Genomic DNA, 72,089 nt, shown 5'->3' with positions numbered 1-72,089 from the left:
CCCCACCCACCCCTGCTACTATTTAAAATAACACCTATGAGAGGTTTTGCCAGCTCTTTCAGTTGTGATCTCCAAAGGAAATAGGGAAGTTTAATAGGAAATGTGGGATGCCAATATTCAGATAAGTTCCAACCTCAAGAGAGAGAAATAGGGAAAAAGATTTCCAGCAATTTTTAACAATATGCCTGTCATTATCAGCAGGCTTAATTCTGTCATTTGGCTATCACAATTAGGAGGCAAGCAAACTCTTTAAGAGGGAACAAAATGTTTAGAACACAGAGACTAGTGTTAAAAGGCACTTGGTTATTTGGTTTCCAGCATAAGTTTTCCTGATTGGAACATGACGGACATCTGATACAAAAATACAGCTAGTTCATCTGAGCACATATTTATCATCTCTCTTCTTGTGCCCAGACTTTATGAGGAAGAGTCAAGTTTTCTTTCTCATTGTATGAAAAGATGCAACAGAGATAGAGTGAAAAATGAGACTGTTAAGGGTGTGAGGAGGCACTTACTGCCCTTTTTCTGATAAATAGCAAGAAGGCAGTCACAGGATGGAACTGCTTCTGGCATTCAGTCAAAGCCACAAACACTGAAGTAATGGGGACCCATGCATAGGCTTTACAAAAATCAGAGAGCTGGGACGCCTGGGTGGCTCAGTTGGTTAAGCAGCTGCCTTCGGCTCAGGTCATGATCCCAGCGTCCTGGGATCAAGTCCCACATTGGGCTCCTTGCTCTGCAAGGAGCCTGCTTCTCCTTCTGCCTCTGCCTGCCATTCTGTCTGCCTGTGCTCGCTCTCTCCCCCTCTCTCTCTCTGATAAATAAATAAAATCTTGAAGAAAAAAAAATCAGAGAGCTTCTTCGAGAAGAGAATAGAAATTAGATTAAGCTAATGTTGCTTAACACATGAAATTTGTTATTAGTGATTTACAGAGCCCAGAAGATACTCCGCTCTACAAGACATTCCAAACTTGGACCCAGCAAATGTTACAAAGAGCAGAGAAAAGTCAGAGGAGAGCAGAAGAAAGAATTCTCCAACCTCATATCTGATACAATTATAGGTTGCACATGGGAGGAGGAATTATGGAATCTGTATGTAAATGACAGGGTTTAGCAGGGACCTGATAGTAGCTCTAAAATTGACTTTAAAAAGGTTTTTGTTTTTTTTTTTTAAAAAAGATTTCATTTATCTATTTGACAGACAGAGATCACAAGTAGGCAGAGAGGCAGTCAGAGAGACAGGAGGAAGCAGGCTCCCCGCTGAGCAGAAAGCCCGATTCGGGGCTCAATCCCAAGACCCTGAGATCATGACCCGAGCCGAAGGCAAAGGCTTAACCCTCTGAGCCACCCAGGCACCCCTTGACTTTAAAATTTTATAAAAGTAGTGCATATAGAAAAATAAATAACTACTGATGAAATTTTTTTTTTTTAAAGATTTTATTTATTTATTTGTCAGAGAGAGAGGGAGAGAGAGCGAGTACAGGCAGACAGAATGGCAGGCAAAGGCAGAGGGAGAAGCAGGCTCCTGCCGAGCAAGGAGCCCGATGCAGGACTTGATCCCAGGACGCTGGGATCATGACCTGAGCCGAAGGCAGCTGCTTAACCAACTGAGCCACCCAGGCGTCCCTGAAATTTTTAAATTAAAATATCACTTTTATTTTTAAAACCCAGAGCTAACATTATAGCTGGCATATAATAATCACTTAATAAATATCAGGCATTTAAAGGTATATATATATATATATATATATATATATATATAACACATATACATATATATAAGTACATATATAATCATATATGTATCTTTGAATACATATCTACTTATTGATCTACACTTTTTTTAAAAAAATATTTTATTTATTTATTCGACAGAGAGATCACAAGTAGGCAGAGAGGCAGGCAGAGAGAGAGGAAGAGAAGCAGGCCCCCTGCTGAGCAGAGAGCCCGATGCGGGGCTTGATCCCAAGACCCTGGGATCATGACCTGAGCTGAAGGCAGAGGCTTTAACCCACTGAGCCACCCAGGCGCCCCTGATCTACACTTTTAAAAACCTACATTTGTTATTAAACAATATGTTGGGACTATATTTATATGCCAATAAATAACTTTTGTTGTTTTATTTTATCTGTTTTACCACTAATATTTGTATGCTTTATAATATAGCAAGATATAATGTTGATTATCTTGACTGTGTCTGGAAATCAACAGACCTTAATGTACAAATGCAATAAAATCCCCTCCAGTCAGGGAAGAGAATATAAAAACAACAGAGCTTCAAAGGGAAGAGGTACAGCAGAGATCAAATGTGCACACATTTAAATGAATATATGCAAAGATATGAACTAAAGAAATGACCCAGAGAAGAGATATGAGCCTCTCCCTTCCTTGCAACATGACTCTTCCTTCTCCTTTCCCTCTGTCCCTTTCTGTCTCCCCAGATGCGTTCTTGCTGGCTAGGTCACTCCAGGATTTCCTAATTATAATGAGGAAGCACAGCTGATCACTCCAGTGAGTTCAGATTGAAATCTTATCACCTTTTGACCTTTAGCTCCACCCTCTGTTACTAGTCTGAAAGTTGGCACCCCTGACTGTAAGTGGAAGATAAAAGAAGGCAAAGAACCAAAGCAACATATGCCAGCGGCTGTTAGTTCTGCAAAGCCACACCTTGTTTTTCTCTTCCTGTTTAATGTGAGAAGCAGAGCCTGGGGCCATTATATTTTAGGGTGGGAACAGAACTGCTGTGCACAAGCAGTTATTTACCTACTCAATCAAGGCAATTATATTGCATTGAGAAAATAAAGGGCATCTTTGGGAATTTATTTATTCTGCTACCACCAAATCAATAATTCTGCCCACATCTTTCCCCATCTTCTTTCCTCGTGGTCCTGCTCTTACCAAAAGCTAGTCGCACCCATTCTGCCTTGGGACCCATTGCTTCTGCTTTTTAGACACTGACCCTTGTCCTTCTCTTATCTTTTCTCCAGCGTCATCCACAACTTCCCTCCATGTGCGAACATATTCTAGTAGTTATCAGATTGAAAAGCGAGCACAACTACAACAGACGCAAAATCCTAGGTTCGAGCCCTTCCCTACCTCCAGGTACTACTCCCCCATGTTTTTATGTTCCCTTTTAAGTAAATCTCAAAAAAGTTTTGTTCATGGGTTGTCTACACTTGCTGAACTTCATTTCATCATTCATCACACCCTGATCTGGCCTCTCTCTCTCCACCAGCCACTAAAATAGCTTTGGTCAAAGTTACCAAGGACTTTTATGTTGACAAGACAATGGGCAGGCTGTGTCTTATTCTTGTCAGCCTCTCTGCATCATTCCCCATGGGGAACGATTCTATCCTTAATCCCTGATTTCAGTGACACCTTGCTCACCCGGGTTTTCTTCTGCCATTCTCGTAGAGGCTGCTTTCAGGCAATCAGTCTTGAGAAATGGAATGCAGAAAAGGCCTACAGAGACCACCTGACTGACAGGCCCAGCAGGTGACTCGCTTCAAAATATCCATAGGCCCTCACTAACCAATGTGCTACTTATAACTAGGCACAGTCACCAAAAAAGGTAAGATGCTACATGTAGCCATACCGCCTCCTCTTCTCCCTTTAAAAACAGCCCCCACCCACTGCCTCCTTGCAGACAGTGTCTTCTCTCCTGTCTTGCCCACTCCTCCCTTGTGGTGTATTCAATAAATTTCTATCTCCTTTGCTCTGCCTCAGAATTTTTTCATCTCCCTCACCATTGACTTCCATCCCATTGTCACCCCACATTTGGGGGGCCCCCAGCCAATTGGACACACCCCATTTAGACACCACAATTCTGGCTTCTCTTTTATCCTCTCTTTACCAGTCCTCCCTCTCTGGCTTCTAATAGATTTAGGACTAGGTCCTGGGTTCTATTCTCTTTACTTTCTGCATTTTATCCCCAGTGATCCCATCCATGCCCATGGCCAACTTTGTCATCTATATACTGATCACTCCTACTGGAGATTATGGTCTAACACCCAGCTGTTCCCTCTGGGACTAAGGCACTCATTCATCCAGTTGCACTGTTGTCTGTTGGCAGCTCACAGTCGATTCCCTCATTGAGTATTGTCCTCTGGTCAAGATTCGACCCTTTCCCCAAGAACTGTGTTCATTTAATGCTAGTTGAAGCAAGGGTACAAAGGCCTCTGTTCAGGACAACTCTGAAGGGCCATGCCAGTTCCAGAGTTCCCTATAAAACTGGAGGAAGACTCTGTTAGCAACTGTATCACAGTTCAAATTCTCCCTCTGCCTACTCATGCTTCCCCTTCTTCCTTCCTCACACATATTGTTTTCAAGAGCACTCCTATGGTAGACAATGTGATACACCACCCAAATGTCCCTTCAGGAATGGAAGACTAATTATGTTGGGTCCCCAATGTCGGGTCCCCCAGTAATGGTCCGTGATTAAAGGAGTGAGACTGATACAAAGCGAAGGTCAAGCAAAGCTTTTTTTCGTGCCAAGCATCGAGAATCAAACTGACTGGTGGGGAGCCATGCCTCTTACAGAGAGTGGGACCCCTCCCTGCCTCACAGACTAACTTTTATAGAGCAAAGACCATGTGGTTGGGCCTGGCCACACACAGGTGGCAAATGAGATTGTAACACACAGAGAAAGCTGCACAGTCATGCTAGGTCACACATAAGTGACCAATTGAATTACAATTTACCCTATAGTAGACATTTGAACTAGCTTATCACCTTGGTGAGAATTGACGCCCAAAAGGCGGGGCCCACACTACTCTGTAGCTAGGGAGACAGTATGTGGGCTCTACTGATTGGATGTCTCCACCTGACCCGACTCATCCCTGCATTCAGGCTGTTATCTCTACAGACCTGACCCACCCTTGTATTTGGGCTTTGTTACCTGGGCTGTTTTCCTGAATTTGCTTTTAAATAAGTTCGGGGGTGGGGGGGTGGGGGGGTGGGGGGGGTGGGAGCAGGGTCAATTTAAGTTTTACTGCATAAACAACAAAATGGTTGTTCAACCGAGGTAGGGCCGCTCTGGCTAAATAGGCCCTTACAATTATGGCTGTTGGGAATGCAGCATATATTTTTAAACATATATGTAAACACAATTGTTTATGTATATAACAGCATTTATGTATATATAACACATACACATATATATCACAGACATAGACACACACACACATGCATAAACATACAGATAGATGCAGAAAAAGACCTTAAAATCCATAATTAAATTTCAGTCATCCATGAATAAGGTACAATAATACAAAAGTCACTAGTTGTAATATATGTTGAATCCAAATTGTGTTTTGGTAGATGGAATAACTTAAGTTTGCCTGCTTTGATGGTTACAGAATTTTACTAACATTTGTGGAGAAAACACAACTTTTTATTCATCTACTTTTAAATATTCTCCACCTTTTTTTTCCCTTTGTTAAGAATTACTTCCTTGAAGTTTCAATTTCCTTTTCTTCCTTCCCCCTCCCTCCCTTTTTCTTTCTTCCTATCTATCTATCTTTCTTTCTTTTTTCTTTCTTTCTTTCTTTCTTTCTTTCTTTCTTTCTTTCTTTCTTTCTTTCTTTCTTTCCTTCTTTCTTTGTCAAAGAGAGAGCCTAGATAAGGGTTCTGGGAGATTGAAAAAAAAGAGTTCTGGGAGATGATCAGGTAGAACATTTACATCTCAAAAGCAAAGGGACAGAATATAAGTTTTTCTAAGAAGGACTTCTGTTCCTGAAGGCCAGGCTTTTTATAGTACTTTACAAGTCTTTTAAGATGAATAAGGAGGTTTGGGGATTAATAAAAAGGTAGGTAGACTTTAAATAGTTTCTGGAGCCACATTTCTGGTTTTACAGACTGTAAAATAAAGAAAGTTGCTTTTAATTTGTCAAAGAATTGGGTTGTGCCCAAATGACATCAAGGGACTGATCTGCCATCCAATCATCCCATCACATTTTTGTCAATTTGCTTTTTCTATCAGAAGATTTCCAACTAAGATGGAAATCAAAAGATTTCTATGTTCTGGATTTAGAACTTGGCTTTGGAATATTTTAGTAAATCCTTCCACAAAGGAAGTGTTCCCTGGGTCCCATCCATAGGGTCAGAGTGGGGTTTGAAGTGAAGAGTGTAAGCCTAAGTAAGCTTAGGACCTAAGTACCAGGACTTGGTGAGGATTTTTATTAATTTTCATTTTAGCTTCCCTTGGCTATTTAGCAGGAGACCCCTCAGAATTCCATCAGCCCTGGGAGGGGCCCATACGGGGGTCTCCTTCAAGGGTAGCTATGGAGGTGCCTCTAAGTAACTTGGTAAGCTTTTGTTAATGGCCATGTAGTCTCTTCAGAGTGGAAAGACAATTCAGACAGAGGGTTGCTAGAAATGAGTGCCTGAACAAAGAAAAATAGAAGGAGTAGGAGTTGTATCCATCCTACCGTCTTCTGTTTCAGGGACCGTTTATGTCTTTAATTTTTTCATTAGCTTTTTGTAATGACTTTTTCAATGGAGATGCTCGGAGTCTTGAAGCCTTTTGGAAACTTCTGTATCCCATCCCATTCTGCTTGATTTGGGAGCCCTTGCTTTAAAGTGTACTGCTTAAATGAATAATCTTATCTAACTGAAATGTTCTCCATAATGACCATTGTCATTCCAGGCTGTAATTTCCCTGAGGGCTGGCAGTGGTTTGGTAGGATCCTTAAAAAGCCAGGATTGGAGTTTGACCCACATTTCTGTGCACACATATCTACCTGCAAATGGGGGTGTGTGACCACATTTCTTTCATCCATTTACTGGGGCCCCTAACCTGACAATAAGCCAAGTTTTTAGTACACAAATTTAATAAGATTTTGCCACTTTTGTAGATATTTATAGCTTCCAGGATCATAGTTCTTAGACATAAAATAAGCAGGTGTGATGGAAAGTAGCATGCTCAACTCTTTGGAATTTAAGGATCCGATTTTTTTTAGCTAAGCCTTTGGGTCTTCTGGAGCCAAGCTAATTCCCAAGAGGGATGTGCCACTGGGCTGGGGATTGTGCGGTGTTTTACACTGTACCTCACTGCATGGAAATTTCTTGAAGTTGTTGGGTGACCTAGTGTCAATCTAACCTATTCTGTGACCAACTTATCCTAACACAGGAGTCTTAGAGTTGGGTGGTGAGTGCTCTAATAGCCTCTAAGTGTTTGATCTGTGCCCACCAATTTGTGGCTTTTGGCTTCCAAGATTCCCTTTAACAATAGCCTTTACCGAGCTTGTGCACCTGAATGTTTATAGCAGCAATGTCTATTATAGCCAAACTATGGAAAGAACCTAGATGTCTATCAACAGACGAAGGGATAAAGAAGATGTGGTATATATATATACAATGGAATACTATGCAGCCACCAAAAGAAATGAAATCTTGCCATTTGCAATGACATGGATGGAATTAGAGGGTATTATGCTGAGTGAAATAAGTCAATCAGAGAAAGACAATTATCATATGATCTCCCTGATATAAGGAATTTGAGAGGCAGAGTGGAGAGTTTGGGGGGTAGGGAAGGAAAAAAATGAAACAAGATGGGATCAGGAGGGAGACAAACCATAAGAGACTCTTAATCTCACAAAACAAACTAAGGGTTGCCGGGGGTAGGGAGGTAGGGAGAGGGTGGTTGGGTTATGAACATTGGGGAGGGTATGTGCTATGATGAGTGGTGTGACGTGTGTAAGACTGATGATTCACAGACCTGTACCCCTGGAGCAAATAATACATTATATGTTAATTTTAAAAAAATAGCCTTTACTTATACAAAACAAGAGAGATAAACACGTTCCCATTAACATCTCAGCAGTAACCACAGATATTACTGCAGACTGACTAGTAGAAAGCCTTGTGTGTATCACCAGCAATTTCCAACACTGAACCAGGGACTGGGGAAAGGACTGAACCAGCAGGTTCTAACAAATGGGGATTCCAAACAAATGCAGAACTAGAGACTGAATCATGTGAAGGGTCTCAAGTTCCAGGTGGAACTCTTTGCTAGTTCAAGCTCACCTGCTAAGCCCTGGACTGGAAAGCCAATTAAATCAGCAGTGTGATGCTGGAGAGTGGAACTGCAAACCCAGAGGAACTAACCTATGGCCCTCAGAAACAGTGAGAAAGACAGAGAACTCAAAGGGTCCATGGGTACAATGTCTGTGTTTCCTGTCTCCAAAGCTGTTGAAAGTCTCTTTTGGATCCCACTGCTGCCATCATATCTGTTAAAAAATAAAAGTTAACCTATTTAATTTTATCTATTTGTTTTTCTTTTCAAAATTTCATTTAAATCCTAGTTAGTTAATGTATATAGTGCAATATTGGTTTCAGTTATCACTTATATACAACACCCAGTGCTCATCATAACAAGTACTCTCCTGGCCCATTCAGCTCATCCCATACCCATCAATTCCCAGTTTTTTCTCTATCTTTAAGAGTCTCTTATGGTTTGTTTCCCTCTCCCTCCCATATGTTCATCTGTTCTGTTTCTTAAGTGCCACATATGAGTGAAATCATATGGTATTTGTCTTTCTCTGACCTATTTCACTTAGCATAATACACTCTAGCTCCATCTATGTTGTTGCGAATGGCAAGATTTCATTCTTTTTGATGACTGAGTAACATTGGACAAGGAGGTCATTAACAAAGAATGGACTGTTTGTGGCAAGGTCATCTTCCTTTAGGAGAAGGTAGAGATCTATCAGGCAGATTACCTCAGTACTGACCAGGAAATTCCAGATTAGCTGTTCTAAGATTCTACTACTGGGAGATGTTGAAAGTGTCATTAAGTTCAGTGTTAAGTCTTGATTTGGTGACCTGGGCTTAGCCCAAGTGACTCCATTGAGGCCTGTTGTCCCTTTTTTAACTCTAGCAAGCAGCAAGTCAGGGATTTGAAGCCAGGCATGCTATTTCTGGAATCTATGCTTCTAAGTATTAACTATTACTTCATGCTCCCATTCTCTCTTTTCTTAAAATTTTTATTTTAATTCCAGTTAGATAACATACATTTTATATCAGTTTGAGGTGTACAACATAGTAATCCAACACTTCCATATATTAATTACCCTGTGCTCATCATGACAAGTGCACTCCTTAATCCCCATCACCTTTTTAGCCCATACCCACCACCCCACCCCTCTGGTAACCATCAATTTGTCCTCTATAATTAAGAGTCTGTTTCTTGTTTTGTTTCTCTCTCTCTTATTTTTTCCCTTTGTGTGTTTTTTGTTGTTGTTGTTGTTGTTTTTAAGATTTTATTTATTTATTTGACAGACAGAGATCACAAGTAGGCAGAGAGGCAGGCAGAGAGAGAGAGAGGGAAGCAGGCTCCCTGCTGAGCAGAGAGCCCGATGCAGGACTCGATCCCAGGACCCTGAGATCATGACCTGAGCCGAAGGCAGCGGCTTAACCCACTGAGCCACCCAGGCACCCCGTGTTTTTTGTTGTTGTTGTTTGTTTCTTAATTTCCACATATGAATGAAATCATATGGTATTCGTCTTTCTCTGATTTGTTTCACTTAGCATAATACTCTAGCTCCATCCATGGTGTTGTGAATGGCGAGATTTCATTCCTTTTTTATGGCTGAATAATATCCCATTATATATATCACACATTCTTTATCCATTCATTAATCAATGGAATCTTGGGTTGCTTCCATGTCTTGGCTATGGTAAGTAATGCTGCTATAAACATAAGGGTGTACATATCTCTTTGAGTTAATGTTCTTGTATTTTGGGGGGTGAGTATTCAGCAGTGCAATTGCAAAAACAAAACAAAACCAAGACTCTGCCACCCAGGTGCCCTCAGGGACATTTTTATTCTTGGCCTCTATTGTACCTCTGCACTTATCACAGTATTTGGTTAACAGTGAACACTCAGTAGTATTTGTTGAATACATAAAAAAGTGAATGAAAGGCAATACTGAAAGGTGAGCAAGAGCTTGGTTCTGGAATCAGATGGACCAGGATTTGACTTAATCTTCTGATCCTGGGAGATTTATAAAACCTCTTGAAATATGTTCTGTCTCTGTAAAAGGGAGCTAATAATAGTATCTACCTCATAACTATGTTGTGAGGTTTAAATGAGATAACCTATCTTCTGGACACACTGTAAACCTGCAATGCATTCCAGCTGTTATTATCATCACTGTTGTCCCTGTTCTGAGCTGCATCACAGGTCACTGTCCAGCCTGTGGGTTGACAGCCCTTGGATGAGATCCTATTCCTATCCTAACTGGCTGAGGTTGGCAGTTAGGGCCGGGGCAAGACATTCTTGCTGAGCCTGTGGGTGGAGCAGGTACTTGACTGTCATGCCCATGACGGTGCTCAAAGCCAGAAAGAAGCACTTCCCATAGGGCGTCTTTCCCCTTCTTTGTTGCCTTTCTCAACCTCTCTCCCTTCCTGTTGTTTGTATTGCTCTTAACCCAGGCTGAATTAAGCCAGTCCTCTTCTTAGCTCCCTTTCTGCCACTGGAAAGCATCTTTGGGAGTATAAGGGATTCTCTTCTCTCTGTTAACAGGGTATACTTAGCAGAGACAGGTATTTGATGTTACAGTAAGATAGGTTAACCAGGCTTCTGAGGAAACACACAGTGGCTTGATATAGCCCAGAACTGATAACCTCTGTTTTCTCTTCTTCCTGGGTCACAGGAAACGCTGACAACTCCACCCTTCCCAGTGGTTACTGGCAGAAAACACTAATGTGGATTAATTTATAGGTATATACAGAAGACAGATGGAAAAGAAAATGCAAACAGGGAAGGTGGAAAAGCATTGGGCATTGGAAAATGGGAAAGGGAGGGTAGGAAGCTTGACTGCCTTATGTTTATTCAAGGAGAGAAGATAGAAGCTATTGCTTTTCTAGGGATCAGTCAGCGAAGACTTCCTGGAAAAGTACCGAATTATCCAGGTTCATGTCTGCCAACTCCTAAAGACTTCCTGCCTGCAGCCCTTCTGAACTAATTTGTAGTTATCTGGGCATTTTGTCTTGACTGTGTGATACTGTCCTCTCTTCCAGGAATGGTTAAGGCCTCAAGAATTCCTGCCCCTCGTAACTGTTCCACTGTTGATTTCAGTACTGTGCCTGAGATATTATAGGTATCTCATAAATGCTTGGTGAATGAATAAGGGATATTCAGAAGGTTTTTAGTGCATATAAAGATTGTAAAGTGGTGAAAAAAGTAAACGCTGGGCGCATACAAGGGAGGTCCTATAATGTGACTGAGTCTTGGGAATTACTTATCCCAAAAGGTGATATACATGAATGAAAGAAATAGGTGAAAAAAAAAAAAAAGGCTGGATATAGTCCTGGAGGACAGTAGTTATCCTAGGTGACAGAGGGGAGCCTGAACTGGCAGAGACTTGAATGGGTGGTGACTTGGGCTCCACCCAAGAGTCTGGCAGTGGGTAAGTTCCTCCGGCTGCCACTGGGCCCTGTCTCAACTAGCTGTGCCCCAGTAGAGAGGGTCAGTGACAGCTCTGAGGATGGGACACCTTGTTCTAACTGGTCCCCCTGGAGGAACTAAGTTTTTGTGATTTGCACAAAGTCCCACACTAGTGTTGGTCCTAGAGGGGCCATATTTTGATACCTTTTTGTTGATGCCATGGAAACCGTTGCCCTCTTCTCCCTAATTGTCACCACTAGAAACAGTATGCAACCACAGACTCTCCTAGGGTAACAATGCTTATCTCCCTCTCTCTCTCTCTCTTGTTTTTTGCTACTGAGGGACAGAGAGCTACTTGATGTATGAAGGGAAAAGGAAAGATTTTTCCATGTTGAGTTAGGTAGCTACCCTCCATAAATCCCCTCACTCTCTCTCATCCTTCCTTGATGATTAAATGTTAAAAGTGTCACCTGAAGAAGCTCTTGGGCCTCTCTTTAAAAGGAGCACAGATTGTCATCTTTTCCAAGATGGTTTCGGTGAGGCTAGGCTTGACTTTAGAGATACACTTCATGTCTCTTACAAGCCTCTGTTATTATCTGATTCTAGGATTTAAAATTTACATGTACTGAATATTCATATATGCAATCGGCTCTGATTATTCTGGGGCAGAGTGTGTATATTGATTGGGTTAGTGGCCCATTCACAATCACTTTTGATTTCAAGCTCTTATTAAGATAATCACAGACTCTGCTTAATTAATTCCTTTGTTGAAATTATTACTATCGGTTTTTATTCCTACATGGGAGTTAATGCAAAGATGTTTTTCTCATGCAAATTAGTGCTTCCGCCCTACCTTTTCTTCTGATTGCCATTTCTGGAAGAAAGATGGCAAATAAGACCTGTATGCATTAGTCTACAGGGGATGCTGTTTATGAGAGGTACATGATGCAATGGAAAGCAGACAGAATGGACATCATTCATTTAACAAATATTTTTTAAATGCAGCTACTACAGTACTGGGCTCTATGCACTGGGTTCAAATCCCAGCTCTGTCACTTACTAGCTCAGGGACCCAGGGCGATTAACTATCTCAGTTCACCCAGGGCTGTTTTGGTGTTAGCATGCAAAGTCCTGCAGGCCTGGAAGCCTCTTCCTCCTGGGCTTGGAAGTCACTTGCCCTATCTGTAAAATAGGGGAACTGATTCTTTTTTTTTGTCTTGAGTTGGCGTGTGGGTCAAATGAGATAAGGTGAAACAGCTTTGTTAAGTCGTAAATTGCCATAGAAATGTAAAGTACTGTCCCCCCCAACCCCCACCTCATGTATGTGTAGTGAGGGCTAGGTTCTGGAGCTGGATTTTTATACTCCAGGCAAGGCAGTTAACATGGGATGGGGGAATGCCCAACACATCAGCTACTGGGATAGTTTTCATCTGACTGCCAAGTTTGGTGCCCAAGGGCAGTGGAAGTATTGTATCGGAGTCCTGCAGGCAAATGGTAAAGGGGTCCAAGGGAAGAGGCAGTGGGCTTCTGTGTGTTCTCAAGCACATGGCAATAGCCATGGCGGAGTCTGGGAATCTCTGTGGGAGGGGACTGATAGGAGCAGCCCAGATGGTCTAGTAGAGGGGCTTGAGCACTGGGTAGGTATCTTCAACATGAACAGGGTTGAAATAGTACTAAAATAGGCACCAAGACAGAACCCTGTTATGAGACAGGACTGGAGGTTGGATATGGACCCTTAGGATGACTCAAAAGCTGGGCTATAGAATATGGGACTGGAGCTAGAGGTAGGAAGAAAAGTCTGAGGAAGGAATGGCAGTAGAATAGAAGATTTTACAACTCTGCTGGGACAGATCTCTGCGTTTTACTATCTTTTTACAGAGTTTGCTCTTCTGGAGAGGCTAATACCTATATACTCTCAACTTTGTCTTTATTCACACTACTCTCCCTCTCTCTCTCTCTCTCTTTTTTTTTGTAAACATTTCTGCTTTACTTTTATGATCCTCAATGCATATTCACAAGTGCATATTATGTGCCAATGATGGATGATAGTCAGAAGAAAGGCAGGCAGGGACAAGGGGTTCCCGTTCTAAGAGGAAAACGACCCTTCAAAGGAAAAAGACCCCATCCTGTTATTCCGGGCTTTACTCAGTGCTCCAGCTTTAAGTCTTCCTACTGGGAGGCTTGTAACTTGTATGTGCCAGAAAGAAAGGAAATGGCCTTGGCATTGTAACGCAGACCCAGAGGCCAGCTCAACAGCCAGTGGGATATTTAACCAAAGAGCTGGATCTGGTGGCCTGCAGCTGGCTTCGCCATAGGGTAACAGCAGCCACAGCTCCCTAAATCCCTGAGGCTATGAAACACCACCCTGGAAGGAGCCCTGCCACCCTTTCCCATGGGGACAACTACCTGATAGGTAGATGAGCGCGTGGGCAACAACCTAATTGAGCGACAGGCACCTGGAGGCTTAATCCGATTAAAATAGCCCACCAACATTCTCATAAAATCCCCTAGACTTAGAAGCGAAGGCAATCCCTCGCATCCATCCTCTCCCTCTTTGGGAGCTTTGGGCTCTCGCTCAGTATCACTCAATAAACCTTGCTTTGCTGCCTACCACTCATCATCTGGTCTACCTCTTCATTCTTCCAGGTGGTGTGACCAAAAACTGCAGGTGTTAAGGAAAAAGAAATCCTGCCAACACCAGATCTCTGGGATGTTTACAAATCCCTGGCACATGCTCTATCATGGAAACATCTCTTGTGAGGCAGGTAGGAATTCCTCTATTCTACAGACAGGGAAAGAGGCTCAGAGAGGTGAGCTAACTAACATAATGTTACATAGTATGTCATGGAGTTGGGATTTGAACTCGGTTCTGCTTTACTCAAAAGCCCTCAGTCCTTCTATCCTAGTATCCAGCTTCTCGATTGGAGCCCTCAGAGATTGAGTTCATGTATCACTCTTTCAGTGTCTCATCCCTTCCGCACCTTGAGTTACTAGTTTTTCTTGTAAGTGTATATTGTCTTTCACCCTTTCCTAGTGCATCATGACTGAACTTTTTCACTTTGATCCAAACTGTCACTAGGTCAGAACGTACTTTGGGTCAGCACCACTCATGGTGTTGGTCTGCGAACTGTTTGTTTCAGCTCCACAAAGATAAGGCACTCAGGTCAGAATGGAAAATGTCAAACAACTACCTCACTAAACACACTTCTAGTTCAATGGACACTTCCCCCCCCCCCGCTACAATAAGGCTTTCTTGATGAAGGAAGCACAGCATGGCCTTGGGTTTACTTTCTGGCACACAGTCCTTATCTCATAGTGAATCACCAAAAATAGTCAGAAGACTGACATTGGTCCAGACAGTGGCCCTGGTTCAAGTACAACACCCTGAGGAACGTTACCTAAGCTACCATCACATCTCCTTCCTTGCTGTCGTCAACTTCGGATTATTGCAATAGCTTCTCTGACTGATCTCCCTGCTGCTAGCTGTTCCCTGCCATGCATTCTCCACTCCTGCAGAGAAATCTTTCCAATACATAAATTTGTATGTGGTACTTCCTTCCTTAAAACCTTCAAAGGCTCCCACTGTCTCTCTCTTTTTTTTTTTTTTTTGAGATTTTAATTATTTACTTGACACACAGAGAGAGATCACAAGTAGGCAAAGAGCCAGGCAGAGAGGAGGGGGGGAAGCAGGATCCCAGCTGAGCAGAGAGCCCGATGCAGGGCTCGATCCCAGGACCCTGAGATCATGACCTGAGCTGAAGGCAGAGGCTTAACCCTCTGAGCCACCCAGGTGCCTCTCCCACTGTCTCTTGATCAAGTCCAAACTCCATATGGGGCCTGGGACTCTGTGATCTGGCGTCATGTACCCACCCCAGCTCTTTCTTGCTCCTTAGGTCCCAGTTTACTGAATTATATGGAGTTCTCCAAACAGGGCCATGTGCTCACTTCACAATTTTGTAGGGCAGCCTCTGATGTCCTCCTTTCTCCTTGTGAGCCTGTTGTGCGTGCAAACATTCTCTCTTTCTGTCTAGTCAGAAGCCACATTAGCTACAAGGGACATCATAGGGGATACGGAATATAGGTGAGATTGGAAAGACTTTGTTTTAATTTTAGGATTTGACTAGGGGGAGAGGAAGGAGAGATACAGGCAAAGCTAGATGGGGAGTATGTAGGATGATTTAGGGGGAGATTCTAGAAGGCTGCTGCTGCACGTGAAGTGATAATTACCTGGCAGTGGGGCGACAAAGATAAGGAAATGCCAGGGAGATAGCGTTTCCCACAAAACTGTATAGGTGCTCAAAGGGGATAAGTCACAGGTAGAGAGATTAATTTTTGCAAAGAGGGAATACAATACAGTAAACAGAGACTATTCCTACAGAGAGACTCCCTTGGTATGTTCCGGAAGTGGCCAGTTTGAAAAAAAAAAAAAAAGACTTTTCTCAGGCTGTCAAAGTACTCGTAATTCTGAATAGCTTCAAAGCATGATTTTTAAGCAAGGAATGGCTACTGTTATCCTGGTGAGCTTGGCAAGCTGGTGGAGGCAGCAGTTCTCTATATCCATTCCTCCTCCCACACTCTCAGAGTGTGTGGAGGCTGTGGAGGGCGAGGATGTCAGAGGCTGAAAAAATAACAGCCCTAGCAGCCCTGGGGGGGCATTCTCTGGTTCTCTTCCCTTATCCAAGGCAGGCAGGGCAGACCAGGGTCGCAGCTTCTGCTGGCCTCTGTTAGCCTCCGATAAGCAAAACCTTCAGTGGGAAGAGTTCTTTCCCCCATTTTTCACTTTCACAGACAGAGTAACGTGTGTGCCCTTTTCCCACTTCTGGGAGGCTAAGATTTATTAAAATCGGCAAACTGCCTCCTTCAAGAAAACATCATATGAAAGGATTAGCTTCCTAGCAGGTGTTTCGTCTGATGCTGGTTCTCGAAAGCCATGAATAGGAATGTGTCCATTTTGCGTTCTCCAAAGGCTCTGTCAAGATTAACCCATTCATCGTCCTTGCTGGCGTGTGAGGGTGGTTATCCCTTTTTCTCAGCTGCGGGACTGAGACGGAGTGCAGCGGGGAAGGGCCTCGCCCAAGGCGATGCAGCTGGTGGATGGAGACCTCGGGCGCTGTGCTGGCAGGCTCGCGGCCAGCCTTCCTCTCCGAGGCAAGGAGATGCCTTGGGCCTCTGTCAAGGTCGCTGGCACGGCCCGAAGGGAGCCGCTAGAAGCCCCAAGCCCCAGGATGACAAAAAACCCAAAACACACTCATTGTGGCTGCCAATCAAGGCAGAGGCAGCTGGGCTGCAGTTCGCCTTCCAGGGTTCTGAGACCGCCATGAAAGGATGGTCACAGCCAGTGCCCGTGACCTTGTGTGAGGACGCGGAAGCGATTTGTGCGTGAGGCGTGTGCGCGGTGACGTAGCCGCTGTGTCGTAGCCGAGGTGACGTAGCCGCGGGGACGGCTGCGTCACGCTCTACGTTCGTTCTGGGCTTTCCAGTTCTGAAAGCACGCGCACAGGTAAAGTTGTTTCGTCACAATTGTCCTTTGGAGGAAGGAAGTAAATATTACGGGCTGAACTGTGTTCCCCACGCGATTTATATGTCGAAGCCCTAACGCCAGCACCTCGGAACGCGCCCGTAATCGGAGACAGAAGCTTTTTCAGGAGGTGATTAAGTGAAAACAAGACACTCAGGGAGGGTCATAATCCGATCTGACTAGTGTTCTTCCAAGAAGAGGAACCTTGGACACAGAAAGAGACCACGGGGGGATGCACACAGAGGGAAGGACGCAGGGAGAAGGCGGCCATCTGCAAGCCAAAGAGAGAGGCCTGGGAAACAGCCAAACGTGCTGACTCCTTGGTCTTAGACTTCCAGCCTCCAGAACTGTGAGGAACTCACTTTCTGTTGGGTAAGTCTTCCAGTCTGTGGTATTTTGTTGCAGCACCTCGCAGTCGAATACAGTAGACTATTTTGGAATATCCTTAAAAAAAGTTATTTATTTGTCAGAGAGAGAAAGAGAGGGCACAGGCAGGGGGAGGAGCCTGCAGGAGGAGAAGGAGACTCCCCACTGAGCAGGGAGCCCTATGCAGGACTCGATCCCAGGACTCTGGGACCATGACCGGATTAGAAGCCAGACCCTCAAGGGACTGAGCCACCCAGGCATCCCTATTTTGGAATATCCTTAAACATTTTAGAAGTACTCATTCCCAACCAGAAAATGGCCATATTAATCATAGAGCTTTCACGTTGTCTCAAAATAACATTAGGAGTGGCTCACACTTACTGAATTTTGCGGTCTTACTTCATTTCATTCTCATCCTGCCCCCCCCCACCCCCCAGATAAATAAGTGGGGCACAGGGAGAAACAGTTTTTCCTTGTGGTAGAATTCCACTTAACATATGCAGAAAGAATGAGAGAAATAGAAGACTGCCATTGGGCAAACACTGTAGTAATAATTGTTGCAGATAAGAACCACTGATGGATGCTATAATTAGTGGGTGACAGTATGATGAGAAACAGGATATTCACATAGTCTCACAGTATCTCCCTACAACAAGTTTATTAATTACAAAAGGAAGAATAGTAAATTTAGAGTGGAAAAGCCCCCCGCACACCACCTAATCCAGGCTATCAAAGTTAACCTCATCAATAGACGTATTGATATCACATACCTTCAGATACGATTCATGGAGAGGGGCCCAATGCCATATCTGGAAAACTGGTGAAATTCAAGTAAGGTCTGTAGATTTAGTTAACAGTATTGCACCAATGTCAATTCTTGGTTTTGATCTTTGGACTATGTTTATGTAAGATATTAACCTCAGGAGAAGCTGGGTAAAGGATGTGTAGAAACTCCAAACAATTTTTGCAACTTTTTCATAATTCTAAAGTTATTTCAAACTAAAAATTCAAAAAAAAACCCCAAATCTTCTTAAGTAGGTGCTATTATTATCTTAATATTAGTAGGTGAAGTAACTTGCTCAGTCACTCCAGCTTGTTAGGGGTATCTGATTCCAGAGCTTATACTGAACCCCACAATATATCCTCTTAGCGTATTAAGGAGGCAATAGGTTTAATTTTTCTTATACTTATATAAAAAATATATATTTAAAAAGATATTCTGTACAATACTTTTTTCTAATCCATACTTGTTTGGGAAAAAAGAAGAAGGTGACCTTTAATCTGGGCCTTCAAGAATGAGAACAATTGAAAAAAAAGACATGCTGCGGAAAAGAACACTGCAGACAGAGAGATGACATAAGAAAAGAAGGATGTGAGGCAGCACAAAATAGTTGAGTAGACCAGTTAGATTGCAAATGTGGAATTAATTGTTTATTTAAGAAGGACATCTTAGCAGAGATCCCAAACTCACATGGCTTCAGGGGCCATCCAAAAATATGGGGGAGTTTTATATATCTTTAATAAGACATTAAAGGATGGTGGGAGATCTGGCAAAGTGGAGATAACCTGCTCCACCTAAACTCATTTTGGATGAAGACAAAACAACAAAACCAAACACTGACCAAGGCAAACACATGGCTGCTGACCAGGTTCTGCCTAAGGGCTGCTGGTTTGAGCCTGCTTTGTGACATCAGCTGAAGCATTCTTGGTTGTTACAAAAGAGGACACAGTTTATCAGGAGAGTGGAGAATTGTTTGGAATTTCTACTAGTAATTCTCTCTGGGTCTCAAGGCCGCATAGCCAGGTGGGTCAGCTGTGAGATATGAATGCAGTTTCACTTAGAGCGCTAGACCTACTGCTCTACGTTGTTAGGACACTACTGCCACCTAGTGGTCATTGGGGCTGTGCCAGCATCAACAAAAACAGTGAAGTTGCTTTCTATATATGGCGCTTTTATCTTCCAAATGTTTGTCTTGTGACTCATGTTACAAAATACCCAAATAAACGACATAATCCTTTATATTATGTGGTTGTTAATAACGTGAAGTCTCACAAATGGGGAGGATTATTGTCATATCACTACTGTGATAGTGAAGGTTTGGTATTTATTTGGTGTCTGGTCAATACATTTCCTCTGCCGCTGATGTGTGCGTGTATAATGGTATTTCTTTGGCATAGTTGCAGAGGCTCAGTGAGTATCTAAGACGCTACATAGAAGGGACTACATACCTGAGAAGGCATGGAAAAAAGAATCAGGAGAAAAAAGGAAAGGATCAGGAGATTTAGATTCCTTTGTTGTGTGACTTCGAGCCAGTTATTTGGCCTCTCCAAGCATCAGTTCTGGCTGCTAAGAAATGTAGGGTTGAAAAGTTCAGTAGGTCTCCAGCCAGATCCCATAGAGGCATCCTCTGAGGAACTTCATAGGATTAGAAATTCTAATAGGTCTTTGTCTGGGGAGGGATTTAGGCTAAGGGGGAGAGGTGGCAAAGTGAAGTGAAGTCCAGCCTGCTTCAAATAGAAGCGCTCTGCTACAAAAAATTAATTACTAAAAAATTTAATTTGAAATAGGTGATCCATGTCCATGTTTCAGAATTCAAAGGGTGCAAGACAGTATGTAGTGAAAAGTCTCTTTACTAACTTGTCTCCAAATCTCCACATAAAAGGAAACCATTGTCACCATTTCTGGTCTGTCGTTCTAAAGGTAGCCTCCTCCTTCCCCACCATTGCCCCATTGCCTTCCTTTTACTTTATTTTTTTTCTATTATTTTTTTCTGCCTTCCTTTTATTAACACAAATAACAACATACACACTGTCCCACAGTGCTTCTTTTAAAATCTATTTTATTTGTTGGAATTTAATTGAAATTTCACTGTACTGAGATTATTTATCTATAAAATATTTGACTAGCTTATCTATAAATCTTCCTTTCCACTAGGGCATTTCATGACTCTTAAACCTACATTTTGATTTCATAAAAAATGATTCATGGACTTGTGGCTCTGTGGAGACAAATGCCATTTGAACCTGCTCTCTGTGTCCGGCCTCTGAGAGATGGGAGGAAACAGACTTGAGGAGAACACCTTGGTCAGTGTTTTCAGCTGTATGCTATTTGGCTGCCATAAACGATCATGGTGATCCACAGTTAGCAAACGGTGGGGGAGCACAGCAAAGAAACTGCTCAGGTACTGGGCATATCAACAGTAAAAGGGATTTGAACATCTGGGAAGGATAGAATAAGAGTATGAGAATTGGTCAGGTTAGAAATCTTGCAAAAAAAAAAAAAAAAAAGGAAATTTTGCCAGGTGTTAAGTTAACTGGAGATGGACTCCTCATTCCATAGATCCCCTATAAGGTTTTTGTTTCCCCTTTAAACTGGATCAGATTTTCCTTAGACTGGTGGCTCTTAGTCCTAACTGCTATTAGAATCATCTGGAGTTTTCAGAAACTTCTAGGGTCGGAGCCCTACCTGCGAAGATTCTGATTTAATTTACCTGGGCATGGGGCCCAGGGCCTCGTGTTTTTTGGAAAGCTCCAGAGATGATTCTAGGTGACAGAGAGCAGTAGCTATCAGTGACCCGCCGGTGATGCAGTTCCTTCCTCCTCCAGCATTCTGGGCAAATGGCCAGATTCCTTCTTGAAGTCCTTTAAACCAGCCTTCCTATTTCTTCTTTTTATTGCATTGTCACTCAGTTGTTTCTCTTTTGACAGTTATCAGCCTCCTGAGCATACAAAACCCCTTCAGGTAGTTCAAGAAAGAATTGATCAAATCCTACCTTTTCCAGTTCCTCTTAGGTTCAGCTACTGAGAGCTTTACCTGAGTGCTCTGGCCCATCAAGTTCTAGATCAGTCGTTCTCAGACTAGAGCATCAGCACTAATGGGAATTCTTAGAAAATGAAATTCCTCAGATTATCCCACACTTACTGAATCAGAAACTCTGGGGGTGGGGCCAAGAAATCTGTGTTTTGACAAACCTTCCAGATCATTCTGGTATATCCCAAGTTTGAGAGCCACTCTTGAGGGGGGGGCACTTCTCACAGGAATAATTTTGGTAGCCTTAGGCCATGAGCTGGTGACATTCAGAATGAATTGTGCATCTAGGGGTGCTCTATCCTGAGCCCTCGGGGTACATCGTGGGTGCCCCTCGGCTGAGCCAGCTGCCATCTCCCTCCAGTACCCTCATCACTTGCATCTCATCTCAGTGCTAGAGAACAAACTCAACTTCCTGCTCTATTTCTCGGACTCGTGCCTCAGTACTTTACTACACTGGGCTCTTCCCAAACTCAGTCTGTGCACCTCCATTCTTGCCACCTCATCTACTGGGACTCCTGACTCCAGGAGAGACCTCTGTCATTACTCTGAGGAAGAAACAGATTTTTCTCAAGGGGGCGTCCTGGCAGAGTTTATCTTTATACTCCTTAACCTCATAAGACATACAGCCCAGCAGGACCGAATCTCCTCCTCAGTTGTGGGTCTGCGGATGACTCATTTCGTGCTCTGAAGCCTGATTTCTTACCTAATCACTGCTTATTTTTCCTCTACTGAGACATAGTCATATCAGATATGATTATCAAGTAAGGAGGACTGATTCGTGTTTCAACGGCCCTGGGGCTTGAGCGTTGCAGTGAGCGCAGTCCTTCAAAGAACTCATCTCAGGAAGGTACCCATTTATTCCAGCAAGCCTTTCATTGTTCCAGACATGACTGAACGTGCTCTTCTGGGTCTCCTGTAATCCCAAGTCTGACATTTACAGTCCTCCATCATCTGGTTTCATCTTCCACTGCCATCTCCCAAGTGCCCGTCGCTCTAACCGCAGAACTGTTTACTATTGCTTGAACTCACCCTGCACTTTCACATGGCTGTGACTCTTGTTATTCTTACTGAGTTTGGAATGTTTTTTTCATTCTTTCTTTGCTTATTGATTCTATTCATCCCCTAGCCACCAGCAAAAACACTCCTTTTCCTGTGAACCCTTTCCCTATCCCTCAAATCAAATTAATGGCTTGCTGTCTTCTTACACATCATGGTATTTCACTTTTTGTGGCTATTAAACATGTTCTCTTGAGGATGTACTGCCTTAAAATGTAAGCTTGCTGACGGTAGGGACTGTGGAAACAACCCCATGCCCCTATAGGAAGACATCAACAGCTCTCTGGAGGCTCCAGAAGGAATGGCATGAGGAAATCAATCTATTTACTTAAATAAAAATGGCATTGTCTCCAGTCTGATCACACACTTGAGTCACTAGAGCTCGAACTAAAGCACTTTAGCTATTTCACACCATCACCTACCTGAAAGGATAAAGATTCGACAAATCTTAGTAACAGTGGAAGATGTATGCCTGAGTGCTAGCAGCTGGTACCCAGTATATACCACAAACTGGAAGTCATAGTGAAAGTAGCTTTGAAACTATGGAAGGGGACAGCATTCCTGTTGTTTGTTAAAAGCTCTTCCTTTTTGCTAGAAGTATGCTCTCTGTGACATGAATGCTCTGGGTCTTTGTAAGGGTTTCGAGCTCTTCAGGTAGATGGAAGTGCTACAAAGTTGAGCACCATCTCAGAGAACAAGGATAGACAACCTCAAGTTTCTCTATGTTAGCGAGTCTCTGTGGCTTCACATTTTTTACCACCAAGAGGAGAAATTGGATTTGATGAGCCCAGTGACTGAAGTAGCTCCGGGAAATGCAATACGGTAGGAAATTTATGCTTCAGTTGGAATGAAGTACATACCCAATACCACACTTGGGATTCTTCATTGCCGTATTTGGTCCCTTCCTTTTTTGTGGGTCATCCTTCACTGAGGCTTTGTGAGTGCATTTTTATTCCCCTCTTTCTCTTCCCAGAATCTAAACTAGTCTTGAGTCATGCTTAATGTGCTCAGATTCCCAGCTATCTGCCACACCAGAGACTTGCTGCTCTGCCATGATGAAGAATCCCCCCTCTGAGTGTGCTATCCTACATCCTCATCCTCTAACTCTTCTCCTCAGCTTGTGACTCACTATTTCCGGACTTGGTGTCCTCCCCATCTTTCCCCTAGTGTGCACCAAAAACGAAATCCTCTGCCTTTATTGGAAAGTTTCAGTCTTCCTCCCCCTGTTCTAGGATTGATTCAAAATCTGCTTCTTCCAGGAACACTTCTCTGATAAATTCTAGCCCACTGGATCAATCTTTATTTTACATTGTCTGAGAATTTATGCATTCAATTTAGAAACTCTATTTTATCATTTCTCTTGTAATCATTCTGGAGCTGTTTTGTCTTACCAGATGTATTATATCAGGTAAAGAGATAAATTAGAGTCTGATTCTTTGTGTCCTAAAGAACTCTCCACCTCCACCCCACCTGCCAAACAAACCTCTGGGGTTTCAGGATCATTAAGAAGGAGGGACTCGAGGTTGACACTTTTTTTTTTAAAAGAGGTAACCCTACAAAGGGTGAGATTTCCAAAAATTTAGGAAGGATGGTTAGTGGTAGAAAACTCCAAGAGTGTCACAGAACTGTGCTACACTCTATCAGAGCACCCTGGGGATTAGTGGGACCACTGACGGGGGTAGTCAGGGTGGCCACACACTAAAAGTGGTGACCTTGGGGCCCATAGCAGAAGATTTCAGCCTGAGCTTGGTTCACAGGGAGTAGAGCAGATTTAATTTGATTTAGAGAGAGAAAAAAAATAAACAGCAATGTGACATTTCTTTCATCTGAGTACAGTGGAATAGTTTTTCAGGCATGCTGCATGTAAGGTCCTTGAGAATGAGAACCTTACCTTTTTGTTCTGCCCTGTATGATAGCGATCTGTCTATAAGCTGATGGACTAACTAGCTTGCACTTATTTATGGAACTAACACACCAGGATCTGTATATAAATTGCTATCAGCACAGACTGGTGATTAGAAGTTAGATAGTAGGAAAAAAAGAGAAGAGTTTACTTTGAAAAATCATATGTTTTTTTTTAACCCATTACACCCAACCCCAAACCACACGTGAATTTTCACAGTGCTTGATCTTTTCTAAATTAATAAGCTCAGCATACTGCTTCGGTTATCCTGTACATCAGGTGTTCATCAACATATACTGATTGAGCATCTACAAGTTTCAGAGACTGGTCTAGGTTTCCTTACAGAGCTTTCATCTTACCAGGGGGAAAGAAACCAAAAAGAAAAATAAACCCAAATCAAAAAAACCCGCCAACCCCCACCCCCAAAACATAAAAAGAAAATGTTATAGTATGTTACAAAATGTCACATGGGGAAAGTGTGGGGATTGGGAGTGCTGGGGGGATTTTAAGAAGGTGTGAGAAGATGACATCTGAGCACAATCCTGGAGTGGCTGAGGCAGTTAGCCCTCTGCATTTTAGGGGGAGGAGTGTTTCAGAATGAGGGACAAGTCAGTGTAAAGGCCGGAAATGAGGGCATGTTTGGCATGTTCCAGACATCAAAGAGGCCAGTGGGGCCGGCACAGGGTGAGAAGAGTGAGGGTGGTGAAGAGGAGTGGGGAGGCCACATCATGTCAATAGTGTGGGCTGTTGTAAAGACTTTGGTTTTCTCTAAGAGACCTGAGGACCTACTGAATTTTGAACAGAGGAGTGATTTGATCTGACCAATGTTTAAAAGGACCATTCTGGCTGCTGTGTTGAGACTAGACTGGTGGAGAGGTGTGTGCAGGCAGAAAGCAAGGGTGGAGGGATGGAGACCAGTTAGGAGCCTGCCGTAATAAATTCAGACTGGAGGTGATAACAGTTTGGACCATTGTGATAATGGTGCAAACTGTGAGAAGTTCTAAGTCTACAGATATTTTGAAAGTGAAGTCAATGGGGGGCACCTAAATGACTCAGTTGGTTAAGCATCGGCCTCCAGCTTGGGTCATGTGGAATGAAGCTCAGGTCTGCATTGGCTCCCTGCTCAGTGTGGAGTCTGCTCAGAGGGGAGTCTGCTTCTCCCTCTCCCTCACCCCCACTCACCTGGGCACATGTTTTCCCTCTTTCTCTCTCTGAAATAAATAAATAAAATCTTTTAAAAAACTAAAATAAATAAATAAATAAAAGTGGAGTTAGTGGAATTTCCAGTGAGATCAGATGTGGGGTATAAGAGAAAGAGAGTAATCGAAGATGAATCCAATTTCATGGGATGAGTAAACAGAAGGATGGAGTTGTGTTCTACTGAGATGAAGTCTGTGGGGAGAGCAGGTTTGGTGGGAGTGGGTAGGTAGTGGTAGTTTGGAATCTCAGGAGCTCAGATTTGGATATATGATATTTTCAATATTCTGCTAATTCTAGATAGTTCCATGAAACTTGTTTGCCAGCATTCATGTAAACTTCATAAAAATCCATGAAATTTCAAGTGCTTGCTACATTTTAATCCCTTTAGGCAGCCTCAGGAAGTTCCGCTGGCACATATTGCTACATGGACAGAAGGGAGGATGGATACCTGGGCCACTGGGATCCTGTGGATTAGCACTTATGAGATCCCAGGTATAAGAATCCTGTCTGTTGGGGGCAGTCTTCACTGGGCAGCTACTAACCCATTCATGTTTTCTCCCATGCAGAAATCTGATGCTAAAGAGAAGGGCAGGGGTAGGTAGGGGTCAGGGAACAAGAGAAATAGTGGAAAAGAAACAGAGGAGGACAGAGAAGCTTGTTCCTGCAAATGAGAGAGTCAACTAGAGGGAGAATCAGAGTTGCCTACTTCTGAGGGAGAGAGGACTGAGCAGGTCAGGAGGATTGCTTTTGAATTCCAAACCAGCAAGGAACTTTTTTTGATTTACTTTTGGTTTCCTCATGGGATTTTACTCTGCAGTGCTGAGATACTTTCTTGCCTTCCTTTGTATATTAACAATATTAAAATCATACGCTGCAAGGAAACTAAGATGTGGCTTATATGGGACAGGAAGAAGTGTCTAAATGATACAGTATGATGTTGTAACTTAATATATGTTGAGATGATCTGGGAAATGAAACAGATAGTAGAGCATGTTCAAGCTTTGCTTTCTCAAGAGAACAGGTCTGAATCACAAGTGTGAGGATTATAAAGAAATATACCTGATTGTTTTTTAGTACCTTTATCCCTAAATATTTATTTGATACCACATGTAAGGCACTGTGCTAGGTCTTGCGGAGAAGCCAGACAGGGCCTTATCACATGCATCTTGATGTGTCTTGATGTTTTCATGCCTTTAAATTAGATTCTTTTGTATCTTTTTCTCTTGGATTCCACCTCTGTCCCTCCATCCTTTTCCCCCCTCCCCGACCATTTTCCTCTCTTCTTCCCAGTTTTCTCAGCCAGATTAACTTTTTGTCCCCCTGCATTTGGTTACTTTCCTCACCTTCAGCTCCAGCTCTCTCTTACAGCTCTCAACTCTGAGTAGTCCTCTGTAGACTTTAAGTAGAAGTAGGTGCCCACATGATTCCTCAGAATGGACTCACCAGCAAACATCTGGAAAATGAACACAATGAACATACCTTTATCTTGCACTTCTTTGGAAGTGATGAACTTAGTCATGACAGAGATAAAGTAGGACACTTTGCAAAAGGCTAAATCTAGGTGATCATGGCTCTTAACTACTGAAAACCCTTCAGTGGCTCCACACCAGCCCATGTAGTGGCCTGTCATGTAAGAGGCAGTTGTAGGTACTTCTCCACAAAGGAACTGTGATGGTCTTAAGGGAAGAGACAAAGTCTTATTCATCTCTCCATTTGTATTCTCACTGTGTCTTGCATGCAATAGGCACATAGTAAGTGACCTTAGAGTCTAATTCGAACAGAGAGGGAGGAGTGGCTCATGTTAAGCATTACATGGCTTAACACTGTAGGTTCAGAAGTCGGTTGCAATCTTCGAGCAGTACCTTCCAAAAAAGAAAACCTCCTTTTATCTTATAAAGTTTTAGGCAGCTGATGATATTCACTGAGGAAACCATGATTAAGTCTCAGGAAGCAGAAAAGGAAGATAAGAAACAATTTAACATAATGAGTCCGGATGGGTGGGTCTGATGTTTAGGGCTTCTGATGTCAGACCAACCTGACTCATAAACTACTCTTCTGAGTAACATCCTTTTACTTCCCAATCTTTATACACTCAAAAATATTTTACCTTGATTCCACTTTTTCACAATCAACTCCTGGACCTTGTGATATTTTTTTGAGAGTCTATAGAGGAATCCACTCCTTGGAGTTCCCCATACTGGTTGTAAGGTGTCCTCTCACAGCATTAAAAGAGACTCACATTCTTCTGGGGCACCTGGGTGGCTCAGTTGATTAAGTGTCTGACTCTTGGTTTCGGCTAATGTCATGATCTCAGGGTTGTGAGATCGAGCCCTATGTGGAACTGACTCCATGCTCAGTGCTGAATCAGCTTGAGATTCTCTCTCCCCGCTCTCCCTTTGCCTCTCTCCTTGCTCACTCTTGCTCTCTCCTCTCACTCTCTCTCTGACATAAATAAATAAATCTAAAGAGAGAGAGAGAGAGAGACTCACATTATTCTGGATAGCATTCTAGTCTCCATATGGCAAATTTCTACCCAGTCATATTCTAAAATGGAAAAGATAAACATTATGAAATGAGCCTACAGATAGAAAATAAAATCAAGAAATAAGTCAAACACTTGCATTCTTCCAAATCCAGCCTCCCTCCCCAGTGACAGACCTTATTTGCTTGATATCATAAATATTGAGCTTCCTGCTCATCAGAGAGCTGCCTTTTCCTTGGTTATATTGCCCACAATTGTCAATTCCTGAGAGCTTTGCAAGACTATGAGACTACAAAGCAGGGCTCTTTGGGAATTCTTTCTAGGTGCTTTTTGGACAAGGATGAAAAACATTAAAAGAATGAACGAACTACATGACTGGGGTTGGGAGGGGTATCCTGAGTTAGCTATGAGGGGTCTTCTATTCTTTATTTCTTCATATCCCTAGAAACAGGGATCATTCATTCAGCAAACATGACTGAGCTCCCACTATTGCCAAGGACTGCTCTATGCACTAGAGAAGCACTGCCGAACAAAACAGAAAAAAAAAAAATTCCTCCCTCATGGAATTTACATTCTATTGGGAAAGTTCCTCCTGTCATCCTTCCTTTCTCCCTGTGAGCAAGAGACAAGCTCATCACACAAACCTGGAAAGAAGGAAAGAAGAGAAGATTTATTCCCAGCTTGTCTCTACTTTTGTCATTCTTTCTTCTCAAGGATCCCAGCGCCTTGTGATTTTCAGGAAGAGATCCCTCGGGTAAATAAGGAACTGAGAAAATACTGCCCATTATTTGCAGTTTCAGGAAAGAACGTGGAAAGGGCAGGACTAAATGAAGGAAGGGCAGGATGAATCCAAGTCACTATTTCATGCCAGAGCCAGAATCTTCTTTTTCCCTATTTCAGTGGAGGATGGTGTTCCTTTGTCCCAGTGGGCAGCTGGGTTCAATATCTGAGGCTCATCCTTGGTGTCTTTCTCTTTTTAACCTCCAAATCCAACCCATGGTTGAGACCTGTGGACACCACATCCCATATCTTCCTTATTCTCCCACCCTACCCACACCAGTGGCCAATTTTCTCACCTGTGTTATTGTAATAATCCAAACTCCTGTCTCTCTCCTCTCAAAATTCATCCTCTACAGTGTTGTTTGATTTCCCATCCAAGAACAAGCTTTAATCATTCCACTTCCTTGCCTTCCAAAAACTTTCATTGGCTCCTTACTTTATAGATCTCCTTTATAGCTCTCCCAACTCTAACCTAAACATCTTTAAAAATGTTTATTTCCTGACAGATGCTGGCGAGGATGCGGAGAAAGGGGAACCCTCCTGCACTGTTGGTGGGAATGTAAGCTGGTGCAACCACTCTGGAAAACAGCATGGAGGTTCCTCAAAAAGTTGAAAACAGAGCTACCCTATCACCCAGCAATTGCACTACTGGGTATTTACCCTGAAGATACAAATGTAGTGATCTGAAGGGGCATGTGCACCCTAATGTTTATAGCAGCAGTGTCCACAATAGCCAAACTATGGAAAGAACCTAGATGTCCATCAACAGATGAATGGATAAAGATGTGAGATATATATATATATATATATATATATATATATATATATATATATATATTGGAATACTATGCAGCCACCAAAAGAAATGAAATCTTGCCATTTGTGATGACATGGATGGAACTAGAGGGTATTATGCTTAGCTAAATAAGTCAATCAGAGAAAGACAACTGTCATATGATCTCCCTGATATGAGGAAGTGGAGATACAATGTGGGGGGTTTGGGGGGTAGGAAAAGAATAAATGAAACAAGATGGGATTGGAAGGGAGACAAACCATAAGAAATTCTTAATATCACAAAACAAACTGAGGGTTGCCCAGGGGAGGGTGGGTAAGGAGAGGGTGGTGAGGTTATGGACATTGGGGAGGATATGTGCTATGGTGAGTGCTGTGAAGTGTGTAAACCTGGCGATTCACAGACCTGTACACCTGGGGCTAATAATACATTATATGTTAATAAAAAAAATGTTTATTTCCAATGTTGATTTTTTATTTATCCTCAACTCCTGCCTGATTTGCTGACATACATTTCCTGGTGTATGTTGAATACTTTCTGTTGGCTAAACCTTTACCCCCATTCTTCCCTCCTTTTGGAATTCTCCATTTCCATGGATGCCATTAAAAATGCTACGCATTGGTGCACCTGGGTGGTACAGTCGGTTGAGTGTGCAACTCTTGATTTCATCTCAGGTCATGATGTCAGGGTCGTGAGATCAAGCCCTGCATCGGGCTCTGTGCTGAGCACAGAGTCTGCTTGAGTTTCTTTTTCTCTGCCCCCCCACAGCTCACACGTTCTCTCTCTCTGTCTTTCTCAAATAAATAAATAAATCTTTTTTAAAAATGCTATACATCAAGATAAAGTCTCAATGCCACTTCCTTCCTGAAGTATTTTCTGACTAGCTTTGTTTCTGTCTCCTGGTGGCTATAACCCTCTGCCTGTTGTTTCTCCTCTCCCATACTGGTTAAGTTCCTGAGACAAGGTCCATGACTGCTCCTTCTTTGTGTCCTTTTTCTTGCTTTCTATATGGCAGGTATATTTGCTTTGTAAATATTTGCTGGGTTATGGAAACATGTGTATTTGAAGCACACAGACGGGTGGGTTGGCAAGACGGGGGGGAGTGTATTTTTTGGTTGGGGTCAGGTAGGTTGGAGGGACCGTATTTTCTGTCAGGAGAGCTTTAGAGGTCACTTTTGTTGGGCTTGGGGTCAGTCACGTGTGAAAGATTTCCAGTGGGAAGTGAGGCAAAGAGACCTATGTCCATGGAGATAAGGGGACAGTTCTTAGCTGTTCTCCTGATTTATGGAGAACTAAAAAATAACAGGTACTGAGTAATGTTTTGCCAAAAGAATAGTGCAGAGAGAGAGAGAGCTCATGTTTATTGGATGTCTAGAATGTGTAGGGCAGGCACCACATTTGGTTCTTTATACACAATAATAGCAATAATGAACACTTAAAAAAATATATTCCTTTTTTTAGATTTTTTTTTTTAAGAGGGAGAAAGAAAGAGAATCACAAGCAGACTCCACGCCAGCACAGAGCCTGATGCAGGGCTCAATCCCACAGCTCTGAGATCGTGACCTGAGCTGAAATCATGTGTCAGATGCTCAACTGACTGAGCCACCCCTGGGTGCCCCAATAACGAACACTTTTGAGTGGTTACTCTGTGCCAGGTACTGCTGTACTCTTTATCTGGGTTAACTAATTTCATTCTCATAACAATACCAAAAGTAGTTGTTATTTTTATTAGGAAATTGAAGAACGGAGAGGGTAGTTAACTTGTCCAAAGTCACACAGCTAGTACGAAGCCTTTTTGAACGCAGGGAGTCTGCCAAAGAGCAGCTCTTAACACTGCTGTGCTGAATTTCATTCAATCCTTGCAACCACCTGTAAGGTAGATTGTATTACCTTCATTTTACAGGTTAAAAAAATGGAGTTTTCGAGTGGTTAAACAGACTTTCCATAGATACATATGTAGTAAATGATCCACCTGGGATTCCAGTTCTGTTTTATCAGTTGCCACAGTGGCACTCACGAGATACTATTTTTTTCCAATGCAGTTGGTAACGAATCATTAACCTCTTTTGAGACGAGTCATGAAGCCTGGAAGAATTATTCCAGGCTGATGCCCAGAAAACAACTCTCTAGAACTAGGTAAAAAGGCTTCTTTCAGAAGAAATCCTTCTGCCCTCTTCTTTTATGCTTATTACAGTGACAATGATTCAAGCACGATGGATTCCCTGGAAATTAGTGTCCAATTTGGGGTTAATGGCTTGATATGCACAATTGGGTCAGTGAGTGGCCTCATTGGCTGTGAATTCCCAGGAAATACTCTGAGAGTTGATCATAGTTGCTCAGAGAAGGATGTTCCCTTTCCCAGTTTCTTAACACATGTTCCCAGATGACTTCAGAAAGTGGACTTAATTCATTTATCAGATTGGGAAATGCTCTGTGACTTCTGCCCCATTATATACTTATCTCTTGGTAATGTGTCCCTGATGAGATAGCAGTCCTCAGTGAGCACTCCTGGGCAGGCTGGATGTCTACGGGCAGCACGGCTGATGGCAGTGTCATCTACATGCAGAAATGTCCACTATTCCCCATATAATTAAGAAAATGATCTCTTTTATTCATTATCTCTGGAATTATTTTTAAACATAAATTCTCCTCTGTTGGGAAGGCTTACATGTGGCCCTGGTTAGAGATGGTAAATGAAGTTGCTGCCCTCAGATTCCCAGGGTTCTATAACAGCCTGGAGGCAAAGAAAATGGGCCCGATTCTCAGCTATCTTTGACAGTAAGAGCTCAAATGGAGTCACTCTACAGTCCATTGCATGTCCCTAGTTTTACTCTCACTAAGAAATGTGTCTCTGAGAGTCAGATGGAGTAACAAATGATGGTCGTAATGGAAGGCAGCATTTTAAAGGCAAACTTAGGGGAGCTCAGGGGGTTAAGCCTCTGTCTTTGGCTCAGGTCATGATCCCAGGGTCCTGGGATCAAGCCCTGCATTGGGCTCTCTGCTCAGCAGGGAGCCTGCTTCTCTTTCTGCCTCTCTGCCTACTTGTGATCTGTCTGTCAAATAAATAAATAAAATGTATATATTAAAAAAAGGTATACTTCGGTTGACTTTTTTTTTTTTTAATTATTTTTGGTTGATCTTTTAAAGATGCAATGAATGAACAAGTAGGGGCTGGTAGGGGCACATTTCAAGATAGGCATGCACCTGGGACTTGGGGTGGCTGAAGAAGTTGCATTAACACTATTTTGCAATATTGAATGGTGGGCTAAGGAAATCTATAAAGCACGAAGTGTAGCTGGTTCATGTGGTTAGTTTTTAAATTAACACCCAAAGGGCAGCTCCTTTCAGTGAGATGGATTACTCCAACCCTAGCACATTCTCAGCTGGAGGCAGATCTCTCTCTGTCCCCCTTTCCTTTAGAATCTCGAAGACATTCAGGTCTGTGAGGTGGGGTTGGTGGGAAAATATGTTTGAAGTACTCTTGGCATTCCTCCTGCGTCACAGTCATCGAAGTGGGACAACTAATGGATAGGTTGTGGAGATACCTGGGAATGATCCTACATGATAAGCCTCTTTATTTTGTTTTCCTTCTCCCTATCTCACTTCTGGCTTTTAAATTAAAGGGTTCTAGGATGTTGGAAGATACACATTTGAGAAGATTTGAAATTAAGGCAGAGAATCCTTTAATTCTCCTAGGCTTTTTGAGGCCATTTCACCAAAAGGGACAGAGCCCTGGTGCTGTCAGTGGGCTAGAAAATGACACAAGGGTGAAGATTATGCCAGAGATGCAGAGGTTGGTGTTTTTTACTTAACACACCAGAAATGTTCCTTGGGTGTCAAGGACATAGTTCTGTGAGACTGGGTGTAGGGTGAAGTTGGTAGCTGAGGGAGCTTGTCTTAAAATATGAATGAGGATCTTTCTTTTAGAACCCCTGATTGCTCCTCCTTTATCCAAATTCCCCTCACATACAAAGAAAGAGTCTCAAGCAGGAAAAACAAGGCCATATGATGTATAGCTCTGGACGTTTGGGTTTCTTTAAAAAAATCATACTTGATCCTTAACAGCATGGAGGATGCTCTTACTGATTCTTCCAGGAAGCTACATGGGCTTGTGAGGGATCACTTATTGGACCCTGGGTTTGGTGCTTTCAGTGGCTACAGGGACTCCATTCTTTCTGTGGTTCCCACTCTTGCCTCTGGTAACCTCACCTGACTCTGGCTGACATGTTGTTTGGGTCCTCCATGAAGTAGTTGGGAAGATGAAGTCAGGAGTACAAGAGGTTTAGTGGAGAGGAATGCCTGTGAAAGATAAAAGGGAGAAGAAGCAGGACTGGCCATGGAAAAGTCTCAGACTACTGTAGAGATCTGACCATCAGCCAACCCAACTGGGAGTTTTTGCAGAGAGGTTGCCGTCAGAGCGGTCCGGTCTGTATTAGGCAGAAATGACCATGAGGCAGGCCCACTGCTGTGCTGTGTTCTTGGCTGGGAGCTTATGGGGATGAGCACCGGCAACGCTCAAAAGTAAGTGAAGCTTGGAGTTGCTGGAGAGCTGTCAGCTCACTGCACTCCTTGTAGCTGCTGCTGGGATATTTTCTGAAGGGGGTTGTGATCAGCACACCCCCATGGATGACATCGCCAACACTGTTGTTGGGAGACCCTAGTGCTATTTTTCTGCCCCACCCTTTCATTATGGGGCTTATCCAGTGTCTTTATCACAATGTGTGGGGTAAACACCAGATAATGAATCCAGACACCTGAGTACTATTTCCTATCATTTGCTAAAAAAACCTTGGGAGCAGGGACAATTCATGCACCTGTGTCTTCTCAAATCTCTGTAATCCCTGCAACGATGACACTTAAGAATTTATGATTTTTTCTGGGATTGCCAGGATTCAGCATAACATGCCTGTGGTTACCTCCTGCGTTTGGAAGCATGCCTTTTCTTGCATGGCCAGGGGGTTGAGAACGATGCTTGTGGCCTTCAAATGCCCTCTGGGTTCACCTCCTACTCCTTTCAGTTTATGTGGATCCATCCTGATCCTGTGTTCACATCTTCTAGTTTAGGTGTGAACCATTATATTCTAGGTACTGTGCTAGATCTGAAGGTGAAAGCTGAAAGGGCAGAGTTCCTGCCCTAAATGAGTCTAGTGGGAGGGCCCCGTGACCACACGATTGCCATAGGTGTGTGGATGCTGTGGTCTGCCACTGGGTGCTATAGTGGAAATGCTGTGGCATGGGGTTCCTACTCAGTCTTGGGCAGGTAGTTGAGTCCTCGTGGATAAGTGGAGTGCTTCAGACAAGGGTGGTGGAAGGAAGTGTCACCGAGAAGCTGAGGGACTGGCCATCCAGGTAGAAAGCCCACAGGCGCCGAAGTTCAATGGGGAGAGAGGAGAACTCATAATTATTTAGAGTTGCTAAAGCATAAAGTGAGAAGAAAAGGGGAGTTGGGAGGTGTGATAGAGTCCTGCTAAAGAACGGATCCCGAGGGCAATGCAGAGCCACAAAGTGGTTGACAGCAGCAGCAACAAAGACCTGGTTTTCTCACACCTGCTCCCACAAGCTGGGTTGCAGGGGAAAATTACCACAGCCACACCTGACTGTGCTCTTGGGCCATAAATCTTCAGAATACAGATGGGTGTGGCTGGTGAATGTGCCCCAAGGGAGGGTTTGTGAGTCTGTGGTAAATCTGCCTATCTCAGCACCAATCCGAGGTGTGTTTTTTCCCCTGGGTGGCAGTTACAGCTGTTACACACATCAAGGGCCTGTCGGGGTACTTAATGCTTAGCACATTATAATGTGGGGGTGTTGAGACCTTGCCTCTCATTCAGATGGTACCACCTAATACCTTGAGGGACCCCAGCAAGTTGAAACCTTTTTCAGTTACTGAGCTCTCTTCCTGCTTAAGAATAAGGTCCACTACTTTCATAAAGTGCCTTGCTATCTCACCCAGTGCCCTGTGTATAGATCAGTGGTTCTGGGACTGTGCTCCCATACCAGCATCACCTGGGAACTTGCTAGAAATGCAAATCCAAAATTACTGAATCAGAAACTCTCGGGGCGGAACCCAGAAATTCTGTTTGAATGAGTCCTCCAGGCGTTTCTTGTGAGTGCTTAAGTTTGATAACCACAGATATGGGGCAGACTTTAATAAAGATTTGCTGCACGGAACAGGAAAACTTGGCAAAATGGTCTTTCCTTCCTTCTCATTGCTACAGCTTCCCAATAGCACCAGGAGAGGGCGCCGATGGACCTGTCTTTTGTCTTGCCTTGCGGTAAAACCCAATGACAGAGTAAACACCGGAACAGTAAGTTCTGTCTGTTGCTGAAGTAAATTACAAATATATGAAAAGGGACTTCAAAAGGCTCTGGTATCAAAGTGGCAGTTAAAGAGAAGGCAACACTTCAGAGTCGCAGCTGCAGAGGGCAGAGGATGCATCAGCATCCTAAATTCCGGAAGCATCTTAGGCTGAATCATTTCTTTGCAGCATTTCTTCGAGCCCCTTTCCTTTGATATACACGAGCATTCTGACTTTCCTTTGTTCTCTTTCTTTCTTTTTTTTTTTTTCCTACACATCAGGTTTTACGCTGACAAACTCTGGGTGTCAAAGGCATTAGGTCTGCTGGCTGCACCAGTCATTTCGGTTCCGCATTGTTCTGCAGCCCTTTGCAGGGTTCACGGTCAAGTGTGAGCAGGGATTGCCCCAGCTTTCCCACTTCCTCATTCAGACCCAGCCACCTTTACTCTTCCGACCACCTTTTGATCCTTGGTGTTGCATTTGTGTCCCTGCCTGCCTCTTTCCCTTTATTCCAGCTTCCTGGAGGGAGCCCCTCACTGTGGAGCCATTCACAGCCTGAGCTCCTGCACAAAGGGCTTTTGCAGCCAAAGACCTGGGGGGCTGTCACCAGACACAGCTCTGAATACTGGGGTGGTGACAGGGTAAGAACAATAGGACCTCTCCACTCTTCCTTTTTCCGGTCCCTATCTGCCCTTTATACTGAGTCACACATGAGGAAATCTGAGGATGGGCACGTGATGACTTGGAGTTTTGCATTTGTCTTAGCTATCTCCCAAAGAAATACTTAATTCAAGAAAAGAATGAACATATCAGAGCTTATTACAGAGTTTGTGCTATTAAATGGTTTAAAAACCTTTTTGCAATCGTGTTCTGTAAATTTCATCCCAAAGCATATTAAAAGATTGCATCTTCTGAAATAGCATAATTCAAAATAATGAGATTTCATTAGTTGTTATTTTTTAAAGACCTTTTTAAGGAACAGGTTTAGGTTTACAATAACATCAAGAGGAAAGTAAAGGGATTTCTCATACTTTGCCCCCATAGATGCATAGCTTCCCCATTACCAACATCATTCAGAGGATGGTACATTTTTTTTTTTTTTAATCAAGAATGAACGCCCCAACACATCATAATCATCCAAAGCCCATGGTTTACCTTAGATTTCTCTCTTGACATTGTACATTTTATGAGTTTGGACAAATGAATAAAACATGTATCTACCATTATGGTATCACACAGAATAGTTTCACTGCCCTAAAAACTCTGTGCTCTGCCTGTTTTCATCTGCCTCCTCCCCCTTCCCTGGCAACCACTGATCTTTTTACTGTCTCTGTAGTTTGGCCTTTTCCAGGGTGTCCTATGGTTGGACTCATATGTAGCCCCTTCAGGTTGGTTTCTTTCACTTAGTAATATGCATTTACGGTTCCCCCTTGTCTTTGCTTCATTAGTTTTTAAATGTTCAAGGCATCTTCTACTTTGGGGGATCAGGAAAGGGGATTGTAGGATCAGCACTAGGAGACAAGTGCCTATAGGTGTAAGGGAGACATATTTTTTCACTTTCAGAATATACACAGGCATCATTTCTCAGTTTACATTGAGGTGCTCACATATCTATTCTAAACAATACATTCCAATGGAAAATACTCTACTGTTTTCAAGGGTGGGGGAAAGATAGGAAAAGGAAGGGCAAAATCATTTAGAGCATGGTTTTGTGATGACAGATTTAATGTATTGAACTCATATGATGTTTCATTCCTTAGAGCTACATTGTCTTCCGTTTGCAGTGAATATCTATTTAAGTGATGGTGTGCAACTGCAGAGTTGTTATCTTGACTTTAGAATAATAAGAAAAATATAGAAGACACGTGGGTACTCCACAGCTGTTCTTGCTTTGTCATTATGACTTTATTGAGGGTTTTTTCTGTTGATTCGTTTTTTGGTTTTGGTAGCCCCTGACGAAGAGCCTTTCCTTGACCAAACTCTACTCAGTCTCCTCTGAGCTCTTTTTCAATGAGGCCTTGACTTCTGGACTTCTCTGTCTTGGCACTGTCCAATTTGTAGCAAGAATCATAAGTCATTTAACCAGAGCCCCTCACCCTCAATATCGAGTCACCCTTGATATCTACTCAAGTCCCTCATTGGTGTCTGATGACCCTGGCCTGATTTCAGCAAGGATCCAATTAGGTTTCTTTTGTTGGGCCAGAATCCTCTCTCACCCCTGATGTTTCGTCTTAATAATGTTCCACCCAAGGACACAGCCACCCTCCTACCCCTTGACTATAAATTCCCACTTTTCCTTGCTGTGCTATAGTTGAGCCCTGGATGCTCCTGATACACATTTCTGCCCTGGTTACTCGGTCCTCCAAGGCTGTGTTCAGCTGCCCGTCATTCTTGTTGGGCGCAGCAGGGCTTCGTGATGTCGTCACTCCCAGGTTCGTGTTCCCTCCTAACACTTACTCAGCCAAAGAGATCTGGGTGTCTTCAGGTCTCAGCTGTCCTAGTTCTGACCCATCACTCACCTCTTACCCCTTCCATCTTTCTTTATATAGCCTTTAGAGTGACTTGCTAAAAAAGTGTGTGATCCTTTCACCATTTGGCTTAAAGCTCTCCCAAGCTTCCTCATTGCCTTCAGAATAAAGTTCAAATTCCAAGTGGTAGTAGTCCCTGCCCAGACTGTAGTAGTGCAGCATTGTGTTGGGGTTAAAGGCATAGACCTCAGAGTCAGTCCTCTTGCAGTCAGACTGTCTGTGTCACACGCCAGCTGTGGGACCTTGCTCTTTAGGCTACCATTCTCTTCAGTGAAACAGGATATTTCCTTATAGAGCTGTCTTGAGGATTAAATGAGTTTTATCTAAAGCATTTAGAACAGAATTTGGCATATGATAATCACTATATAAGTTATTACTCTTGGGGCCTCTGGGTGGTTACGCATCAGTTAAGCATCTGCCTTCTGGTCAAGTCATGATCACAGAGTCCTGGGATCAAGTCCTCCTTGCTCAGCGGGGAGCCTGCTTCTCCCTCTGCTTGCTGCTCCCCCTGCTTGTACACTCTGTCTCTCTGACAAATAAAAAGTATCTATTTCTTCTTTTACTTGGTACTTTATTCAGAGTGGCAATGAATCAAACCTAAAGACCACACTACATACCTTGCAGCTAGAAGTGGCCATAAGAGTAGCTTCTCGTCAGTGACAGTGTTGGTTGATAGTGTTGGTTGATACTTCTGGTAAGCCTTTGTAGAAGGGGAAGAGTGAACCTTGCTTCCTCCATCCTGCTGTTTGCAATGAAATGCAGTGCTTGTGATGGCTGCAGCTCTTGGCCCTTGTGGGTCAAGAGACCAAGGCCCAAGCCTAGAGGGGAACAGAAAACTAACAGGAGCCTGGGTCCCTAACTTCTTTAAAGTCACTGTAGCAGCCTTGGTGTACCAACCTCTGGCTCTTGCCAGGGACCTTTTTGATTTTCTGTCCTATTCAGTTAAATGTAATCCAACGAATTAGGTGTGTAAAGTATTCTTGTCTTAGCAGGAGCGTGTGAAAAACTTCTGGGTGGATTTGGACCATGTCTCAAAATCAAGCCTCAGATGGACTCTCTGCTCTGCTCTGGGAGTTTGAATCTTCTCAGCCTATGGAAACCTTTAGCAATCTCTTTCTCTTTGCTTGTGTGTGCCCTCTGACCTCCTGCTCCCGCTCCTATGTGATTCCTGACCTCTGTCCCTCAGCTCTCTGGTTTCTCCTCTCCTTCATTTGGATTCCCCCACCCTGCCCCTGCCTCCTGGTGACAGACCTACAGCCCACATGTTTCAACACCACACCCTCAGACTCCAGTTCTGCCTCGATCTGTGCCTGTAACCCTTGGATACTCTCTGAGTACTCACAAGTAGACACAGCATAAAGAGCAGAGGTGACACCTCCAGAAGTTCCATTAAAAGGAATTTCTTCATCTCTATGAGCCCACAGGACCTTTTTACATGAGCTTTTTAGTTTTAAGGTTGCTGTGCCCCAGTTCTCAGATGGGCTCTTTCTGTGTTGGGGGAGCCCCCAGGGATGGCCAGCCATCCAGAGCCTACTGTGGAAGGCTGGGGATCATTATTTCATGTCACCCTGCTGATCTATGAGGGAAGCCATTTTGCAGCCATCTTAAAGAGGCCATAAATTCCGGGAAAGCCACAGCCACCTGGCCTTGCACACCATCAGTGTGGTCCCTGACAGCTTGGCCTCACCCTTGGGACGTTTCCTTTCCCAGTGCTAACCTTAATCACCAGCTTAATTAGAGTTTCTTAGAGATGATTACATCTTGCTCTGAGGAGAACAGATCCCATTAGGCTGAGGGCTGAACACCCTGCTTCTGGCTGTTCCCCACAGGATGACCTGGGGGTACAAGGTTACAATTGCCTCGTTAGACCTCACACGGGGGATTCTGAGGTTGAGTAATATGTCTTTCTCAAAGCATTCCCACATCCAGGGTTCTGTTTTAATTAACTTTCAATCCCAGGCAAATACGTGACAGCCCACTTGAAGGGTATATGTTTGCTTGTTTGGCAGAAATTCAGGGGCTCCCTTTTAAGCTGGCCGTGTTTCTCAATCTGGGTCCTTGGAAACGGGCCCAACAGCAGCAGCCAGGCCTCTCTCCACTTGCACAAAGGTGGCGCAGATTGCTATTGTTTCTATGACAACTGATGGCTTCCCCCCACCCCCCAAAAACCATTTCCTAAAAGCTGCCTGTATGATGGACAGCAGAATGTGGAAGAAATTTGCAAGGCAGAAACTAGTCTGGTAGATTGCCGAAGCAAACATGCACAACAATTTTATTGTCTTTCTTGGTCCTGGCGTTTTGTCTCTGCATTCTGTTCCCATGTTTGCCATGCAAGTCACATAGAAATAGGAATAATAGCTGCTAGGCTGAAGGAAGAGAGACCCCAGCAATTTGTATGCAATCTCATTTGAACCCTTGGATTTCGGAGGGCAGTTTTGCTTCCTTTTTCTTTCTTTCTTCTTCTTCTTTTTTTTTTTTTCTTTTTAATTCTGCTGTTCAGCTTCTTGTGCTTAATGAGGCTTTTCAGAAGGGAAAACTAGCAAACGCCAAACAAGTGTTCTGTCCTTTACGCAACTGCCTTCCAAATCCTTTATCAGAATATAGTTGTGCTATGAGGGTTAAGTTAAGAATCTCTGCATTTGTAATCTACGTTACATCAAACAAACCAGACGCTCCTTGTGTCTGCTCTAACAGCAGCGGCATTTAACATCTCATTCCACTGAATGAGGAAACTAGGAAAAATTAATTTTCTGAAGATAATAATTGCTTAATTAGTTAAGTAGCTCTAGTCAGTGGTTCCCAGTCTGAGGGTTGATTATCTGTGGAAGGACCTTAACGTCAGTGCAAAGTGTGGCTAATCTATTTTATTACAAGATCGGTACTGTCCGTACTCTTAAAAAATACAAAGGCTCCCATAGATTGATAATTTTATTTTTTTCAACTCTGTGTGTGGCTGCTGCTCCAATTAGTAACAGGTGAATTCATTTTAAAAAGTGACTATATCAGCAGAAGCTTTGGCCATTATTCTCTCAGTCAACTGAGACAGACTCCTGCCACCAAGGGAGAGGGCTCTCGGCAGTTTTAAATATTAAATGAGAGGGATCATAAACAAAGTGTTTTGGGAACTACTCTAAGTTCTAAGAACATTTTGGGGGCTGGGGTGTCAGGCATCTCTAGAGGTATTCAGAGACTGCATAAGCTATCTGGGAAGTAGGGACAGAGATCATTCCATAGAGAGTTAGGTATGAAAAGTTAAGTCTCAGATTTGAGATCACACAGCCAGAGGGACAGAGTGGGAATGAGTCTTGCATCTAGTTTTTTCCCAGTTTTATTGAAAAATAATTGACATACACCATTGTATAAGTTTAGGCTTACAACATGATGGTTTGATTTATATGTATTCTGAAATGTTCACCACACGAGGTTCAGCTAACACCCATCTTCTCATATAGATACAACAAAAAGGAAAGAAAGAGAAAAAGAAGAAAAGGTAAAAAAATTATCCTTGTGATGTGATGAGTAAATCCTTAGGATTTACTCTCTTAAACTTTCTTGTTAGCTATGGTCATCATGTTGTCCATCATATCCTCTGTCCTTATTCACCACCACCACCTCCTCCTCCTCCCTCACCCCCCTCAGCTCCCTCTCCCCTCCTCCTCCCCCTCCCCATCCTCCTCTTTCTCCTCCTGCTGTTTTTTAGATTAAAAAAAAAAATATTTGGGAGAGAGAGAGTACAGAGCAAGGGAGAAAGAGAGCACACAAGCAGGTGGAGCAGCAGGCAGAGGGAGAGGGAGTAGCAGGCTCCCCACTGATGGCTCTATCCCAGGACACTGGGGTTATGACCTGTGCTGACACTTAACTGACTGAGCCACGCATGCGCCCACTTATTCATCTTCTGTGAGTTTGTACATATAAGCTGGGAGTTTGGATCACCTTCCTCCAATTCCCTCCCCCACCACCCTCCACCTCTGGGAATAACAAGTCTGAAGATTTCACAAATAAGATCATACAGCATTTGTCTTTCCCTTCTGACTTCCTTCGCTTATGTCTTCAAGATCCAGCCATGTTCTTGCAAATGATAGGATTTCCTTGCGTTTTATGGTTGATGGATATTCATCCATCGATGGACACTTTGGCTGTTTCTATGTCTTAGTTGTTGTAAATAATGCTGTTATAAATGTGGGGTGCAGATATCTTTTCAAGTTAAGTGTTTTTGTTTCCTTTAGATATAAATCCCCGAAGTGAAATTATTAGATTTTATGGTATTTCTGTTTTTAAGTTTTTGAGAATTCTCCTTACTGTTTTCCACAGTGGCTGCACCAATTTACATTCCCACCAACAGTGTACAAGTGTTCCCATTCCTCCACATCCTCTCCAACACTTGTTATCTTTTGTCTCCTTGATGAGGCCATCCTAACAGGCATCAGGTGATATCTCATTGTGGTTTTGATTTGCATTTTTCTAATGACAATTCATACCGAGCATCTTTTCGTGCACCTGTTGACCTTTTGTACATCCTCTTCAGAGAAATATCTACTCAGGTTTCTTGCTTATTTTTTAAATTGGGTTATTTGGTTTCTTGCTATTGAGTTGTATGAGTTCTTTGTATTTTTTGGATAGTGACCCCTTATCAAATAGAAGATTAACAGATTTTTTTTTTCCTACTTCATAGGTTACCTTTTCACTTTGTTGATGGCTTCCTATGCAGAAGCTTTCCAGTTTGATGTAGTCTCACTTTCTAATTTTCTATTTTGTTGCTTATGCTTTAGGTGTCATATACAAAAGAATCATTTCCAAATCCCATGTCCAAGAGTTTTATTCCTATATTTCAAGGCCTCGGGTTTTATATTTCAGTCTTCAATCATTTTGAGTTAATTTTTGTGACCGTTGTAAGTTATGGGTCTAGTTTCATTTTTTTTTTAATTAACATATAACGTATTTTTTGTTTCAGGGGTACAGGTCTGTGAATCATCAGTCTTACACAGTTCTTAGCTCTCACCATGGCACATACCCTCCCCAGTGTCCATAATCCAGCCATCCTATCCCTCCTCCCCCATCCCCCAGCAGCCCTCAGTTTGTTTCCTGAGATTAAGAGTCTCTTATGGTTTGTCTCCCTCCCTGGTCCCATCTTGTTTCATTTTTCCCTCCCTCCCCTCCACGACCCCCCTGCCTTACCTCTTAAATTCCTTACATCAGAGAGAACATGTGATTGTTCTCTTTCTCTAATTGACTTATGTTGCTCACCATAATACCCTCTAGTTCCATCTACATTGTTACAAATGACAAAATTTTGTGTTTTTAGATGGCTGCATAGTATTCCATTATGTATATACATATGTGTGTGTGTGTGTGTGTATACACATTTATCCATATATATATATATATATATATATATATATATATATATATATATATATCTCCATATATATCTTTATCCATTCATCTGGTGATGGACATCTAGGTTCTTTCCATAGTTTGGCTATTGTGGGCATTGCTGCTATAAACATTTGGGTACAGGAGCCCCTTCGGATCACTGCGTTTTTATCTTTAGGGTAAATACCCAATAGTGCGATTCCTGGGTTGTAGGGTAGCTCTATTTTCAACTTTTTCAGGAACCTCCATACTGTTTTCCAGAGTGGCTGCACCAGTTTGCATTCCCACCAACAGTGTAGGAGAGTTCCCCTTTCTCCACATCCTCTCCCACACCTGTTGTTTCCTGACTTGTTAATTTTCGCCATTCTCACTGCTGTGAGGTGGTATCTCATTGTGGTTTTGATTTGTATCTCCCTGACACGGAGGGATATTGAGTATTTTTTCATGTGTCTTTTGGCCATCTCGATGTCTTCTTTGCAGAAGTGTCTGTTTATGTCTTCTGCCCATTTCTTTTTTTTTTTTTTTTTAAAGATTTTATTTATTTATTTGACAGACAGAGATCACAAGTAGGCAGAAAGGCAGGCAGAGAGAGAGAGAGGAGGAAGCAGGCTCCCTGCTGAGCAGAGAGCCCGATGCGGGACTCGATCCCAGGACCCTGAGATCATGACCTGAGCCGAAGGCAGTGGCTTAACCCACTGAGCCACCCAGGCGCCCTTCTGCCCATTTCTTGATTGGATTATTTGTTCTTTGGGTGCTGAGTTTGATAAGTTCTTTATAGATTTTGGATACTAGCCCTTTACCTGATATGTCATTTGCAATGTCTTTTCCCATTCTGTCGGTTGTCTTTTGGTTTTGTTGACTGTTTCCTTTGCTGTGAAAAAGTTTTTGATCTTGATGACGTTCCAATAGTTCATTTTTGCCCTTGCTTCCCTTGCTTTTGGCAATGTTTTTAGGAAGAAGTTGCTGCAGCTGAGGTAAAAGAATTTGCTGCCTGTGTTTTTCTCAAGGATTTTGATGGATTCCTGTCTCACATCGAAGTCTTTCATCCATTTTGAGTCTGTTGTTGTGTGTGGTGTAAGGAAATGGTCCAGTTTCATTCTTCTGCATGTGGCTGTCCAATTTTTCCAACACCATTTGTTGAAGAGGCTGTCTTTTTTCCATTGGACATTCTTTCCTACTTTGTCAACGATTAGTTGACCATGGAGTTGAGGGTCAATTTTTGGGCTCTCTATTCTGTTCCATTGATCTATGTTTGTGTCTGTTTTTGTGCCAGTACCATACTGTCTTGATGATTACAGCTTTGTAATAGAGCTTGAAGTCTGGAATTGTAATGCTGCCAACTTTGGTTTTCTTTTTCAATGTTCCTCTGACTATTTGGGGTCTTTTCTGGTTCCATATAAATTTTAAGATTATTTGTTCCATTTCTTCAAAAAAAGTTTATATATATTTTTTAAGTTGATATTTTGATAGGGGTTGCATTAAATGTGTAGATTGCTCTAGGTAGCATAGACATTTTCGTAGTATTTGTTCTTCCAATCCATGAGCATGGAACATTTTTCCATTTCTTTGTGTTTTCCTCAGTTTCTTTCATGAGTATTCTATAGTTTTCTGAGTACAGATTCTTTGCCTCTTTGGTTAGATTTTTGGTTAGGTATCTTATTGTTTTGACGTGTAATTGTAAATGGGATTGAATCCTTAATTTCTCTTCCTTCTGTCTTGCTGTTGGTGTAGAGAAATGCAGCTGTTTTCTGTGCATTGATTTTATATCCTGACATTTTACGGAATTCCTGTTTGAGTTCTAGGAGTTTTGGAGTGGAGTCTTTTGGGTTTTCCACATAAAGTGTCATATCATCTGCAAAGAGTGAGAGTTTAACTCCTTCTTTGCCAATTTGGATGCCTTTTATTTCTTTTTGTTGTCTGATTGCTGAGGCTAGGACTTCTAGTACTATGTTGAATAGCAGTGCTGATAGTGGTCATCCCTGCCATGTTCTTGACCTTAGGGGAAAAGCTGTCAGTTTTTTCCCCTTTGAGAATGATATTTGCTGTATTTTTCATGGATGGCTTTTATAATGTTGAGGTAGGTAACTTCTATCCCTACACTGTGAAGAGTTTGATCAAGAAAGTATACTGCAATTTGTCAAAGGCTTTTTCAGTATCTATTGAGAGTATCATATGTTTCTTGTTCTTTCTTTTATTAATGTATTGTATCACATTGATTGATTTGTGGATGTTGAATCAGCATTGCAGCCCAGGAATAAATCCCACTTGGTTGTGGTGAATAATCCTCTTAGTGTGCTGTTGGATCCTATTGGCTAGTATTTTGGTTAGAATTTATCTCTATATTGGTCTGTAATTCTCCTTTTACATGGGTCTTTGTCTGGTTTTGGGATCAAGGTGATGCTGGCCTCATAAAGTGAGTTTGGAAGTTTTCCTTCCATTTCTATTGTTTGAAACAGTTTCAGAAGAATGGGTATTAATTCTTCCTTAAATCCTTGGTAGCATTCCCCTGGGAAATTGTCTGGCCCTGGGCTCTTGTTTGTTGGGAGAGTTTTGATTACTCCCTCAATCTCTTTGCTGGTTGTGAAAATTAAAAATGGTTTTAAAAAAGGAAATTGATAAGATCAGAAGTTGGTTGAAAAAAGAAGGGAAAAGAAGAAAATGTGATCAGGCTAGAGACTAGAACAAAGCCGTATGCTAGATTTAGGGTATATTTTTATCTGTTAGAAGAAACTGTATCCCAAAATTTTAAAGAAAGAAAAACTTACATGGATGCAAAAAATAAGGTTAAATACCATGAAGGTATAGAATATGACTACAACAATGAAAATTTTAAAAAAATTTTAAAAAGGTATTGATAAAATAGTTAAAAAAAGGTTAAAATAGGAAAGAAGAAAAGTTTGAAAATTAGAATAAGAAAAAAATAAAATTAAAAAAATTAACTTTGGGGGCGCCTGTGTGGCTCAGTGGGTTAAAGCCTCTGCCTTCAGCTCAGGTCATGATCTTAGGGTCCTGGGATCGAGCCCCGCATCGGGCTCTCTGCTCAGCGGGGAGCCTGCTTCCCCCCTCCCCTCTCTCTGCCTGCCTCTCTGCCTACTTGTGATCTCTGTCTGTCAAATAAATAAATAAAATCTTTAAAAAAAATTAACTTTGAATGACTAAGGTATAATGGGAAAAAAGCCGTGAATTCTATGTGCTGTATTCCCATAGCTCTGAAGTTCTGCACTTTTCATTGATCGGTGAACTTGGTCTTGGCTGGATGGTCTTGTTGATCTTCTGGAGGAGGGGCTTGTTGCAGTGATTCTCAAATGTCTTTGCTGAGGTGGAATTGTAATGCTCTTGCCAGGGGCCAGGCTAAATAATGTGCTTGGTTTTGCTCTCAGGAGCTTTTATTCCCTGAACAGTTTCCATTCAGCTTTGGAAGAGGAGAATAAAGATGGCAACCTCCTAATCTATGGTCCTAGAGGAGTTTAGAGCTTGGGGTCCCACACCTTAATGCACCTTTTCAGAAAAAAGCAGTCAATCCTTCCCATCTCCTTGGTCTTCAGCCATATTCTGTGTTCACCAAGCTTGTGACTCAGTATTTCTATCTCTGGCACATGGCCCCATTTGGTCTCCAAACCCAGCAGATTCCCGCAGTGCGCTCTGGCGCCACTCCCCATGGGGGAGGATGGTAAGTCTCCCTGGATCTGCCACTTGTCCTGCTTGAAGAGTAGCGGCCTAGCTGTCCTGGGGATCATGGTTTAATGTAGCCCTGAGCTGAGAGCCCCCATCTTGGCTCCATCTTTATAGCTGGTTTCCCCGTTCTGCTACCTGGGAGCTCTGCCACACTCAGACACCCCTGGTCTTTTTTGTGACTCTGCAGGTCCTGAGACCACACTGTCCCCACGAGAGCTCCCCCTCCCCGCCATTTAGCTTCTGGAGCAACAGCCTTCAGTGGAGCAGACTTCTAAAAGTTACGATTTTGTACTCTGCTGCTCTACCACTTGCTGGGAGCCAGCCCCTCCCACCGTGGTCTATGGTCTATCTTCCTGTATGTCACCTCAGATTCACTTCTCCACATGTCCTACCTTCCAGAAAGTGGTCGCTTTTCTGTTCATAGAATTGTTGCTTTTCTTCTCTTCAATCTCCTGTTGAGTTTGTAGGTGTTCAAAATGGTTTGGTTACTATCCAGCTGAATTACTGGGACCCAACTCAATTTAGATCTCCTACTCCTCTGCCATCTTGCTCCTCCCCATGAGTCTAGTTTCATTTTTTTTTTTTTTACATGTGAATATCCTATTATTTCAGCATCATTTTTTAAAAAGACTGTCTTTTATTCATTGAGTATTCTTGACTCCTTTGACAAATACTAGTTGACCTTATATGCGTGTGTTTATTTTGGACTCTTGGTTCTGTTCCACAGGCCTGTCTGTTTTTATGTCATTACCATACTATTTTGATGACTAGCTTGATAGTATAACTTGGAATCAGGAGTGTGGGTCCTCTTGCTTTGTTCTTTCTCAGGATTTCTTTGGCTATTCAGGATCTTTTATCATTCTATATAAATTTTAGTAGTTTATTCTACTTCTATAAAAAATGCCATTGGAATCTTGATAGGGATGGCATTGAATCTATAGATGACTTTTGATAGGTAGTATGGACCTTTTAATGATATTAATTCTCTCAGTGCATGAACATGGGATACCTTCCCACTTGTGTATTCTTCAATTTCTTTCATCAGTGTCATATAGTTCTCAGAGTAGAAATCTTTCACCTCCTTAGTTAAATTTATTATGAAGTATTTTATTATTTTTGATGCTACTGTAAGTAGAATATATTTCTTTATTTTTTTTTCAGAAAATTTGTTATTGGTGTATACACGTGGTTAATTTTGTATCTTACAATTGTACTGTATTTATTGATTAGATGTAACAGTTTTTTGGTTGAGTCTTTAGGATTTTCTATATATAAAATCATATCATCTGCAAACAGGGACAGTTTTACTGCTTTCCAATTCTGATACCTTTTGTTTCTTTTTCTCGCCTGACTGGCAAGACTAGGACTTCTGGTACTATATTCAATAGGAATGGTGACGGTGGGCACCCTTGTCTTATTCTTAATCTTAAGAGGAAATGCTTTCACCTTTCAATACTGAGTATAATGTTAGTTGTGGGCTTGTCATATATGGCCTTTATTATATTGAGGTATGTTCCTTCAATGCCTAATTTGTTGAGTTTTTAAATCTTGATTATCAATTTAAAGGTTTATCAGTTTTGTTTATCTTTTTAAATAACCACCTCTTAGTTTGGTTAATCTTTTCTACTATTTTTCTGTTCTTTATTTCATTTGTTTCTACTCTAATCTTTATTGTTTTCTTTCGCCTGCTAACTTTGGGCTCAGCTTGTTCTTCTTTGCTGGTTCCTTAAGGTGTAGAGTTAGATTGCTTATTTGAAATCTTTTTTCCTCTGAATGTAGGTGCTTATTGCTGGAACTTCTCTTTTAGAACTGCTATTGTTGCATCCCACAAGTTCTGGCATGTTGTGTTTCTTTTTTCCATTTGCCTCAAGAAACTTTTTAACTTCACCTTTAATTTCTTCTTTGATCCTTTGATTGTTCAGGAGAGTATTTTAAAATTTCTATGAGTTTGTGAGTTTTCCAGTTTTCCACTTGGTATTAATTTTTGGTTACATGCCACTGTGTTTAGAGAAGATACTTGGTGTGATTTCAATCTTCTTGAATTTTCTGATTTGTTTTGTGCCCTAACATATGATCTATCCTAGAAAATGTTCCATATGCACTTGGGAAGAATATGTATTCTGCTTTCATTGGATACAATGTTCTCTCTATATAGGTCCATTTGGTCTATAGTATTATTCAAATCCACATTTTCCTTATTGATTTTCTGTTGGGATGATCTATCCATTGTTGAGAGTGAGTATTAAAATATCTAACTTATTGTATTACTGTTTATTTCTTCTTTTAGCTCTGTTAGTTTTTGCTTTATGCATTTAGGTGCTCCAATGTTGGGTGCATAAATGTTTACAATTGTTATATCTTCTTGATGTATTGACTGTTTTATCATTATATAATGAGCTGACATGGGCAAAGTGGGCTCTAGCGCTGGCAAAACCCTTTGTTTGAAAATCCCAATGAGGGGGCACCTGGGTGGCTCAGTCTGTTAAGTGCCTACCTTTGGCTCAAGTCATGATCTCAGAGTCCTGGGATCAAGCCCTGCATTGGGCACCCTGCTCAGCAGGGAATCTGCTTCTCCCACCCCTTCTCTCCCCACCCTGCTTGCTCTCTCTTTCGTGTTCTCTCTCTCAAATAAATAAAATCTTAAAAAAAAAAGAAAAGAAATAAAATCCCAATGAGGCAGATCTATACTCCCATTAAGTTCCCTGGTCAGTGTGCCCCTGGCTTGGGTTCCACAGATGAGCAGAACTGCTGGTTGGGATTACGACTTGGGCACTGCAAGTATGAACTTGGTCTGCTAAGTTGCATGTGCTGATGGTTGCAAGATTCCCAGTGGTTGAACCCCACAGATTTCCCTGTAACCTCCAGGGTGCAAGATCAGTTGGTGGCTCAGTCGGTTAAGCGGTTAAACATCTGCCTTCAGCTCAGGTCATGATTCGAGGATCCTGGGATCGATCCCAGGATCAGGGGAGAGTCTCCCCCCTGCTCAGGGGAGAGTCAGCTTCTCCCTCTCCCTCTGCTACTCCCTCCAATTTATGCTCTCTCTCAAATAAATAAATAAAATCTTAAAAAAAAAAAAAAGTTCTACTTGTCCTAAGTCTTGAAGTATGAATGAGTTAGTGGAGATAATTGTGCCGAGTTTATTGGTACTCACATAATGGCTACTCAGTGAATGAGTAACTTGTAATTACTCAGAATGCCCTCCTTCATCTATGACCATTCAACCCCTGCCTGTTCAACAAGATTTTTACCCAAGCATTTTTTAAATTGCAAAGAGTTTCCCAGCTCCTTCTAGCCCACGTGATCTCTTGCTGCTCTGAACTATCTAGTATACTTACCTGACCGTTAGTTCCTGCTAATTTTTTTGTATATTTTTGTTTATACTGGAGTTTTAATTCTATCTATTGCTAGAAATAACTTTCCTGTGGAATTTCCTCTGTTGCCTGTAAGATTTTGAGACCCTTGGGACTATAGCTTAAATACTGACTATAGCTTGAATACTACTGACCTGCAATGTGATAGTTTCTTGGTAGGTGTATCAATAAGAGCTGTTTTATTCAATAAATGAATTCTAGTGTTGATTGTTGAAGTCCTAGACACAGAGTAAAAGGATCTTTTATAGGACATGTAGATAATCCTTTGTGCAGGTTTTAAGGTATTAGAAGGTATTACTACTGAGAATCTAAGCCCATGGTTATGAAAGAATTGATGGAACTGTGAATACTGAGCCTGCTGGCATCCTAGCTCCCCACCAGGGCCATTTGAATATTTCACATTAGTAATAACTTCCTCGCAGGGTAGTATGGGCTTCCCATGAACAGCTAATTAGGGGAGCAGGTTCATTACTGCAAAGTGGTTGAGTTTAGAACAAGCTAAATAAGAAGATTAAAATCATTTCAGAGGAAACATTTCATGGGATATTAATACATTGGCTGTAAATAATGAAAGATAATGAGAGCATTAAATCCTAGCAACAATATATTAACTGCAAGGGAACTAATTTGTAAATGAGTACTTTGCTTCTGAGATACATTTTCATTTGCTGAAAGGAATGCTGAGAATGACCACCAAGGAGACACCTTTGGTAAGATTTGAGAGTAGCTTCTAATAGCTTAGTTGTCCTGGGCTCATTGTAGTGTTTGGGCTTAGATTCTTTAGTAGTGAAAAAGAAGTACCCTGGAGGAGAACAAAGATAAACTTTTTTTTTTTTAAAGAATTAATAACATTCTCTTAATGGAGATGAGAAATTCACTGGATGTTTCCTTATACTATATTTCTATAGCATGCCCAGGAGTAGATTCTGTTATCCATGGGTGAGTGGGTATGGGAGAGAGGAAGCATTGGTGGTGACTGTTTTCTAGAGTCTAGTTTACCCTTTCCGCTTCTGCAGCAAGGTAGTACTAAGATTGGGACAGATGCTGAGTGAAATAAGTCAAGCAGAGAGAGTCAATTATCATATTGTTTCACTTATTTGTGGAGCATAACAAATATCATGGAGGACAGGGGGTGTTAGAGAGGAGAAGGGAGTTGGGGTAAATTGGAAGGGGAGGTGAATCATGAGAGACTATGGACTCTGAAAAACAATCTGAGGGGTTTGAAGTGGCGGGGGGGTGGGAGGTTAGGGTACCAGGTGGTGGGTATTATAGAGGGCACGGATTGCATGGAGCACTGGGTGTGGTGAAAAAATAATGAATACTGTTTTTCTGAAAATAAATAAATCAATTTAATTAAAAAAAAAAGTAAAAAAAAAAAAAAGATTGGGACAGATGCCTAGGGAAAAGGAGCTCTGATGGACAGGTAAGCTCCTAGGTTCTTTTTCCTTGCCCCTGATTTGCTCCAGAAATCATCCCACTGGGAAAGCAAGAAGGGAATAGGCATCCGAAAGGACCAATGGAGAAACAGAAAAAAATCACTCTTGATCTATGGCTGAGCTTTGACAATACTTACAATGAGAGTTTAAAGGCTGTTCTCTGGAGCCAATCAAATGAACGAGCTATGTTTTGTGAAATTTGTTGTAAGTGGGGAAGGGGAGGTTTGAGCTGTCTCTGACATTTACCTCCTTTCCTTTTTTATTGACCTTGAATTTGAGTTAAGTTAATATTACTTAACCTAGTCTAGCTCTTGGTTCTTCTTGCTAAACATCCCTCAACAACTCCTTTAATTTTAAGGGAAACAGACCTAGAGACATGAAGGTAGATTATAATTTACCATGGCTACAAATTAGTCGCCGAACCAGGAATAGAATACAAAACTAGAGATGAGCAGTTATTTACTTTAACTATCACATGTTCTTTGTTATCAGGGAAGAGCTTATTATGTTGCTAGGATACATTCTGGTCACTGTTGAAGGGCATTGTTCTATGTACAATGAAGACACTTGGCTTGATTCATTGCCTTGGAGTCTTAATAATCATATTATTTCTTCCTCCAATTCACAAAATTTTATAATTCATCATGAGTGTTTTAGTCAATTAGCACAAATTAAAAAGGTCCTGAGACTACAGATTTCCTGCAGGACCTTCTTTGGTGATTACAAATCCAGTTTCACTAAATCTTGGCAAGGATAAAGCAATTATCTCAAGTTCATAGAAGACCTCACATTTCTCTCATTGTTGTCTATATTGTCCAGTAAATTCAGTATAATTATTTGAATGTCAAATTACATCCTTTGAATTATATATACCTTAATATATAGGGGTAAATTTAGAAATTTAGTGGAGTCCTATTTTAAAAGAATTCTCTGACTCTCTAAACCTTCTCTTTGCATCTTAAACAAACAGTCAGCAAGAATCATGAAAGGAACACTTCCCAAACCAACACTTTCTTGTACAGAAATTCCAATTCTGATCTGTTCTGTAATCAGATTTTATTGGAGTCTAATGTAGTTGGTTTATGATCCTTAAAAAAATAGTATTAACTGTTGTGTTTTTTATCTACCATTTTGTTGGGCAATGAACAGTAAGTAGTTTATTTGCTCCCTGTGAAGGGTAAAGACAAAATGTTCCAAGTCTGTAAAAGCATTAGTACCATTTAGAATCCCAAATGTGAAAGGTTCAACATAATTAACACAGAGTATCAGTTTGCTTCACAGCTTTTTAAAATTGACATATCATAGACAGTTGTACTGCTCCTCAGCTTGGTAACATTAATAAACAAGTGCTTGTAATTTAAGAGTAATTATGAATCCATCCATGTGTGATTTTCTAATGAAGTCAAATAAAGAAATCAGCAGTTGGGAAGCATTCTTTAGTTTTTAATTAGGAAACTAGCAGCAAGTTTAAGGTCTCAATTTTCATCCACTTCTAACAACTGTATTGCTCTTATGTAATGGATGATAAAGTCATTGCATTCAGACAATGCTGAGTTTGACAGCACACTCCTTGGAGCTGTGAAATCCTTTTTTCTGTCACTTTCAGAAGCTGTGCTATTAATCATGTAATATATTTCACTTGGCAGAAATAAAACGCTTTGAGATCCTTGGACTGAAAGTGCTGTAGAAAATTATAGCGCACTTCATTCTCCTAAAGACTTTGTGAGGAAGATATGTGGTATTATTCGATTTGTTTTGCATCTAGAAACCTTTGAGAGTGTAACTGACTTAGCTAGAGTCCCACTATAAAATAGGGAAGGAACATAGGTGTTGATTTCTGATACCTTCAAAAGATCTATTGGTCAAACAAAGCTGAGTTTATTACTCGCTGAAATAGGGAGAATGTGCGCTTGGTCATGTCTAGGATCTTAGAAGAGAAACGTCAGAGGCAGAGATTCATAGTACTTGGAAATCCGTTTGAAGGTAGGGAAAAATTCAGTGTGAGGATCTGTTTGGAATATGGTACAGATCAAATTATACTTTAGGATGGGTGGACCAAGGGTTTACATTCTTTAATGCCCTTATCTTCCTTGGCAAGAATTTTCTGGGACAAATAGTAGAAGCCTATTGATTCAAGAACTTTCTTCTGTGTTGACCCTCTCTTTCAGCACAAAGGATGGCAGGCAGTGTTTGAAAATGGCATAGTACTGCAGAAGCAAGTAACCTTTATATTGTGCCAGGTACTTGCTCATTCTTGCATTATTCTTGCATTATTCAATTCTCACAACCAAAAGAATAATAGTTAATGCACAAATTTTTCTATTAACCATAGCATGAGCTAGTGTAATGGTCCCCACAGAATAAATAAACAAATTGCTTACATAGCAGCATGAGCCATAAACATGGGGTTTATTTAATCCTCATAATAACCCTAGAAGTCACACAATATTATTATGTCCATTCTACAGCTAAGTAAACTGAGGGATTTCTTTCTGAATCAGGTTGGATTCAGGTTCCTGTTCTTCTTCTTCTTCCTTTTTAAGATTTTATTTATTTACTTGAGAAAGAGAGAGAGTGAGAGAGCATGAGAGGGGAGAAGGTCAGAGGGAGAAGCAAACTCCCTGCTGAACAGGTCGCTGGATGCAGAACTTGATCCTGGGATTCCAGGACCATGACCAGAGCCGAAGGCAGTTGCTTAACCAACTGAGCCACCCAGGTGCCCTGGTTCTTGTTCTTCTTGATACCATTTCAAACCTTAGTCTTGTGATTTTTTGTATTCTTCTCAGATTATGAAATTTTCTTTCTACCGGCTTTACTTTCCTAGTGTACAGTCTCTTCCAATTAAGCTTTCTTGAGCTCATCCTGCTTTATAGACTTTCACAAACTACTTTGTAGAATTTTCTAAATGTTCACAACTCCTCTTGCTCTGTAATAATTCGCTTACTTAAGTAAGTGGGCAAAATCAGTTTAGAGTGTTTTCTTTCTTACCCTCACACACTTTCCCTACCTCTGCTATTCTTCATCAGCACTTTGCTCAACCTTAGAGCTAGTCCAAGGTCACCATAGCCAAGCACAACTGCTGGCATTTATTCAACAGCCCCCAACACAACATAATCCTACATCTAGAAGCCAGCCTTATAAAATTAAGTAGTGTGATGGTTAAGTTTATGTGTCAACTTGACGGGGTCATAGGGCACACAGATATTTGGTCAAACTTGTTTTGGTTGTGTCTCTGAAAGTGTTTCTGGATGAGATTAACATTTGAATTGGTAGAGAGAGCAGATTGCCCTCCCCTAGTGTGAGTGGGCCTCATCCAGTCTGCTGAAGGCCTTAATAAAAGGAGAAGACTGAATAAGATAATTTCTTTTTCCTGATTATATTTGAGCAGGGATATCAGCTTTTTCCTGCCTTTGCACTCAGACTGAAGCATCAACTCTTCCTGGGTCTCCAGTTAAAGACCTTTAGATTAACACTATACCAGTGGCTCTTTTGGGTCTCTCACTTCCCAACTGCAGATCTTGGAACTTAAAGGCAGCTGGAAGTTAGTTATAAGAAACTGACTCACACACATGGTGATAGAGGCTGATAAATTCAAGGTCTTTAAGCTCTGTCTCAGAGCTTATGGCTATGCATTGTTCTTTGAAACAAGTACAAACTTTTGCCATGGGCTTCAAAACCTTGGTTGATTTGACTCCAATTAGTTTCCTCAGCTTCAACCCACATGATACTTCCACTAAGCACCCCTTCCCAATCACACTGTAGTTTTTGCCTTCAAGAAGATAATTTTTTGTACTCTGCAGGGTGTAAGCATGTGCCGTTACCTCTTTCCACTGGTGTTATCCCACATCCCCTTCATTGGGTTGGCCACTTCTCATCTTTTATGTCTAACCTCCATTGTGCTTCCTAGGACAGGTCTTCTCTGGCCAGTCTATCCAAAGTGGCTGTGGTGTATTCCTCTTGTCACATTATCACCTTGCCTTGTTTATGTATTTTATAGCAACTCTCACAATCTATAATTATCTTAATTAATGCAAGATCCATGAGGGAAGATATCATGTTTGTCTTGTTTTCAGTTTTGTAGTACTTATCCAGACCCGACAAATAGAATGTGCTGCAGAAATATGTGTTGAATGCATTATATTTATTATGTACCTACATGTTCCTTTTAATTAATACACTTTATCATATGCCCTCTGAGAACTGAGCCCAATGTTAGGTACCTGGAAGGACATAAATAAAGTGGTGTTATTGGGTCCTACATTACAGGAACTTGGACAAGTCTTTTTTACCTTTCTGGAACTCATCTACTTTGTAAATTGAGAAGATTAGATGCGAAAAAGAGACAACCTTTTATTTCTTCCACACATTTATGGTCACAGCACATTCCTATTAGTAATTTCTCTCATTGGATACCCTGAATATTAGAGAATTGTTCAGTGGATTCTCCAATCCTTTGCCTTAAAATAAATGGACTCAGTTATTCCCCATGTTTCCCAGAACATTTATGCCACATTTATGATACCTGCCTTTACACAAAGTAGTTGTGTGAGTCATCTAACAGCCATTCCGGGATATTTTATCACATTTTCAATGACAGAAATATAAAATATAGGTGAAATACTTTAAAAACACTTCTTTATTAAGCACATTCTTTATTAAGTGATCTTTATGTGCTGGATATTCTGCTGAGTTCCTTGCAAAGAGTAGTGAACAAAAGCATATCTAAAGCTTACTCCTATGGATTTTTTGGTGGTGGGTGAGATAGGTTACACAAATGATTGTACTAATGGATGTATAATTATAAACATAGCTAAATTATCTGAAGGAGGAAAGGAGCCTTAGACTGGGGTGGCAAAGAACCTTCTGGGGGAATTGATGGTTTAGCTAAAGCATAAAGGATGAGTAGACTGTTAACTTGGTGGGAGGTAGGAGTGAGAAGGGGAAGTGAGAACATTCCATGCAAAGGGAGTGACATATGCTAAAGCCCTGCGGGAGAAAATAATTGCCAAACTCAAGGAACTGAGCAAAATGTCAGTGGGGTTAGAGACTGGAAAATGAGGGAGAAGATGGTACTATTTGATGCTCAAAAGATGGGCAAGGGCCAGGAATACAAGCCCATGTCAGGACTCAAATCTTTAGTTGGTGATTTGTGGGAAGTCAATAGTAGTGTTTATAATGATGCTGCCATCATCAGATCTTGGTTTTGAAAATGTCACTCAGGGGGTGCCTGGGTAGCTCAGTGGGTTAAAGCCTCTGCCTTTAGCTCAGGTCATGATCCCAGGGTACTGGGATTGAGCCCCACATTGGGCTCTCTGTTCGGTGGTGAGCCTGCCTCCTCTCTCTCTCTCTCTGCCTGCCTCTCTGACTGCTTGTGATCTCTGTCAAATAAATAAATAAATAAAATTAAAAAAAAATGTTACTCAGGCTGCTGCTATGTGGAAAATGTACTAGAGGAGGGTTAGTATGTAGCAGGACCAGTTGGTAGTAGGCCATTGCAGAAGATTTTGCAAAAGATGGTTGCATAGATTAGGGGCATGGTAGTGGAGGAGGAAAATGGTAGACATAGTTGAGAAATATTTAAGCTAGGGTTCTAGTTTGGCACCATTCACTATTACTGAGAGCATTGGAGGAAGATCAGGTTTTAGGGGCAGATCATGAGTTCAGTTTTGTATACATTGAGATTGAAATGCCTTCAAGCTATTCAGTTGGAGATTTCCTGGTGGGAATTAGACATATTATTTGGAAGCTCAGAGAAGAGGTTTGATCTTGAGAGTCTAAGGCACTGAAAATGCTAGTCAAAGGCATGGGTCTAGGTGAAATTGCCCAAGAAGAGAACAAAGAATAAGAAAAGAAGGTGGTAGAGGGCACAGTCTGAAGGATCTCTACCGTGGGGCCCTTTAAAGGACAGAGATAGCAAAGGAGGCGGAAAGATTAAAGACGTGGAAGGAAGACCAGGAAAGTGGAGTGTCATAGACTCCAAAGAAGAAAGTGTTTTAAGTTGGAGAGACTGACATATGCTATTGGTAAGATGGACACTAAAAAAATGTTCTCTGGATTTATTGACATGTATCTCAAAGGCATTTTCAATGGCATGTCAATCATAGAAGCCATGTAGGTGTAAGTTTTAGTTAGTGGGAGGTGAGATGTGGAAACTGAATTTAGTCAACTGTTTTATTTTTTTAAATATTTTACTTATTTGCCAGATAGAGAGAGAGAGAGAATACACACAAGTAGGCAGAGAGGCAGGCAGAGGCAGCAAGAGAAGCAGACTCCCTGCCGAGCAAGGAGCCCAATGTGGGACTTGATCCCAGCACTCGGGGATCATGACCTGAGCTGAAGGCAGCGGCCTAACCAACTGAGCCGCCCAGGTGTCCCTAGTCAACTCTTTTAAAAGACTATCTGTATGTAGTGAAAAGAAGGGCCATCTGTACCCAATGTTTATAGCAGCAATGGCCACGGTTGCCAAACTGTGGAAAGAACCAAGATGCCCTTCAACAGTTGAATGGATAAGGAAGATGTGGTCCATATACACAATGGAATATTATGCCTCCATCAGAAAGGATGAATACCCAACTTTCGTAGCAACATGGACGGGACTGGAAGAGATTATGCTGAGTGAAATAAGTCAAGCAGAGAGAGTCAAGTATCATATGGTTTCACTTATTTGTGGAGCATAACAAATAGCATGGAGGACATGGGGAGTTAGAGAAAAGAAGGGAGTTGGGGGAAATTGGAATGGGAGGTGAACCACGAGAGACTATGGACTCTGAAAAACAATCTGAGGGATTTGAAGTGGCAGGGGGTGGGAGGTTGGGGGAACCAGGTGGTGGGTATTAGAGAGGGCAAGGATTGCACGGAGCACTGGGTGTGGTACAAAAATAATTAATACTGTTATGCTGAAAATTAAAAAAAAAAAGAGATTTAAGAGTCAGATCAACAAAATGCAATGTGTGATTAATCTCATTTGGATCCTGATATTAAGAAATCTGTGTTAAACTACTGGGTATATATCCTAAAGATACAAACATGGTGCTTCCAAGGGGCATGTGCACCCGAATGTTTATAGCAGCAATGTCCACAATAGCCAAACTATGGAAAGAACCTAGATGTCCATCAACAGATGAATGGATAATGAAGATGTGGTATATATATATATAAAATGGAATATTATGCAGCCATCAAAAGAAATGAAATCTTGCCATTTGCGATGACGTGGATGGAATTAGAGGGTATTATACTTAGCAAAATAAGTCAATCGGAGAAAGACAACTATCATATGATCTCCCTGATATGAGGAATTGGTGATGCAATGTGGGGGATTTAGGGGGTAGGAAAAGAAAAAATGAAAGAAGATGGGATTGGGAGGGAGACAAACCATAAAAAACTCAATCTCAAAAAACAGAGATTGCTGGGGGGATTGCTGGGGGGAGGGGGGATGGGAGAGGGTGGTGGGGTTATGGACATTGGGAAGGGTGTGTGCTGTGATGAGTGCTGTGAAATGTGTAAACCTGGCGATTCACAGACCTGTACCCCTGGGGATAAGAATACATAACATGTTTATTAAAAAATTTAAAAATTAAAATAAATAAATAAATTTAAGAAAAAAAAAGACTATCTGTAGGGGCGCCTGGGTGGCTCAGTGGGTTAAGCCTCTGACTTCGTCTTGGGTCACGGTCTCAGGGTCCTGGGATAGGGCCCAGCATTGGGTCCAGCATCGGAGTGTCTGCTCAGTAGGAAGCCTGCTTCTCCCCCTCTCTGCCTGCCTCTCTGCCTACTTGTGATCTCTCTCTCTGTTAAATAAATTAATAAGATCTTAAAAACAAACAAATAAATAAAAGACTATCTATAAAGGGAAGCAGAGAAATTGAATGCTATAGAGTGATAAGGGAATTCTTTTTTGAAGACAGGATAATCTTGAGCATGTATTATGGCTGATGGGAAAGAACCAATTGAAAGGAAGAGATTGATTTATATAGGAGAGAGTGAAGATACCACAAAATGGAACTGGTGGGAAGAGGGTCACCTCCTCTAACATAAAAAGAAGAATGAGGCATAGTATGGGTATACACATTTAGGAATTCATTGGTTATTTCTTCTTCATAATTATGTACTAATTATAATTCTTCTAATCCTTGGCTTTAGGGGAGGGAAGAGATCTTTCCCCAGTTATTTTGCTTTCCTTTTTATTTTAAAGAGCACTTAGAGCATCCTTAAAACTTTTGCTTTCTTCATTTTGCTTCCCAACTGCTTCATTAACAGAATTTTATTCAAATCCTCATTTATGACCTTCTATATAGGATGGAGAAAAATTGCTTAATACCTCAAAATTAGCCCCTCTAACACAATGTTTATGCTTTTTTCAAAAGGAAACAAAATAAAAAGGATGTGTGTAACTTTTTTTTTAGAAATTGTATCTACATGACAAGTCACTAAAATTCTGTATCCGTAATCATTACCTTTAGTTCCTAGATTAAAATAAGCATTCTCACTGGTTGCAGAGAAACCAATTAAACAGGCAACTTTATTGAAAGCAATTGTGAGTTTGGGAAGGGACCAAGAAAATAGAAAATTGTATAATTTCAAATATATATAATACCTCAATTCTTTGTGGTGGTTAAGTCTCTTTAACCTTCTGTGATAGGAAACCTGCCTAGAATTCTAATTACTCCTGTGTCCAAAAACTGCCAGGTATACAATCCAGCCAGAGCATTATTTGCAGTTTGAGTGCTGAGCAATTGATCAGTTCCATACAGGGGTGAGCCATTTTGTTTCTAAGACAACAAAGAGATGGACTTTAAAATCATCGATCTGGTTGCTTTGGCTGCCCTAATGGTGAAATTAGATTGATGGAGCATGATCTGACAATGGCTTGATGATCTTTATTAGTCTTGGACTTTCCACTGTAGGGGTAGTTAGTTCTACATCATCCCTACACCTTTATAGTCAAGGTGGATCCTTTCTGCCAAGCATCTTTATGGAGAAGTTTTAATTCTAATATCGTTTCCTTACTCCAACTTCAATACCTGAAAAGCAGGCTGCAAACTAGAACCAAGGGAGTAGAAATAGCCTGTCTCTTAATACTCCTCATTGTCATCACCAACTTCCACACAGTTTCCTTTTAAAAGATGACCTGACTGCAAAAAACAATTACTCAAGGAGACACCTGATTCCACTCCCTTTTTATTCTTGACCAACCTGTGTTATATTTCCAAAGACTTTGTCAGTTTTTTTCCTTCAGTGTTTTTCTTCAGAGAATGGCAAATCACTGGGGATGGCTTCTGGCTGCAATTCTACAGGAATTCATGAGTGGGACAGTCACCATGATGTGGAATTGCAGAACAAACATGGTGAATATTCTACTTGAATTTAACTTCAAAAATGGTCATGGGGAAAGTAGACAAAAGTGTGAGAAAAGAGTGTTCTAGATGGGCCAAGAATGTTATCAGAGCATCCAGATAATGAAGAAATGGCATGGCATTTGGGGAAGACAGAAAGTAAACCAGGTTGTTTGACTAGTGAAGAAGAGACAAATAGTAATAAATAGGTGTTATCTTGAGTACCAAACTGAGGTAACTGGCATTGGTTGTCTGGAATGGCATGTTGAGGAGGATTCTGAAATAGACTCTGTGTTGTAGAATGAGTACTGTGAATGCTTTGTCATGTCTGCAAACAGCAAGGGGGTGGTAGGCATTGCTACATGTGTCATGTGTTTGGCATTCCTGCTATAGATATCCTACTAATGGAACCTATGAAAAGAGGTGTGTTTATAGGATAGTCCAGAGAAGGCTTGGGGGTTTAGTTTCTTTTTCCACGTCTTAGATCATTAAAAAATATTAGGCAAGTAATTTTTCTTCTCTCTGCTTTTTCTTTCTTAAAGTCATTTAAAAATACCCTTACATTATAAGATAAGGTAGGTGAAGTTTTGCTACACACATACACATACAGAGACACATACACAATTAGTGTGATGTGTTTTGTTCTTAGAATGGGTTCCTGTTCTAAATCTGAAGATGAAAACATCTATAAGACCAAAAAAGAATTTAAGTTTCAGCTTGCCCAACCATTTTATTTTACAGAGAAAACAAGTCTCACAATAATACAGTTTAGCCAATATATAGTAAAATGGATAATGCAGTTATCTTGAGATTCAGCCATTCCACACCAGGGTATGTACTCAATAACCATGCTTTCTAAATATTTTGCTGTCCTACCATATGTTGAAAATGTTAAAATTCCTCTTTTATGCAAATACCAACCCCCAAATATCACCCATATAACCTGTCAATAAGACAAAGCATAGTTTACTGTTTATACCAACACAGAACTTTGGTAGTATCTTGGAATGGTAAAATCAAGATCAGAATTTATTGGGAAATGGAATTTTGGTTTAAGATAGGTGCCTCAATGTGGAAACCTGAGTGGGATTAAATAAGGATTATGATTGAACAATCCAGGATTGATGGAAACACCAAGGCAAGGATTTTGAGTCAGGAGATTCAAAGAATCTTAGGGCACTCACAGTCTGCTGATGCTTTCCATAGAAAAATTTGGTTATTCTTTTGGGAAGTTTCTACAATCATCAATCAAATAATTTGTCTGAGCAAGACAATCCTGAGAAGTAAAGTAATACTAATGTAGTGAAATAACAAAGTCATGTAAACGTGGATGGTAAGATCTGGTCTCCATCCTCAGTATCTTGACTGAGTGTGAGACTAGGTCATTTTGTTCTTATTTCACAGCATGCACTGCTATTAATTGGTGAGGTAGCTTGTGGATAGAGTAGACCAGTGAGACCAGGTCAGAGCCCTGGTCAACCTGGGCTCTGACCTGGGCAAATCTGAGGGTGGGAGGGATACATTTACTGGAACACGCATTTGTGCCTCAAGTGGTCAGAATACTGACTTAAATTCTCTGTTTTAGCAAAGCAATAAATACAAACATTTTCATAGAAGCATTGTTAAGAACAAAAAATTGGAAATAACTTCAGTATTCTTCTCCAGGAGAATGAATAAACAATGGTACAATTCAAGATAACACAGGATACTGTACAACAATGAAGAAGAATGAGTTACAACTACACATACCGATATATGATTCATAAATACAATCTTAAGGGAAAAACCAAGTTGCCCAAGAATTGGTATAGTATTATAACCTCAAAATACAGAAAACATTTCTACCTATTTATTAGATAGCATAAACACCTATGAAGCCTATGAAAGATGAACTGTGTGAATGGTAGTTATCTTCTCTATCTGGGAGGGATACATGGGAAACTTCACATGCAGTGCTAATGATATTTGTAAAGTTAGATGATAATTCACAGGTGTCTGTCACATTCTATTTTTATACCTTTTGTGTACCTTAAATATTTCCTAATAATTGTTCTGATATTTGAAAAATTGTTTTAAAAAGATGTTAAGGTTTAGATAAGTGAGTGACTTTGACAAAGCTCAACAAATCAGACATAGATCTGGGTTTCTGCTCCTCTGAGCAAAAGTGCCATAAGTCCTAGTGATGATCACCTGTGTGTGTGTGTTTATGTTCTGGACCCAGGGGGAGGGAGTACAACCATGGTGATTCAGTCAACATTGTTGCTAGCTTCTTGGAGCCAGGTTTTCTTGTATGTGTCTTCAGTTGTCTGCAGCAGAGAGGTTAGTAGTTGCTGTAATTCTCTGAGGACAACTATGCTGGGAAAGAGTTAGAGATAGATGGGTTTGGAAGAGGATTTGAATTCACCATTATTTTATGAGACAAGACCATCAATTGTTCCTTATGAATTGAGAAAGTGATCTTTTTTGGGGGCCTGGGGCTGTAGGTTGCCTCAGTGACAACTTCTCAAGCCAGAAGTCAGTGTAGGTTAGCCACAGTTAGGCTATAAATGCGACATTTAAATAATAAACATGAATAAAACAAGAACACCTGGGTCGCATTTAAATTTTCACTTCAATGTCCAGTAGAAATACCTGTTGGATTTTTATTGATATTTTAAATGAGTTTGGAAGTGTTTATCAATGTTATTTTAGTTTAATGAATCTACCACTTAACTTCCTACAGCATAACAAAGGGGGAATAAGTGAGTGTTCATGCAGAAATTGGCTTGCATCCCACTTTGACATGGAACCAGGACAGTTGAAGCTCTGGCAAATTTACGGTGACTGACAGCACATGAATAAAGCAATTATTTTCAGTATCTCTAAAATTACCTTAAAATTTGAAAATGGATAATTAGTTTCTAATTCTTTAGTCAATTAAAAAAAAAAAAAAAAACCACAAAGAAAACAAGCCCAAAAACAAAAAACAAAAAAACCCCAACCCCCAAACCCTCAGCCTTTGAGCTAGGCTGAGCCTGGCAGTGTTATTTTGAACCTTTCCAAACACTTCAGTTAACCTGTTGTATGCCAGTAACTTAGCTCAGAAAGATATCTTGTAATAATATTAAAATACTTGATTCTTTTTTTGGCCTCAATGCTCATATACTCTAAGAAATCAGACTGATTCAGTGGGGATATGTGTGCATTTGATATATACAGGAGAACAATCTTTTCTTTCCCCTCTTTACCTAACTCTTAAGTAGATTTACAACCCCAAAGATCCACAATTATGGTTTCATGGAGGGAGGGTGCCTGGGTTCTTGGAAGCCGCAATAGTAACTTTTACAGAGTGTTTGAACTCAAGGAGGATGGTATGTTTACTCAGGTGCTCTAAACCACAGTAATTTGTAGATTTTTATTTTATTTATTTTTTAAAGATTTTTATTTATTTATTTGACAGAGAGAGAGAGACAGCAAGAGAGGGACCATAAGCAGGGGTAGTGGGAGAGAGAGAAACAGGATTCCTGCTGAGCAGGGAGCCCAATGCAGGGCTCTATCCCAGGACCCTGGGATCATGACCTGAGCTAAAGGCAGATGCTTAACTGACTGAGCCACCCAGGCATCCCTAATTTGTTGATTTTTGACTGAGGATTGAGAGAGCAAAGGCAAAATTAGTATCTTTGTAATAACAGACTGTATCAAATTTAAGGTGATTTTGTGAAAAGTTCCCTGTCAAATAAGGTGATCAAATAAAAATCGACCAATGAAATAAAAGCAGTTTCCAGAATGTTCTTTGCTTAGAATTTTGTTAACAGAGGGAGTCTTGGTATATTGTAAAATAAACATCTCAGAAATATCGAGTTCAGATGTTACCCCCAGTAACATTGCGTACAGAGCTTAAAATCCCTAAGCAAAAAATGGTACATTTTGTTTGGAAGAAAATGCATCACTGTTGTGACATTAATTACTAATGTCCAAGTTCCAATTTTTAGTATATGTGCCGCCTGTCAGTGCAAGCCCCTAATTTCTCAGTTGCTTTATGTGGCACTAATAATTTCTGACTTGCATATGTTTGTGTGATTTTTATCTTTAAGCAAATAATCATTCCCGTGTGATTTACTGTGAACATACTGATTAAACAAATTTTACTTTTCCTCTCTATCTCTTTCTCCCTTCTTTGCTGACTTTCCTTCTTATTCCATCCCTTGTGCCCCTCACTCATTTGTTCTTTGGGTTCCACAACTAAATAAAATCTCAACTAGCTAATAACTTCGTATTTCCAGTAGATACTTAGTCTTCAATAAAGTTGGTGGAGGAGGGTGTCTGGGTGGTTTAGTTTGTTAAGCATCTGTGTTTGGCTTGGTTCATGATCCCAGAGTCCTGGGATTGAGTTCTGCATTTGGGCTCCCTGCTCAGCGGGGAGTCTGCTTCTTCTTTTGCCTGCTCCTCACCCTGCTTGTGCTCTCTTTCTCTCTCTGTGACAAGTCAATAAATAGAATCTTTAAAAAAAAAAATAAAGTTGGTGGAGGAATGCAGGAAAGAATGGCAACCAGGCACCTGCCTCCACCTGGTTCCCAGGACCACAGGTAGCCTGGGAAGGGAGACTGCCCCAGGAATAGCTCATCTTGTATTTGCCCATCTTGGTGAGAAGGAAACTGGGTCTGGATTTGATTTTTTAAAAACTTCCCTTTTCTGTATCTCGTTTATGAGGCAGCCGTCTCACAGGTTTTACATACATATGCAGAGCAAAACCTTGTAGTGCCCTAGTTTATGGAAGAACTTCGGGTTTGCCCTTTTTCATTAATAAGACTGCATCTAAAATTTGGAACTGAAAACATTCAATATGTTATAAGATGTTATAAGAAGTGACTTCTGCTGACAGGGTGATTTCTTCTTGATGTTTACTAGGACTCACTTAGTGAATACTAATGTTAAGTTGGGAATGTGAATCACATAAGTAAAGCATAGTCTTTTGCTTTTTTTTTTTTTAAGTGGAGGAGGGATAATCAGTTTTATTTGATTGGTAATGCAGTCTTCAAACTGTTGTTGAGTCTTAATATATATTTAATTATGATCTTAAAGAGGGAAATAAAAAAAAGAATTTAGAAAGCTTTTTATTGATTATTGTAGAAAGGTCAATTTGTATCAGAAATGGGCTTGCTTTGACATTTCAAGTACTTTATAATCATTTATCTTCTTGTAATTTAAATATACTGTATTAGAGACAGAGGATATGTGTAGTAAATTCAGACTTGAAAAGAACTAGCACAATTAATGAAATATGCAAAAGAAAGAGGTACAATAGAAGAAGTTATACACCCAAATGGAAACCTGACAGTGAATTATCCAGTACCCAGAGTGATCCTTCAAAACTGTAAATATGATTTCCTTCGCTGAAGCAACTTCTTAGACAAATTGATGACAACCATGTGTCAAAGTTTAATTTCAAACTTGCCATAAGGGAAGAGGCTTCTGAAAAAGCCAATTCAAAGATTCTCTCTTGGTAGAGATATTTTATATGAATGTTTAATTGAAGACTATAAGACTCAGACTTCTGACAAGACCTGTCTGTCAGGTAGGTGGGTGATGCCTTTTCCAGAAGGAATTCTTAATTTCAATAAAGTCCACCAGAAAACTATTAAAGCATTTTTATTAGGGGTGGCATAGATTTCCCAGAAAGGGCTATACATTATATCTCATAAAATTCATGTTTGGTACAATTTTCTTTCTCATGTCAGTTCCCTTTCTGTAACCCTCAAATTGCTTCCCACACTGTTTGGAATAAAATCCAGATCCACCAAGAACTCACACCTTGCCAATGTCATTTCCTATTACTTGACTTCTTCCTATGTGCTCCTTGAATATGCCAGTCATTCTCCAGCCTCAGATCTGCGTCCTGACTATTCCCTCTACCTGGAATGTGTGGATCCAATACAACCACAGAGTTTGTCCTTATTTTATTCATGTCTCTGTTGCAATGTGTCCTCATCTAGAGTGACAGCCCTCCTAGCTCTATAGCTCTCTGTCACCCTACATCTCCTGGTCCGTTTAGATTCTAAATACCACTATCAGACATTACAATCTCTATTTACTGTTTATTGCCCACCTTCCCCAATTCCTACCAGAGCATGAAAAAACTCCATGAGGGCGGGACTTTTTTGCTTTAATTAATATATTCCTGGAGCCTAATATATAGTACCTTTTATGGGCTAAATTGTGCCCACCAGAATGAATAGGTTGAAATCTTAACCTCCAGGTACCACAGAATATGACTATATGGGTCTTTACAGAGGTCATCAAGTTAAAACGGGTCATTGGGATGGGCCCTTATCCTATATGACTGGTGTCCTTACGAGAGGAGAAATCTAGACACAGATACATATAGAGGAAAGATGATGTGAAGACAGAAGGGGAAGACAGCCATGCCCAGACCAAGGAGAGAGGCCTGGAGCACATCCCTAGTTCACAGCCCTCAGAAGGAATCGACACCACCAACAGCTTGATCTCAGACATGCAACCTACAGGACTCTGACAAGATAAATTTCTGTTGTTCAAGCCACCTGGTCTGTGGTACTTGAACGGCAGCTTTAGCAAATGAACACAGTACATATGCTCGATAAGTATTTGCTAAATAAATTAAAAAAAAATGGTTTGGAACATTTTTAAAAGTAGCGATATTATTTAACACTTACCCAGAGAGGGAACACAGATGATGATCTCAATAGAAAGTTAAAGTTGGCCTGGAAACAAGGTGTTGACTTGTTGGAGGGTAAGAACTCTTCATCCTCATCTTGCCACAGAGAGCTCTAATCTGACAGGAACAGAGCACCCAAAACATTGACGTCTTGAAGGTAACTTCATCTCTCAGAGGTTTGAGAATACAATGGACTGCTTGCTACTTGGGGCTTAAGCATCACCAACAATGAAGAGAGCATGAGGGTAAATGATGGTCATCTGAATGTAAAAGGAAATGACTCTGTCATCTTGGAGTGTGTGGCGGTCAAGGATGCAGGTTATTGTCACCTGGGGAAATCGGACTGAAAACTGAGAAGGGAAAAGTTAGGTATTAATTCCATTATTAAAAACACTGCCTGGAAGAAGCAGAGGTGAGTCTAAAAAACATAACTCCAACATTGCAGTGACAACTAACTTCAATGAGGAGCGCACAGGAGCTCAGATAAAGGATCCACAGGCAGCATATTCACAAAACACAGAGGGAGGCCATGAACATGGCCAAGAACAAATACAGAAGAGTGGCATAAATCAATAAGACCAGTGTTAGGAATCCTGCAGACAAGAATGCCCCAAGACTCCAACAGGCTAAAGACAGCAACATTTCAATTTTGATTTAACTTGTTGGAAACCCCCCAACAAGGAATATTTCTGAAATGCCCAAGACCTGCTGCTTGAAACAGATGGTATAACGCTAACTGCCAATGACAAAGAGAAAACAAAATTGCTCCAGTCTGATTTTATTTGCATACTCTTCATTCGCAAAAAATGATTTCAAAATTGGAAAGCCCAAGCGAGTGACATTAAGAAGAAATTACAAGTCATACTAGGTCAGGATAGTAAATGAAGTAGTTGTTTTGAATGAAGTCAAATCCCAGACTCAGATGAATACTATCGTAGAGCCGTGAGAAAACATGCAGGTGTGATGCTAGACCATCCTCATTCCTTGCTTTTGAGGAGTGACAGTGACTAACAAAATGAGAATATTTAGAGGTGCACAATGTTGCATCCATTTTCCAAAAGGGGAGAAGATAATTTCTAAAAAGCATGCATGATGGAGCTGACCATTGATTTTTATTAGTAAACAGAATATTAGGCAGATGTTTTGTAGACACTTCAAGAAGAAAGTAGCAGTCATTAGTGATCATCCATCATCACTATCCTTTGTGACACGCATTGTCATGATGTCCATAGTGCTTAAAATAATTGGTGCCAAATCAAGCCCATTTGTTTTTGGAAGCTACCAACTGGTGGGTCAGGGGAGCATCTGAGACATACTTGATTTTTTTTTTTTAAGAGTATTTACTTATTTATTTATTAGACAGAGATCACAAGTAGGCAGAGAGGCAGGCAGAGAGAGGAGGAAGCAGCCTCCCTGCTGAGCAGAGAGCCTGATGTGGGACTCGATCCCAGGACCCTGAGATCATGACCTGAGCCAAAGGCAGAGGCTTAACCCACTGAGCCACCCAGGCGCCCTGCCATACTTGATTTTATTAAGGTAATCTGTATCTGAGGACACCCACTTTTAGCTGCCTGCTGGTAAGTCATTTCATCAACCACAGCATGACAATCTTCCTCCATAACTTTTCCTCTTTAGGGCTTAGTTAGAGGCGCCACCAGTCTTCTAAGATAGTGTTGTCTTTGCTCCTCTTTCTCCCCTAGGCTGTTGGGCCAACATCTTACCTTTCTCTCACTGCTCTGGATCATACTCTCTGCTGCTGCCAGAGTTATTGGAAGATGGAACTGGTTATGCTTAGAACTTTGCTGGCTCTTTGATTCCCCAGGATAAAGACCCAGCACTGATCCAAAACTGTAGTCTGCTCCTGGTTTTGTCAGCCAAACGATTCCTTTCCAAAGCACTGCATACCGTCTTTCATTTTGCTGCACTGAACTTTTCCTTACCGTTATTTCCATATGCCATACTTCTAAGGCCTGCCCTTTGCAAATGTTATTCTTTCTGGTTACTGTGTCTGATTTCCTTTTGTGCCTGGAAAACTCCTACTCATACTTCAACACCAAGCTGGTGTCACCTGTGTGAAGTCATCTCTTGAGTCTTCAGGCATGGTGAGCCGTGTTCATTTTTATATTCCCCCCAGTGCTTATTCATATTTTTTTTGTTACTGAACTTATCAGGTGGTATAGAAGTTATTCTTCTACTCTCCTTCTGCCAGCCATCCACTGGATCTTCCAGAGCAGCTATTTGTCAAATGCATTTTACTCTTTCCCTCTGTTAACATGTTGCATACACACGCTCAATTAATGTTAAAAAGCCAGACAAAAAACAAAAAGAGGGAATGATTCTTTTTACTGATGAGATGGAGAATTTTGGACCCACAGCTGGCTGAACAGTGATATCCAAAGAGTGGGGTAATGGATGATTGCGACCTTGCTGCCTGCACTCTTTCACATAGCTTCTTTTCTACTACAGATTTCCATTTATCTTCATTCATTCTTTCCAAGTCTGCTCAAATCAAGATAAGAAGTAGCCCACATCTCTTCACAGTTAGCTCTTGCACCTCTATTTTCAATCTGTATCCTTCGATTTGTTATGGATAGTTACATATAGACATACTGATTTCCCTGTCCCCCTCCCGAATCCCCATGTGAATCATTCACAGGTTAGACTGGAGAAAAGACTTTCATCTGTGTTAAGGTGATGAAAGGGATCCTCGCAACATTACCGGAGGGCAAAAAGGTGACATATACCAATAAAATCATGTAAGAGTAACATGATTTCTTATAAGAAAAACTAGTGAGAACTTGTTTGTTCAGGACAGTTGACTTTTATAGTGTGGACTATATTGCTGTTCTTATTATTAAGCTATTTAGAAAGAAACTGCTATGTCTAGTCCACCTTAGAACATCCCTCTTTTTACTCTGAAGCACCAGAAATGGGGATAGAAGAGAATGGTTGTATTTTTTTTTTCTTTTAAAGATTTTATTTATTTATTTGAGAGTGAGAGAGAGCAAGAGCAGGGAGAGAAGCAGAGAGAGAGAAGCAGATTCCCCACTGAGCAGGGAGCCTGATCCCAGGACTCCAGGATCGTGGCCTGAGTTGAAGGCAGACGCTTAACCCACTGAGCTGCCTAAGTGCCCTGGTTGTATTTTCATAAACCATGCTAGAGTAGGCTTAGTGTGTTTGCTGGGAGGAAACAGAGCAGTGTTGAAATAGGAGGACAAGAGGAAATCCTGAGGGACTCTGATTTAAAGAGGGCCAAGAGCGTAGATGTGGGGAGAGAAAGGAGGAGGTTGAGCAGAAGTCTGAGGTGGCCTCGCCAATGTTGAGCAGGAGCTTCTTGAGAGTTTGCATTGATGCACTTGTTCTTTCATGTTATGATGAGATAACTGGTTGGATTAGGGGTACAATAACCAATGCCCAACATGTAACCCAAAACTTGCTGTTCTAACCGTTTATATGTGTCCGGTTTAGTGGCATTGATTACATTTACAATGTTGTGCAATCATTACTATACTGAAAGCTTTTCCAACACCCCAGACTGAATCTCTCTCTCTCTCTCTTTAAAAAGATTGTATTTATTAATTTGAGAGAGAGAGACAGAGAGAGAACAATCAAGCAGAACTAAGGGGAGCGGCAGAGGGAGGGAGAGAAGCAGGCTTACCCCCCTGAGTAGCGAGCCCAACTTGGGGCTGGATCCCAGAACCCTGGGATCATGACCTGAGATGCAGGCAGATACTTAACCAGCTGTGCCACCCAGAGGCCCCCTTGCCCCAGACAAAAATCTCTGAAACAACTACTCCCTATTCCCTTTTCAGCCCCTGGTAACTTCTAAATCTCCTTTCTGTCTCTATGAATTTGCCCATACTAAGGACTTCATGTAAGTGGAATCTCAGAGTGATTTTATCCTCTTGTCTTTGGCTAATTTCATGAGCATAATGTTTTCAAGGCTCATCCATGCTGTACCATATGTCGGAGCTTCCTTCTTTCTTAAGGCTGAATAAGAGTCCATTGTATGCATATGATGAAGTTCTAGAACCTAGGTGAGGTTCGGTGGGCTGAGGTCCGGAGCCGATGACCAAGAAAGAATTCTTGAGACATCTTTGGTGC

Source organism: Mustela erminea, chromosome 10 (assembly GCF_009829155.1).
Source record: "Mustela erminea isolate mMusErm1 chromosome 10, mMusErm1.Pri, whole genome shotgun sequence".
NCBI lineage: Eukaryota > Metazoa > Chordata > Mammalia > Carnivora > Mustelidae > Mustela > Mustela erminea.
Note: the sequence above shows the minus strand (reverse complement) of the source record.